This window comes from Lolium perenne, chromosome 4 (genome assembly GCF_019359855.2).
Source record: "Lolium perenne isolate Kyuss_39 chromosome 4, Kyuss_2.0, whole genome shotgun sequence".
Taxonomy (NCBI): Eukaryota; Viridiplantae; Streptophyta; class Magnoliopsida; order Poales; family Poaceae; genus Lolium; species Lolium perenne.
The window spans coordinates 376,170,236-376,242,091 of record NC_067247.2 but is presented as its reverse complement, the minus strand read 5'-3'; the positions used below and the strand labels follow the sequence as shown (position 1 = coordinate 376,242,091).

The window sequence follows — 71,856 nt, the reverse complement described above, 5'->3', positions numbered from 1 at the left end:
TGCCTAACATGATCAAGATCATCTATCTGTAATACTCTATGTTGTGTTTGTCGGGATCCGATGGATAGAGAATACCATGTTATGTTAATTATCAAGTTATTACATATGTGTTGTTTATGATCTTGCATGCTCTCCGTTACTAGTAGAGGCTCTGGCCAAGTTTTTACTCTTAACTCCAAGAGGGAGTATTTATGCTCGATAGTGGGTTCATGCCTGCATTGACACCTAGGACAGTGACAGAAAGTTCTAAGGTTGTGCTGTGCTGTTGCCACTAGGGATAAAACATTGGCGCTATGTCCGAGGATGTAGTTGTTGATTACATTACGCACCATACTTAATGCAATTGTCTGTTGTTAGCAACTTAATACTGGAAGGGGTTCGGACGATAACCTGAAGGTGGACTTTTTAGCCATAGATGCAGTTGGATGGCGGTCTATGTACTTTGTCATAATGCCCAATTAAATCTCACTATACTTATCATGACATGTATGTGCATTGTTATGCCCTCTCTATTTGTCAATTGCCCGACTGTAATTTGTTCACCCAACATGCTTTTATCTTATGGGAGAGACACCTCTAGTGAACTGTGGACCCCGGTCCATTCTTTTAATACTGAAATACAAATCTGCTGCAATACTTGTTTTACTATTTTCTCTGCAAACAATCATCTTCCACACAATTCGGTTAATCCTTTGTTACAGCAAGCCGGTGAGATTGACAACCTCACTGTTTCGTTGGGGCAAAGTACTTTGGTTGTGTTGTGCAGGTTCCACGTTGGCGCCGGAATCTCTGGTGTTGCACCGCACTACATCCCGCCGCCATCAACCTTCAATGTGCTTCTTGGCTCCTCCTGGTTCGATAAACCTTGGTTTCTTTCTAAGGGAAAACTTGCTGCTGTGCGCATCATACCTTCCTCTTGGGGTTGCCCAACGAACGTGTGAAATACACGCCATCACCACTATAAAAGTGCAACACACCCCAAAGAAATCATCACAACTCAGTACACCTAAATCATCGGGGTTAAGTCACTCTTAGAGCGATTGCATCTCATACTATGCATTATAGCATCTGTGCCAGTTCTTTAAATATTTTCCTTATCGGACGATGATGCTATTTCAGAATTTGAAGTTATCACGTATCGAAGCTTTTGCCTGCATAATCTTGTAGTCAAGAAAGAAAAGTTCATCGCTTGCTCATGTCATTTGATTATTTTTATCAAATTCTGCAAAGTACTATACATATCACTCTTGCATTGAAAAGCAAAATATTATTTTACAGTTATGAATATGACTATGTGGTGGGCAATGGAACCATGGTTTGAGATGATGGTGGAGGTTCCATTGCAACTGGGAAAGTATTCACATAGGATTAATAACCAATGTCGTCCAGTGATTCCAGCGCCGTATATTACGTGTTAACCATAAGATCTATGATGGCTCTGGTGAAATCAGCTGTAACTTCTTCTTTTCGCATATCAACGGATGCCTATTTGTCAGCGCTGTGTGGTACTGTTAGTCCCACAATAAGGTTGAGAGGGCATTGAGCTCTCCGGTCCCAGGGTGGACGTCATTGTGCAGTAGGGTCTATGATGGATTGTATCACGGTCGAGGATCAAGCGCTCTAGATAAGTAAGCGGTCGAGGGCCCTCTGAATACAAAAGGGTGGGTATGCAGGGTTGTGGAGAAGGCAGTGATTGGCTTGGATCTTATACTGTGCCCCACACCAAGGAAGTGTCAACGGAATCTCGAGCCCGGTTGGCAACAAGGATATGGTCTCTTATGGGTAAAGTAACACACCTCTGCAGAGTGTATTGAACTGCGATTTGTCACTCCCTGTTTCGGGAAGGAGCTACGAACGCGGCAGGAAAGGAACTCCATGAAGTTCTGGTCAACCTGTGAAGACTGACGAACATAGTTTTTCATAATAAAATAAACATTTTGAAGAAATGATTACGAAAACTTGCATTTGCCTACGACTTTCTGGTCTATGGCTATAGCTAGTGCATGATACACCTATTTCCTATAATGAACTTGCTGAGTACGCTCGTACTCATTCCCTCCCTCTTGAACCCCTTCTTAGATTTAAAGTCACCGAAGGAGAAACTACCGTGGAACTCGAAGACAAAGGAGTCAAGTACAACAAGATGGGAAACTGATACGTCTCCGACGTATCGATAATTTCTTGTGTTCCATGCCACATTATTGATGATTTCTACATGTTATATGCACACTTTATGTCATATTCGTGCATTTTCTGGAACTAACCTATTAACAAGATGCCGAAGTGCCAGTTGCTGTTTTCTGCTGTTTTTGGTTTCAGAAATCCTAGTAAGGAAATATTCTCGGAATCGGACGAAATCAACACCAAAGATCTTAGAATCCCCGGAAGCATCCAGAACACCCGAGAGCCGCCAGAGGCCCCCAGATGATAGGGTGGCGCGGCCCACCCCCTGGCCGCGCGGCCCTATGGTGTCGTCGCCCCTTCGACCTTCTGACGCCGCCTCTTCGCCTATATAAAGGTCCCAGACCTAAAACCTCGATACGGAAAAGCCACGGTACGAGAAACCTTCCAGAGCCGCCGCCATCGCGAAGCCAAGATCTGGGGGACAGGAGTCTCTGTTCCGGCACGCCGCCGGGACGGGGAAGTGCCCCCGGAAGGCTTCTCCATCGACACCACCGCCATCTTCATCAACGCTGCTGTCTCCCATGAGGAGGGAGTAGTTCTCCATCGAGGCTCGGGGCTGTACCGGTAGCTATGTGGTTCATCTCTCTCCTATGTACTTCAATACAATAATCTCATGAGCTGCCTTACATGATTGAGATTCATATGATGATGCTTGTAATCTAGATGTCATTATGCTAGTCAAGTGGGTTTTACTTATGTGATCTCCGGAGACTCCTTGTCCCACGTGTGTAAAGGTGACAGTGTGTGCACCGTGTGGGTCTCTTAGGCTATATTTCACAGAATACTTATTCACTGTTATGAATGGCATAGTGAAGTGCTTATTTATATCTCTTTATGATTGCAATGTGTTTTGTATCACAATTTATCCGTGTGCTACTCTAGTGATGTTATTAAAGTAGTTTATTCCTCCTGCACGGTGTAATGGTGACAGTGTGTGCATCCGTGTTAGTACTTGGCGTAGGCCATGATTATGATCTCTTGTAGATTATGAAGTTAACTATTGCTATGATGGTATTGATGTGATCTATTCCTCCTACATAGTGTGAAGGTGACAGTGTGCATGCTGTGTTAGTACTTGGTTTAGTCGTGTTGATCTTTCATGCACTCTAAGGTTATTTAAATATGAACATTGAATTGTGGAGCTTGTTAACTCCGGCATTGAGGGTTCGTGTAATCCTACGCAATGTGTTCATCATCCAACAAGAGAGTGTAGAGTATGCATTTATCTATTCTGTTATGTGATCAAAGTTGAGAGTGTCCACTAGTGAAAGTCTAATCCCTAGGCCTTGTTCCTAAATACTGCTATCGCTGCTTGTTTACTGTTTTACTGCGTTACTACTGCTACCATATTACCACCATCAACTACACGCCAGCAAGCTATTTTCTGGCGCCGTTACTACTGCTCATATTCATCCATACCACCTGTATTTCACTATCTCTTCGCCGAACTAGTGCACCTATTAGGTGTGTTGGGGACACAAGAGACTTCTTGCTTTGTGGTTGCAGGGTTGCATGAGAGGGATATCTTTGACCTCTTCCTCCCTGAGTTCGATAAACCTTGGGTGTTCCACTTAAGGGAAACTTGCTGCTGTTCTACAAACCTCTGCTCTTGGAGGCCCAACACTGTCTACAAGAATAGAAGCACTCGTAGACATCAAGCTATTTTCTGGCGCCGTTGCCGGGGAGGAAAGGTAAAAGGTACTCACACTCCGGATCTCGGCTACTAAGCTATTTTCGCCGTTGTAAGTACTCGAAGCTATTTCCTTTAGATCCTGCAATTGCATCTTTTTGTTTCTTGTTTACACTAGTTTGGCATAATGGACAAAAATGAGCTTCTTATTCTATTTCCTGATTTAAGACATGGATGGTTTGATGCGAAAATTAAAAAACCCATGGAACATATTAGCATGAATACTTTGAATACCATTGTTGATAATGATATAGAAAGTTCTAAGCTTGGGGAAGCTGGTTTTCATGATCTTTTTAGTCCCCCAAGCATTGAGGAGAAATTTTACTTTGATGATACTTTGCCTCCTATTTATGATGATTATAATGATAGTAGTCTTTTTTTACCGCCTGTTATGGAGGATAAATTTGATTATGATTACAATATGCCTCCTATATTTGATGATGAGAATAATAATGATAGCTACTTTGTTGAATTTGCTCCCACTACAACTAATAAAATTGATTATGCTTATGTGGAGAGTAATAATTTTATGCATGAGACTCATGATAAGAATGCTTTATGTGATAGTTATATTGTTGAGTTTGCTCATGATGCTACTGAAAGTTATTATGAGAGAGGAAAATATGGTTGTAGAAATTTTCATGTTACTAAAATGCCTCTCTATGTGCTGAAATTTTTGAAGCTACACTTGTTCTATCTTCCTATGCTTGTTACTTTGCTCTTCATGAACTTGTTTATTTACAAGACTCCTATGCATAGGAAGCATGTTAGACTTAAATGTGTTTTGAATTTGCCTCTTGATGCTCTCTTTTGCTTCAAATACTATTTCTTGCGAGTGCATCATTAAAACTGCTGAGCCCATCTTAATGGCTAAAAAGAAAGAACTTCTTGGGAGATAACCCATGTGTTATTTTGCTACAGTACTTTGTTTTATATTTGTGTCTTGGAAGTTGTTTACTACTGTAGCAAACTCTCCTTATCTTATTTTATTGCATTGTTGTGCCAAGTAAAGTCTTTGATAGAAAGGTTGATACTAGATTTGGATTACTGCGCAGAAACAGATTTCTTTGCTGTCACGAATTTCGACCTGCCTCCCTTTAGGTAGCTCAGAAAAATATGCCAATTTACGTGCGTGATCCTCAGATATGTACGCAACTTTCATTCAATTTGGGCATTTTCATTTGAGCAAGTCTGGTGCCTCAATAAAATCCATCTTTACGGACTGTTCTGTTTTGACAGATTCTGCCTTTTATTTCGCATTGCCTCTTTTGCTATGTTGGATGAATTTCTTTGATCCATTAATGTCCAGTAGCTTTATGCAATGTCCAGAAGTGTTAAGAATGATTGTGTCACCTCTGAACATGTTAATTTTTATTGTGCACTAACCCTCTAATGAGTTGTTTCGAGTTTGGTGTGGAGGAAGTTTTCAAGGGTCAAGAGAGGAGGATGATATACCCTCTAATCCTAGCACCTAAGTAGCTAGAGTTCTATAGAAAGCCAAGTAGCTCTAAGAGCTAGAGGTAGCAATAAGTTAGACTACGAGTTATTTTTATGAAACTTTATTTGTAGTTATACCTCACTGTAAAGTAGGAGGCTGTGTTAATATTCTGTAAACAGTTCGAGTATCCTTCTATAGACATGCCTTGGACTCGCATATGTTTCTGTTGTACCACTCTAACGAATGTAATACGAGTGGAACAGTGTTCCACTTGTGTTATGTCAATGACTTGCGTACTACACCATGCAGTGGTATGCTGGGTCACCGCACTGTCCTACTGAGGAGAATGAGGATGATGACCCACAAGTATAGGGGGTGTATCGCAGTATCTTCGATAATTAAGAATGTCGATCCCAATGAGGAGCAGAAGGTGTTGACAAGCAGTTTCGATGAAGGATTCACTGTAAATGCTCACAGACAAGTATTCAGGGGGTTTTGATGTAACAGATGAATAAAGTACGAGTAAGTAAATTGCGAGAGTAATAATTGCAGCGAGTGGCCCAATCCTTTTTAGCACAAAGGACAAGCCGGTTTGTTTACTTATAATGACCAAACGTTCTCGAGGACACACGGGATTTTAGTCTAGTGCTTTCGCAACATACAGCTAATTAATCTTCATTGTTTTGATAAGTGTTGTGTGGGTGAACCTATGCTAATGTACCGCCCTTCCTAGGACTAATACATACTTGTGATTATACCCCTTGCAAGCATCCGCAACTACAAGAAAGTAATTAAGATAAATCTAACCACAGCCTTAAACTCTGAGATCCTGCTATCCCTCCTGCATCGATATACCAACGGGGGCTCAGGTTTCTGTCACTCCGGCAACCCCGCAATTGGCAAACGAGTACAAGATGCATTCCCCTAGGCCCATAAAGGTGAAGTGTCGTGTAGTCGACGTTCACACGACACCACTAGAAGAATAACACCACAACTTAAATATCATAACATTGAATATTACTCAACCATACTTCACTACTAACATTTAGACTTCACCCATGTCCTCAAGAACTAAACGAACTACTCACGAGACATCATATGGAACATGATCAGAGGTGATATGATAATGAATAACAATCTGAACATAAACCTTGGTTCAACGGTTTCACTCAATAGCATCAATAACTAGAAGAAATCAACACCGGGAGAGTTTCCCCTATCAAACAATCAAGATCAAACCCAAATTGTTACAGCGGTGACGAGGTGCAGCGGTGGAGACGGCGGTGATGATGATGATGATGATGATGATGATGATGGAGATGATGTCCAGCTCGATGACGGTGGCGATGGCGTCGATTTCCCCCTCCGGGAGGGAATTTCCCCGGCAGATCTCAGCCTGCCGGAGAGCTCTTTTCTCTCTGGTGTTCTCCGCCCCGCAGAGGCGGCTGTGGCTCTTTTCGACGTACCCCTCGAGCTTAGGTTTTCGGGACGAAGGCGTGCGCGAAGAAAAGGAGGCGAGAGGGGGCTGTGGGCCCCCTCCTCACAGGGCGGCACGGCCAGGGCAGGGCCCGCGCCGGCCTGTGAGGGGGGCCCATGGCGGCCCTCCTCAGCTCCCCCTTCTGGCTCCCTTCGTCATCTGGAAAAATAGGAATTTTCATATAATTTCCGTCAACTGTTGATCTTCCGAAATATTGCATTCTGACGGTGCTTTTTCCAGCAGAATCCTGGCTCCGGTGCGCGATCCCCAAATAATCATGAAACATGCAAAATAGATGAAATAACATAAGTATCATCTCCAAATATGAAATATATCAATGAATAACAGCAAATTATGATATAAAATAGTGATGCAAATTGGACGTATCAACTCCCCCCAAGCTTAGACTTCGCTTGTCCCCAAGCGAAACTGAACTCGGTAAACAAGACCACATGTTTATGGAGTGACGAGTCGATAAATAAAATATGGACAAGAAGCATCATATTCATTTACACAAGACATTCTAGTAAACAACTTCCTCATATAATTCAACTTGAAACAAGTACAAGGTAATCACAAATAAAGGTGCATAAGAAATCATAGTTGGTGATGGCAAACTTCATTCTTTGTCAGAGAACAGTTTATGGTAAACTTGCATACTCAATCATAATGATCATTGATAACTTGCAAAGCTATATTCATTCAGATAAAACTTGTACTGAACAAGGAAGAGTAAAGACATGATGAAGCAAATCACAATATAATGGTTTGATCACAACAACTCAAATGCTTGCTTGAGATGGATGGAAATAGGTTTACTGACTCAACATAAAGTAAAAGACAGGCCCTTCGCAGAGGGAAGCAGGGATTAAATCATGTGCTAGAGCTTTTTCAGTTTTGAAATCATATAAAGAGAATAAAAGTAAAGTTTTGAGAGGTGCTTGTTGTTGTCAACGACTGGTAGCGGGTACTCTAACCCCCTTGCCAAACAGACCTCCAAAGAGCGGCTCCCATGAAGGACGTTATCTCTACCAGCAAGGTAGATCATCCCTCTTCTCTTTTGTTTACACATGTACTTTAGTTTATTTAAGGATGACACTCCCCCAACCTTTGCTTACACAAGCCATGGCTAACCGAATCCTCGGGTGCTTTCCAACAATCTCATACCATGGAGGAGTGTCTATTGCAAAATTAAGTTGCTTACTGATGGATCAGGGCAAAACATGTGAAGAGAATTATTAATGAGAGTTGATTAATTGGGGCTGGGAACCCCGTTGCCAACTCTTTTTGCAAAATTATAGGATAAGTGGATGAAGCCACTTGACGAGGCGGTTCCTCGGCAATGCCCACCATGAGGGGCTTGGGTTTTAGAGAAAGGCGACGACGGAGGTTCCGGGAGCGAGGCGGTACACGACGTACCCAGGTTCACGTCCCCGCGGTGGAGGATCGCTACGTCCTGCTAGCAATCCACTATATGAATATATATGTACAGGGGGCCGCCATAGGCGGAGTTGTTGGATCTAGTCTAGTTCTAGTTCGCGGGTTGCGATGTCTAGGCGAGTCGCCTCTATGATGTATGTTTCTGAATATGCCTGTCTAAGGGGTGCCCCTGCCTGGCTTTATATATCAGCCAAGCTAGGGTTTACAAGAGTCCTAGTAGGATTCATATTGGATTCTTCTTTCCTTGTAGTCCAAGTTGAGGCGCGTGCAGGTCCAGCTTGTCGAGTCCTCATACTGGTCCACCTTCATAGTTTGCACCGGGTATTGCAATGTTGAGTACCCGAAGGGTTATGCCCACGTAAGTAGCCCCCGAGTGTCTGGCCGAAGTGAAGCTTCGGGCAGGGACTAAAGTTGTCTGTGCCGAATGTCTTGATCATCTGCTGAATCTTGTGCTTGATGTAGAATCGGAGTTGCTTTCTGTCGGGTGCGCGAAGCACTCCCGATGGGAGTAGCCCCCGAGTCTATGGGCGGGTGCTTGCAGCCACGCATAGACTCAAGTTGTACTACTCGAAGATCTTGATTGTTAATTCCGATGTCTTCAACTTTATTCTTCTTTGTTGGCGAGGTTGCCATATTTTTTATCGGGTGCGCGACTAGCGCTCCCGATGGGAGTAGCCCCCGAGCCTGTAGATAAATATAAAATAGTTATGTATAGGGTGTAAAAAATGCTAAGTCAAACACCGTAGACTTTTTCAAGTTCCGAGAACTTGATGCCGATGACTCTGGTGATGCCATAGATAGAGGAGTTGATGATTCAGATGATATCCCAGAGGAGCTGATGATTGAGATGATGGCCCTGAGGAGACGATGATTGGGATGATGGCCCAGAGGAGCCGATGATTCGGATGATGGCCCTAAGGAGCCGATGATTTAGATGATGGCCCTGAGGAGCCGATGATTTAGATGATGGCCCTGAGGAACCGATGATTTAGATGATGGCCCTGAGGAGCCGATGATTGGGGTGATGGCCCAGAGGAGCCGATGATTTTATCGGGTGCGCATCCAGCGCTCCCGATGGGAGTAGCCCCCGAGTTTTGGCACTGATGCTTGCAACCGTGAGTAGACTCAAGTCGAGCAACCCGATGTTTATAGTTTTCTTCAGGTGCCGTTGACACATTGTTGTTTATTTCAAGAGGCAAAACGCACCTTGAGCATCGTTGATGCCATTGTTTGTAAAAATTTTGGTAGGTACATGTATATGCACTTTTACCATGTCAATGCCGTTGGCAAATTTTGAAGGAGCAAATCTTAATTGCCCGTTTAAGCGTATGTGTATTCGTTGGTCAGCAAATTGTTTGAGTGATCAGCTCGTGTTGCAGGTCTTGCTAAACCCGTTGTATGTGCAACTTTGCTTTCAACCGATGTATGTTCTGACAGCAGCTCCCGACTGTATCGGAAGCACTAACTCTGCCGATGAGCCCGTTGTTCTTTGATATTTCCATAAGTAAAATATCGAACGTGGGTTGTTTTATATGTATTTCCAGACTCTTGCTATTTACGGCGCTCGTAGAGGCATCTGTAGCAGAGGGAAAGGTCAGTGTCCTTGTTTGTTTTATGATCCTTGCTATTTGCGGCACTCTGAGGCATCTATAGCGAAGGAAAAGAGCAAGGTCCCCGTTGCTTCATGATCCTTGCTATTTGCGGCACTCTTTGAGGCATCTATAGCGAAGGAAAAGAGCAAGGTCCCCGTTGATTACCATCCATTGCAGCACTCGTATTTTCAGAGGCTTTTAGATGATAATTTCAGGTATAAGAAGTCTTCAAATCTTCTTGAATTCCAGCGAACCGGTGCTCCCGATGGGAGTAATAGTCTTCATACCTTCTGGGTTCCAGCGAACCGGTGCTCCCGATGGGAGTAATAGTCTTCATATATTCTGGGTTCCGGCGAACCGGCGCTCCCGATGGGAGTAATAGTCTTCATATCTTCTTGGGTTCCAGCGAACCGGCGCTCCCGATGGGAGTAATAGTCTTCATGTCTTCTCGGGTTCCACCGAACCGGCGCTCCCGATGGGAGTAATCGCAATAGTTCGAAGATATTCCAGGAGCCTCCGAGTAATTCCAGCGCTCCCGAGAGTGCATCAGGAGAAGATATATCCAGGGCCGAAGAGGATAAGTCCATCGAGTAATCATAAATGATGAAACCATTAACCCGAGGTAGTCCATGCGGCGGACGCAGTCGAAATAATTTCGCCACCCGATATAGTCCATGCGGCAGGCGCAGCCGAAATAATTACGCCATTCAAGATAATTCATGCGGCTGGCGCAGCTGAAATAATTCCGCGGACAGAGATAGCCCATGCGGCAGGCGCAGCCGAAATAATTCCGCGGACAGAGATAGTCCATGCCGGCGGGCGTAGCCGAAATAGTTGCAGCATCCAAGATAATCCACGCGGCGCCTAGCCGACGTGGCCGATCCGCTGCGGGTGAGCATCCGAATATATCGGGTCCGCAATGTCGGGTCCGCAGCAGGCGAGCCCCCGAGTAAGAAGAGTGCGCGATGGCGGGCGCGGTCAGCCGAGCAGGGCAGTCGACGGACGAGCTCCCGAATATATCGGGTCCGTGACGCAACGAGCGAGCCCCAAGCGTGGTGACTGTGCACGGTGAAGCAGTTGAAGCTTGTTCCGATCTGCAGTCATATTACGGCGCAAAAACTGTGCACAAATAATAGTACGAACCAAAAAATATTTGGCGAAATAAATTTTACGTAATTGGAAATATAGCACCTGATTTTTTTTGTATCGGATGGTGGTCGCTGATGGCGGTGTTCGTAGTTGATTCCGTCGTCTCGACTGCTGGATTAATATGTCACCAAGCCGATCTGGTATTGCCCAAAACGATTTCTATCTTCCATGCTCTTTTTCCCATCCGAGAGAAGATTGCGTGGTTGTTCCATGTAGATTGATTCTGTTGCCAAACCAATTCCTCTTGACTTTGATGTCATATCAATCCAGCTGTAGCGTTATCTTGTACTACTTTTATTTCCGCGGTAATCCCATTGAAGCTTGGTCGTCTGTTTGGGACTTGGGAGCAGCATGATTGCTTATCTGGTCTGGCGACAATTCCTTCGACGTGATGAGTCAGCTGCTGTGAGTTCCGTGTAGATGTCGATCTTGATTGCGTTGACGCCAGATAGGATCTAGCCTCCAAGAGTTCGCCGTTGTTCTTGATAAACGAATCTTCTACTTCACGTGGCGTCAGGTGGCGTACGGCCGATCGGAATACGGCACCGTTCCGTGCCTGAGCGATAGCCGTGAGTTTGATTTCTTTGACAAAGCTTCTCGTCGGTTCAGTCTCCTAGTGCGTTGAAACTTTGGCCGACTTGCATGGCCCAGGGCGGCAATCGATAAACAGGCCAGCTGCATGATTTACGAGTGCGGTTGATTCCAAGTGCATGCGCTGATTGCTTCTTCTTCGGGTACTCGATCCGGCTAGCTGATCGGTTGTTTTTTTCCCAATATGAACGCACGCTGTAGTCGACGGACGGGCCGACCTACAGTTGATTCCAAGCGCGCATCTGACTCCTTTTTCTCTTCTTCTCGAAACTGGATTCAGCGCTGTTTGGTGTCGATGACCCGCCAGATGCGATCTGGCCGAGTTTGTTCAAGACAAGAAGATCCCGCCCGGATGACAAAATCCAGCGTCGCGCTTCCCACAGACGGCGCCAATTGACGAGGCGGTTCCTCGGCAATGCCCACCATGAGGGGCTTGGGTTTTAGAGAAAGGCGACGACGGAGGTTCCAGGAGCGAGGCGGTACACGACATACCCAGGTTCACGTCCCCGCGGTGGAGGATCGCTACGTCCTGCTAGCAATCCACTATATGAATATATATGTACAGGGGGCCGCCATAGGCGGAGTTGTTGGATCTAGTCTAGTTCTAGTTCGCGGGTTGCGATGTCTAGGCGAGTCGCCTCTATGATGTATGTTTCTGAATATGCCTGTCTAAGGGGTGCCCCTGCCTGGCTTTATATATCAGCCAAGCTAGGGTTTACAAGAGTCCTAGTAGGATTCATATTGGAGTCTTCTTTCCTTGTAGTCCAAGTTGAGGCGCGTGCAGGTCCAGCTTGTCGAGTCCTCGTACTGGTCCACCTTCATAGTTTGCACCGGGTATTGCAATGTTGAGTACCCGAAGGGTTATGCCCACGTCACCACTAGTCCATTAGTGGAAGCTGCCTAACAAGACTGAAAGATAAAACACCACATACTTCCTCATGAGCTATAAAACATTGACACAAATAAGAAGTAATAAATTTTGAATTGTTTAAAGGTAGCACATGAAGTATTTACTTGGAATGGCAGAAAATACCATGCAGTAGGTAGATATGGTGGACACAAATGGCATAGGTTCGGGTTCAGGTTTGGATGTACGAGAAGCACTCTCTCTCAGTACAGGTCTTTGGCTAGCAAGATTAATTAGCAAGCTTAAGAGTTGAGGGAAACAAGCAAATATACATGTGATAGACATAATCATGTATCTTTCTTGCAAGCACAAACAATTTTAACTTCAGAATAATAAGCTATGAGCTAACAAGAAAGGAAAACAATGAAACAACTATATGTATTTCTCTTTTCTACTTAAACCTCAAGGTGTTGTTGCTATTGACCAATGCTAAGTTTGCCAAAACCAAATAGATTTACTCAATGCTCCCAAAATGGTACCAATACTAAAATCAAGATCAATCATATAATAGAAATTGCAAACTAAAATAAGGTGTGCAATATGTAAATGATAAGACTTCTCATTAATATTCCATAACGATAACTCACACCAAGGGATACATAGACAACCAACTAAAGGAGAGATACTTCCATACTGCAACCCATCTTATATGATAACTTCCCTACTCATGATATGACACTACTTGATAGTAAAAAGTAAAAGGTAGTGATGATGTGATACCGCGGCACTCCCCCAAGCTTGGAACAAACCAAGGGGATGCCAATACCGATGATGAATTACTCCTTTGGCGATGGTGGTGATGAACTCCTCCCCCGCTTCTTACAGATCTCCTTCAGCTTCAGTTTGTCAACTTGGCAATTCTGCACTAAGACTCGAAGGGATTCATTGTTATCTGAAGTTGGCGGTGGCGACCTTGTGATGGGTATCGAGTAGTATTCCAGCATTCTACGGAGTCGGTAATTCTCCTCCTGGAGTATCTCCACTTCTCTTCTTAGAGCCCGGTATTGACCACAAAACTCATCGGTAGTCCGTAGAGCTTCTTCCAGCACAGTGAAAGAGTCGAGGCCAAGAGCAGGTGGTAAGGGTCCCTGCAAGTTATGAGAGAAAGAACGTCGAGTGTCAACAGATCCCACCAAGATTTGCTTGCTCCCAGCAGCTTGTTGCTCTTGTTTCGACGACACTCTTTTCACTCCTTCCTTCGGAAGCCCTTTGCCCTCGTTGTTGGAGGCCATGGTGCTCCTAGATTGAAAATAGATCCTGGCAGAAACAGCTCGAAACAAAACACGTCGAGAAAACGATATACGGACCTCCAGGGGTCCGGGGGATTATATAGTAAAAATTTTCACAACAAACGGAAAGTACCAGGTCGAACCAGAGTCGGAGAGGGGCGACGAGGCGTGTCCTCATAGGGCGGCGCGGCTAGGCTGGGGCCCGCGCTGGCCTATGGGGGCACGCCCTCGTGCGTCTCCTCCACTCCGTTTTGATCTCGTAATTTTTCATATTTTCCAAAAACAGCAAAAACATTGTTCGGAAAGTAAATCGCGAACTGGTGTAAGGCCGATGATGCATAATCAAGAGCTCATTGATCCATACATTAAATTCCAACCAGGTTTCAATAGTCACCCTGGGAAAATCCCATTATTCTTGTGATCCATATCCCACTGGGAAATTGGCATAGCTCCAAGAAATTAACTCTTGCCACTATCAACCAGAACTTCCTCCGTGAGACTAAGATCATGGAACAATGGCATCCGATGATCCATGCCCAATACCTTTTTGATTAGGTTCCATAACCGTGAACGAACCCTTCCCAATAAATTTCTTCATCGGGACCATCGTCGTCCAAGTCTGATGCATAGCATCAGGAATAAGGGATGGAATTGTCCATGTTTTATTGCACATAATATGTGTCCAAATCACCTATGTTGTTGTTACTGAGCTCAAAATCATTGTCATCCTCATACTCATCATTCCCCTTGTCCCATGCTTCATATTGTTTCTTTGAAATTGGGCTCAAAGGTTGGCTCGCTTCAAGTTGAGTCATGGGAGGTTCGCTCATTTCACCTTCGATCATAGGTGGTGGACTCCTAGCAATGAACATTGACGGAAGCCAGTTCAATTAAAGGTGCAAATTAGCATCAACTTTTTTGTTCGCAAACAACTTGAGAGCCTTCTCTTGTGATTCCGCCATTGTCTCCTTGTATGCAATCCAATGTTGCTCGGAGTTGATATGAATTGTCTTTCAACGGATTTGTATTCCGAAACCCACATTATTCCTTCCCTCCAACTCAACAATGTCATTTGGACAGTCCAATGCAAATCGATCCTCACTTGTTCCAAATACTCTACATAGTTACGACTACACATAAACACCAAGTCAAGCTCATCTTGGTCCGGCTCTATATTGCCTTTAAAAAAGCATCCTTGTTCATATGATGAACATGAATATTCTCGCCATCCCTAACATAATTACAAATAAACATAGATAAATGTTTAATAATTAGTCATGTCAAGACACACAATATCATATTCATGTAACCAAACCCTAGACCTAACATACAAATCTAGCAAGAACCCTAACCCTAACCTAACAACAACCCTAACCTACAAATAGTAGAAATGCCAACAAATAACCATTGTCCATTGTAACATAAATAAGCCATTCAAGTTTGGTTATTTAGAAATTCTAGGGTTTCCAAGATTTGGACAGGTCAAACCGAAATACAAGATTCCAATCGGTTAAAACCAAGGGAAAAGGGGGAGAATACCTCTTGACACTTTGCGGGAGGGGGTCAAAATCAAGGGAGGAACCCTTCAGACTTGGGGATTTTGATTGAGGGTTTTCATAGGAGGAACTAGGGCAGCCACCAGCCTTGAGGTCTTGTTGCTGGGTGGGGATCGGTTCGGCAAGGGCGACTAAGGCGTGTAAACCATAAGTCATAGTGTAGCGCCTATGCGAGCGGCGCTATGCTATAAAGTGTAGCGCCTAAAGCAGTGGTGCTACATGACTTCGAGTGGGCCCCTACCTAGCCCCGCATGTCAATGTTGGCAGGGCGTGTAGCGCTGCTCCCATATGTTCTACACTATGGAGTATAGCGTTGCTCGCATATGCACTACCCAAAAGAATTAGTCTAGTGAAATAATATCGCGCATAGTTCATTTTGCGATTTTGTTGCGCCCAGGGATCAGTTCTGTCCATTTGGCCAGAAGAGAGTGTAGCAACAAGAAATAAAGGCCAAGTTTCCCTCCCGGGACATCGTTCCAGCGATTTTGATGCCCATCACCATAGCATTTTTCTCACTAGGTGGCAACATAGACCTTGATTTCTTCGTCATCATCCTCTAAGCGGGTGTCTCCATGCTGCTTCTCCCTACGCCCCTTTGTAACCGACTCGACGCCACTCTCCAGCTTGCCTCTACTGATCCTTCTCCACGCCGGCGTACCCTGCTGTGTGTGCCTATGGTGGGCGACAACGTTGCCAGCGTTTCGGCGGCTGAGGCCTCATTGACCGATGAGCGCAATTTTGAAGCATGTTTATGTTATGTTTTTTTAGATGAATAGTGATATGATTTTGGTATTTTACAGCACTCGCGCGCATCGTTTTAGCTTGTTTCCACATGATCCCAAATCATGAAGGTATTGGTTAAGGGTATATGCCAATTATATAGAATATCCTAAACATATCACTTGGATATGTCATATTGGACATAAATTTGATATTTTTAAGTGATAAAAGTCATCAAAATGATTTTCCACACACCCCTGGTTGAAGAGGCAACACGGGGCGAAACTAATGAGGGTTTAACGATGGTCAGTACGGGCAGGGCCTGCCTATACCGCGCGCCCGTACCATATGGCACTGCCTCCGCCTCGTCAAATAGTTTCACCAGGCGAAGACGGATCTCAGACCCGACATTCAGAGACACCACGACTAGCAAAAAACTCACCTCCATAAGGGATCAAGATGGGAACTTGTAGAAGAGCATCATCCTCGCTGCTACATGGATCATTGAAGGCCAAGGCATTATCCTCATCATCATCAATCGCTTCATCTTCATCACCTGCCCATCTCGTGCACTCCCATCTTGTTGTTATTCCAATTCCTATTGTGGATTTGTACTTGTATTCATGTATATACTCGTATTTATTCCATATGATTATGATGGTGTTGTTGTTTGCTTCCATGAGTGAGTAGTTTATCTTGTTCTTGGGGAGATGGAGATACCCTAACAATAATATGATATGAAACAAAGATGATTTATAACTAAAGTCCCGATAATTATTATAGATCGGAGAGGGTACTATATCTATATTTTTCCAACACATTAGAGATGAAGCTCTCACGTTTGAGAGGTATGTGATAGTTGTGCTTTCAATACAAATAGAAAGAGATACAATAATTTCTATACTACAATTGATTTCCATGCTAATTTCGATTTATCTATAAACAACTATGTGCAAAATATGCGACTATACAGTCTAGATGCTTAATCTAAAGTCAATAAACTATAGGCTTTCTTTATTGGAAGTGCAGGACTTTAATTTTATATCTAAGCTCTGAGAGTTTCCTATCATTTTAATATCCCTTAGACCCTCTCACCTTTATCATCTCACGCGAATAGTTCACAGTCGGGAACAAACAAATCTATCTTTTGCTATATTTAAAGTATTGTACTTTTTATTAATGGATCAAAAAAGACAAATAATTGAAAGGAATAGGTACATGAAAATTTGCGGAGAAGTTTCTCAAAAATATTTCTGAAACATTTATTATTTATTTTTTATAGAATAATTGCTAATATATATTTTTAAATTATTTTCCGATTTATTCGTATACTTACATACCTATAAATGAGTTTATGAAGTCATGAGAAATAATATTTTTCCGTAAGGTTATACAAGTAAATCTAAGCTATGATACTACAAACTAAACAACATAATATGGATATTTTGGAATTAAATTCAAAATTTTATTTATCATTTTTATATGAAATGATTAGTGTCACTGTTGTGGACTTCGAAGAGAAAAGTTATCGATGAATTGCCATGACAATGAAATTGATGATCAGGTATTGATATTTTCGCAGTAGTATCATAGTTTCCTTGTGCAACCACATATTTTTTTATTATTATCAAGCCTATATCTCAATAGATATGGTGTGTCTGATCTATCTTACATTTGATACCAACTGTGCTATCCTGTTAAGAATAATTGCTCATACGCTTGTAGTGGCATGTTTTCCATGACGTATGACGTCCTCTTAAGACAACTTATATTAAGTTTTATTACTAAAAGAACTAACGAGATTTAAAATAAATAATCACATGTTTTACTTCAAGCTTCCAATTTGCATGTATTTTTTCCCGCTTGGTCCAAAACCAATGCTCACATGATTAGCTCACCACTCGACGACACAATAGGTATTGGGAAAATGATACATGGCTCAATGTGCAAATCCGCCGATTGCGGCGTGTTTAGACTGGTGTATTGATGATATTTTCGTACGATTCTACCAGTAGTGTTCGAGTATGTGACCATACAGAACAAACATCCCATCAAAGTGAAGTGGACTATCAGAAACTAGTCATTTATCTTTTGTACAATAGGAAACCACTGGTAGAAAAAAGGCTTCGGTCGCGGTTTGCAACTGCCATTGGTCGCGGTTGCGCAACCGCGACCAATTAAGCGCGACTAAAGGCCCCCCCTTTAGTCGCGGTTCCTTACGAACCGCGACTAAAGGCACGTCCACGTGGCCGCCAGCAGTCCGTCGGGGCGGAGGACCTTTAGTCGCGGTTCTCCTGGCCAACCGCGACTAAAGGCCGCCGCAGGTTTAGGGTTTTAGCCCCCCCCCCCCCTAAACCTGGTTTCTTTTTAATTTGTATTGTTTTATTTCTTTTGGGTTTTAATTTTGAAGGAGTTTCACATATTCTACGGTACTACATACATGCATATGAATGTACAATTTCAAACAAATTTGAAATTAGAACCAAAAAAAATTCAAGAGGAATATACAATATATATTCAATATCGGATGACCATATACAATTTTGAACAAGTTTCCATACATAATTTAGTGCATATGAAGTTCTACGTCCTCTACAGAGTGTTCTCCTCTAGGATCGATGACTTCCCTCGCGAACCATCCAGCTAGTTCCTCTTGAAGTGGTCGGAAGCGAGCTTCTGGACTAAGCGTCTTCCGGAGGTTATTCCTCTTGATGTTGTTCTCAGACGGCTGCCGCTCAGTGGTGTATCTCCGGATCCTCTCACAAACATAGTATCCACATAGATTGGTCCCCGGTGGCTGAATATCCCCAGTCCCAGACACTGCCCTTTTAAATTGTAGCTCTTTTTTGAATTCACCGACCTTTTCATCTATGAACCGTCTCCAAACCCTACGAGGCAAAGAAAATTAAATGAACAAGAGAGTTATTAATTAGTTACTTGATATTAGGAAATGAACGAAATAGGCCGATCGATATAGAGCGCAAATGAATGAAAATAATTACTTTTGCATCATTTTTCTCATGTCGGCCCAAAGCGCCGGATCCATATTCAGAGAGTCGTGGACGAGAACTGTGGAGGTGTGAAATTGAATTACTAGCAGAATCCAGTGGAACCTGCAGACACGATACATGCACAGTCATGCATAACTCATCGATTAGCCACATACCATGCATGGAGTAAACAAAAGAGAATGTGCTCAAGATAGAAACACTCACCCAAAATGGTAAGGAAATAGAATATCACTTTTGAGTTCCTGTTTTCTAAGAAACCGCCACAGGTCTTCCTCCACGTCGGCGGGGTGGTGTTCTAACACATATGAATTAACGATGTGTGGGTCAATGAACCCAACATCATGGATGCTCCTTATTCGCATTTCCCGCTTCTTCATTCTGCATAATAGCGTACACAACAGGATAGTTAGGACAATATATATATATATATATATAGGTCTGCTATTCTCGAACCGGTTCGAGAATAACTATTCTCGAACCCTTTCTGAACTTCCTAACTTATCGCATGCGAACTTCCCGTGAGTCTTCATATTTTCGCGTCCCACGTCCCGCTCGCGTCCCGCTCCCGCTCGCGTGTGAACTTCCTACGAGACATCGAACCGTTACGTGTCCCACCTCCCGCTCGCTACCCACCTCCTCCGTGCTCGCTCCCCACCCCTCCCTGCTCGCTCCCGAGCTCTTCCATGGCGATTTCCCCCCTGCTCGCTCCCGAGCTCTTCCCTGGAGTTTTCCACCCTGCTCGCTCCCGAGCTCCTCCCTGGCGATTTCCTCCCTTGCTCGCTCCCGAGCTCCTCCTTTTTTTGCTCGATGCGTTTGTTAGAACTTCGGCGACGGTGGCGGCTCATCTCCGTGCTCGTGTCCGACGCTCCATCGACGAATTTGTTCTCCACTGGTGCATCGCAGATCGTCGATGTCTGCGGCACAGTCTCTTCTATGCTATCCGGACATTGGTGACAAGGTATTGACTTGTCAATGCCTATGGATTGTAGGCTAGGGTTTAGTTAGAAGTAGAGGGCAAGTAGATCTCGAAGGTTTCAGCCGAAAAGTACTCGACGACTATGAAAACTAGGGTTTGCAGACAATGATTCGATTGATTCTTTGTCCCTCGACTCCCCCTTATATATGAGGTGGAGCCGAGGGATCCGTGCTATACAAGTTTACATAGTCCGGGACGGTTTCTAACTCATCCCGCCAGATCACAAACAACACTTCCTATTACAACTCTATCTTTCCTTAGTAAATCTTGGGCTCCCGAATCTTCTTATTCTTCGGGTATTGGGCTTCCAGTAAACCCCGGGTACCATCTTCGGCAGGCCCATTTGGGATGCCTATGTCAGTAGCCCCCGAGATTTTGCTTGAATCGTAGAGTCAGGGAAAATCTCCATTGTTTATTTTTACTCGAAAGCTTTAACCTTTTATATTTCTTTACATAAAATTCTATATTGTACAGGGATACTGGTAATTGGGGCTAGTTCATCTGACGGATCAGGTACTAGTTAACTGCTCTAGTGGCAATCCGCAAAAACCTACTTCAAAATCACGTCCCCGGACATGATCTCGGGATACTGGTGTAAACGTCGACAGGTGCCGCTTAAGGTCTTACCATTCTGTCGAGTCCCAGTCAAATTTATCGGGTACCTAACGCGTCCGTTAGGATTTTTCTTCGTATCTGTTGATACGGATAAAAGTAGCAGAGCGCAGTCTTTGGCGATGCCACGCCCAGCAGAACGGATCTGGGGTCTTACCTTCGCAAATTTGCGGCATTCAGAAATTGATCGCAACTTCGGCGTTCTGAGAATATATTGTCGAGTGCTTTTCCGGCTGTTGGAATGGCACATTTTATCGAGTCACATATGACTTATATTGTTCTCCCGATGGGAGTATATGTAGAGTTAATTATAACTCGAAATATACTCTCTTGTTTTTCTGTTTTTGTTAATTTCATCGGGCACGCGAACAGCGTTCCCGATGGGAGTAGCCCCCGAGGCTACAACCAAGAACTTGTGCTTGGTTGTAGGCTCAACATTTTAGTCCACCTTGTCGCTATATTTTCATTACTTCCCAATATGATCTCTTTCTTCTTTTTTTTTATCTCTCGGGTGCGCGAACAGCGCTCCCGATGGGAGTAGCCCCCGAGGCTACAGCCAAGGACTTTGTGCTTGGTTGTAGGCTCCCGCAATTTCTATATTTGTCATACTCGGAAATTTACTTTTGTCCGAAGTAGCCCCCGAGCGTTTGGGCAAAAACTTGTTTTTGATCAAAAGCTCCCGAAGTATTGAATAATTCTTGCTGTCGCCAATCTTCTTTTTATTTTTCTTGTCGACATTCTTCCCTTAATCAAATTTACTTCATCCTTGACGAGTAGTCGTGATTTTTCTGCCCTGTGGGTCCATTGCTCCCACCACGTTGACACGTCGTGCAAGTGGGGGACACACGTCCTCCACTTTTTCTGGCGCACGTACGGTAACGCCTATCTCAGTAAAAATACCTTTTTACCCTTGTTTCTAGAAGATCTATTCTCACCACACGATTTCTCCATCCAACGGCACGCTGCTTCACCCGATTCTTATATAAACCTTTCTTCAACCTCCGTTCATCCCCTCGCTTGCGCCGCTCATCTGTTCCCCTTCGCAAAACTTCTCCTGCGCCCGAATCTCTCCAAGCTTCCGCACTCACAGACCTTACTCTGCCCATTGCCATTGATGCCACCGCGCACGCGACTCACTCGCCACAGCACTCCGGAATCCAAGATGGCTGCCGAGGATCTTGAGTGGGAGAGATCCAAAATCTCCAACCAGGACACCAACATGCTGAAGAGGCTTGGCCTCATGAAGAAGGAGGACGCCATCCGCTTCCCCAGCGAAGAAAGCTACCCCAAGCCTCCAATGGAGTATCGGGTTAGTTTTGTTGATCACTTAATCCGCGGCCTTTCGACCCCAATCCACGATTTCCTCCGCGGCCTTCTTTTCGTTTATGGGATTCAACTGCATCAGTTGACCCCTAATTCCATCCTTCACATTTCTATTTTCATCACGCTTTGCGAATGTTTCCTCGGAATCCCTCCCAATTGGGTTCTGTGGAAACGCATTTTCTGCCTCCGCCGCAATGGCTCCCACAACGTCACTTATAACATAGGTGGCGTTGTTATCTGTGTTCGTACTGATGTCGATTATTTCGACGTCAAATTTCCTGATTCTGTCCAAGGATGGCGCAAAAAGTGGCTCTACATTCACGAAGAAAGCGCCAACTCCGTTGAACACAACATAGTTCCTTTCGATGGAAGTACCAGAATCCAGCGCCGCCGCTCCTGGGATGCCGAAGTTTCTGAAGAAGAGAAAAAGGCGACAGAGGCACTCATGTCTCGTATCCATCAGCTGCAAAACACTCGAGGCAAAGAACTGTCTGGTGTTCAAATCACTGCCTACTTCCTTAGGATTAGGGTGCAGCCTCTTCAGGCTCGCAAAAATCCCCTCTGGACGTATTCTGGTGAAAACGACGCCAATAGAATCTCCGACGATCTTTCCGCAAAGGACTTGGAGAAGTTGATCCGAAGAGTTTCCCGCTTGGCAAAAAAGGATCCTATTCCTTCCGCTTGTCGCGTGGAACCATACAGCTCCGCCAATCCTCTCCCCAAGGTATTTTGCCTTCTCGAGTTTCTATCTTGTTCCGAATTTGCCCTGCATCTCATTGTATTTGTGTCACTCTAATTTTTCTTTTGTCGCTGTTTTCTTGCAGAACCATCCTACTATGACTTCCCTTCCTCCTCTTCCTGAGGATGGAGAAGTCGAAGAACGGGGCATCGTTGCCGAAGATACCCCAGGTTCTTCTATTCCTGAAAGTGAAGTCGCGGGTTCCCACAAATCTGCGGCTTCCCATGAAAAGGAAGTTGAATCTGAGGCCAGTGAATCGACGCAATCCCTTCCTCCTGCAGTTTCCCCAAAGAACAAAAGGAAAAGGCATGATGCCGAGGATTCTGGCACTTCTAAGGCTGAAAAAGCTGGTCCTTCTAATCCGAAGGCAGCTTACGATCCTTATGTTGAATCCCTCATCAGCTCGTAAGTCACCTATCTCGCTATATTTTTGTACTCGAAATATTTATCTTGTCGTGCTTTTTATACTGCCGATTTTTTGATCAATCAGTGATGAGGAGGAAGAAGTACCAGTTACTGACGTGGCTCCTCGAACAAGCACGTCACGTACTGTACTTGCCTCAGACACGCTAGTTGAAGGAGAAGAAACGTCGCCTCCTCAACAAGACGTCGTCACCACTACTCCGCCATCAAGCCCCCGTGTCCCTTCACCAAAAAGGGCAAGGGTTGAAAAGATTGTTGATTCTGCCCCTCAGTTGGGCAGTTCGTCGACTCTGCTCTTAGATGATGTAAGTCTGTCGACATCTATATTTTCCTTATTTTATTTTTCCACACCTTTTCTCTTTTTCATGCCGATGTTTCTCTTACTGTGTTCACGCTGAACAGCCTATGATCAAGGATCTTCTCCGCATCGGGTCCCAATTTATTGGGTACCGTGAATATGCCGCCAGAGCCGAAGGTAACGACTTTTATACTTGCTATTTTGCACTGACTTTCTATTCCTGTTGCTCGTCGCTATTTTTTGATCTTTCTTTTCTTTCTTTTTCATATCTCGACAGAAAAACTTTCAGAGGCCAACGAACGTGTCGACGCACTTGCTCAAAAACTCGAGCAAAGTGAGGCGGCTCGCAAGAAAGCTGAACTTGCTGCTAGCAAAGCCAAGGCCGAGGTTGATGAAGCCAAGGTGAAAGCTGCTAGTGTCGAGGAACTGCAGAGAAGGCTCAAAGATGCCGAATCTGCCTTAGATGAGCAGAAAACTGCACAAACTGTGCGTGAACAAGAGATCATCAAGCGTCTGAAGTCGCAAAGTCGACGTACGCTGAGTAATATCATCAACCCCTTCTATTGTACTTCCTGTTTCTTGGTTTTTGACTAATGGTTCTTTGTTTTGTGTGGCAGCCCAAACAAACCAAGATTTTGATCTGGAGAATCCCGTCAATGACCCTCTCCTTGATGCACTTTCTCTTCTGGAGTTCCATGGGCGCGAAATTCGTGAAGGCGTGGCCAATGCCAGTGCGAGTTTGTCGGCGTTGTTCCCCTACTTCTTCCCGAAGAAAGAGGAACCTTCGACTTTCCTTGCCCTTGCCAAACTTTTCAATTCGTCGGAAGACCTGGGATTGAAGATGCGTCAGGAGAATATGAAGGTTGCTGTCGAGAGTACTGTTGCCCTGGTTGCTGACAGCCAACAGACGCTTGATTGGATGAAGGTTGGCGACACCAGCCAGGTAGAGCATTCGAGATGGAGGTCGCTGATCAAGGCAGCCAAGCCCAACACGAAGAAGATCTTAGCGTATCTGGGGATCAAGCCAGCTTCGACTCCTAGCTCCTCGAGGCCGGAGGTCTAGTTGCATGCCTCCTTGTTTCTTTTTCTGTTTCTTTTGCTTTTGTTGCCAAAGTAGTTGTTTTGGCGACATTCATTTCCTTAGCTCCACTGTAGTGCCCTTGTAATTATTCCAAGAAATTAATGAAAAACTCTATCTGTCATTTGATGTTGTCTTGTCTAAATTTCAGTTGATATTTGATAACTATACTCCAACTTCCGCTCCTTCCAATGTATCGCCTTCTTCTCGTGCGAGGAGAGCTTTTGCTGATACTGCACCTGTCGACGATACCTTGTCGCAAGAACTGGATGAACTTCGGCAGCAACTTCAGTATGCGAAGAAGCAAACACTTGTGATGATGGAGCAATCTCGTAAGTCATCTGAAGCCGAAAAAATTGCTCTTCAACAATCTCACGAAGCCGTGGCTGCTAAGGAAATTGCCGCTTCCGAGGCTGAAAAGGCAACTACTCGAGAAAATTTCATGCTCGAATTAATGAATGAAGCCAGTGCAGATATGTCGGGTATGCCTGTTTCATCCGCTGATATTCTTTATCTTCATGCTATTGTTTCTTAGAGGTTTCCACTTCTTTGTTTTGATAGGTGCCTTTACTGATGCTGCTGCCGAGGAGGAGAGGGTAAATGCTAGGACAACCCTCCTTGTTAATCTTTCCCTGGACCATGGTTCTTTGTTTTGGGCTACCCCAGAGAGGACCCGCCAAATTGTCAGATTCCAAGATCGCGCCTCTCAAACTCGCGATTTCCTTGACTTCTGCACCAAGACTTTGTCCATGGTTTACAACTCCATGTTTCCTCGGAACGTCCAGCCAAAAACTCTTCCTGACTTGATGGAAAGGTTCAGGGATGCTCGCAGTATCCATGATTTTGTCAGAGCTCAACTGGTAGCCGGCGCGCATTTGCTCTTATCATGCTCCAGATCTGCCACTCGAAGCTTGACCTTACCCAGGTTGTCGAAAAGGTTCACCAAAAAGTAAAACGTCGGAGAGTTGGTGTTGACAGGATTAACACGAAGGTTACGCCTATAGCTGAAGAAATGATTGAGGACCTACTTCGGATGGATGCCGACTTTTTTGCCGATGGCCATTATGCCGATTTTCTTGGTGCTGCTCCTGAGGAAAACAGGGTTACTCTTGATGACATATTGAATCAAGACTAGTTATTTTCTTCTTGTAGATATTTTTCTTTGTAATCCATGACTATATTGTAAAGCCATCATTATATTTCTCTGTTTGTTTAGCCCCCGAGTGTTTCGGTGACTCTTTACTATATTTGTATACTTGCGAGGTTTTGAACCAAGGCATTTATATATTTAGGGCGAATATGAGCCCCCGAGCTTTTTATTGAGTACTATTTTGTATTTTTGTTGACTCACGAGGTATTTGAATACCAAGGCAAGTTTTTCCTTTTGTCGATGAACTATATTGAAATTCGTCGGAGCGAAGACTTTGGTCATGTCGATAAAGAAGAAAAGTTATATTGTCACTATCTTTATTATATTGCAGCACCGCGAGCCCGCCTCATTAAAAACCTTCTCCGGCCCCACTCGGTGCCCCGAAAAAGGAAAAGAGTGCGTCTGAAAACTCGCGGGCGTTTCAGTACATTGAAGCTTTACAAAGACTATATTTTGACTCTAGGCGTAAAAACGCCTAAGTTGCGCCACGTTCCAGGGGTTTGGCTCCTCCACCCCTGTCTTCTTGTCCTTTATTCTGTATGCTCCTCCTCCAATTACTTCCGTGACAATGTAAGGGCCAAGCCATGGTGACTCGAGTTTTTCATGACTTTTTTGCGTGAGCCGAAGAACTAGGTCTCCCACCTGAAAAGATCTTGGCCGCAAACGTCGACTGTGGTAATTCTTCAAATCCTGTTGATATTTGGTTACCCGAGATAATACTTCATCTCGAGCTTCATCAAGTGCGTCGACGTCGTCTTCTAGCACTCTTCTCGACGTTTCTTCATCATATTCAGCGACACGTGGAGAGTTGTGCTCTATCTCGATTGGTAGTACTGCTTCTGCTCCATGAACCAGGAAAACGGAGTTTCTGCGTTGCTGTGTTTGGTGTTGTTCGGATGCTCCACAACACGCTTGGTAGTTCTTACGGCCATGTATGTCGAGCTTTTTCCAGTGGTCCTAATAAGCGCTTCTTGATACCATTGCGAGATGATGCCATTGGCTTTCTCGACTTGCCCATTGGTTTGAGGATGTGCAACCGACGCAAAGTTCAGCTTAATACCCACCTCTTCGCAATAATCTTTGAATTCATGGGATGTGAAGTTGCTGCCGTTGTTCGTGACGATCTTTGTGGGGCACTCCAAATCTGAAGACGAGGCCTTTTACGAATTTTCTGCGGATGCTCCATCTGGTGAATTTATCGGCTTCGCTTCTATCCACTTTGTAAACTTATCGACAGCTACTAGCATGTACTCCTTTCCTCCTGGCCAGGATTTGTGTAACTTACCCACCATATCAAGTCCCCATTGAGCAAAGGGCCATGACAATGGTATTGGTGCTAGCTCTGCTGCTGGAGAGTGGGGTTTTGCGGCAAACCTTTGACACGCGTCGCAAGTTCTTACTATGTCCTTGGCGTCCTCGATTGCTGTCAACCAGTAGAATCCTGCCCGAAAAACCTTGGCTGCAATAGCTCGACTACTTGCGTGGTGGCCACATATTCCTTCGTGTACATCCTTCAGAATTATTCTTCCTTCTTCGGGTGTGACGCACCTTTGCAAGACGCCCGAAATACTTCGCTTATACAATTCTCCCTTGATCACCGTGAAAGCTTTGGAGCGTCGAATTACTCGCCTTGCTTCAACTGGATCATCAGGTATTTCTTTCCTAAGGATATATGATATGTACGGCTGCATCCACGGTATCTGTATCATCATGACCAAGTCCTGATCTTCTTCGTCCTCTTGCTTTTCCTTGGCAGCCCCCGAGGGTTTCTTCTCCTTCTTTTTTGACTTTGTTGGCTTAGTGGATCTCTCTGTTATCTCTTCCCAGAATACACCTGGCGGGACTGGAAGGCACTGTGACCCGATGTTTGCAAGAACGTCGGCTTCGTCGTTGCTCAACCTGCTAATATGATTTACTTCGCATCCATCGAATAACTTCTCAAGCTCGTTGTACACCTCCTTGTATGCCATCATGCTATCATTGACTGCATCACATTGGTTCATAACTTGCTGAGCCACCAACTGTGAGTCGCCAAAGATTTTTAATCGAGTTGCTCCGCAGGCTTTCGCCATCTTCATCCCGTGTATGAGAGCCTCATATTCTGCTTCATTGTTAGATGCGTTAAGGAACGTCATCCGGAGGATGTACTTCAATTTGTCGCCTTCAGGTGATATGAGTACTACTCCTGCGCCAGCTCCTTCTAGTCTCTTGGACCCATCAAAGTTCATGGTCCAAGTTCTCGATAAATCTGGTGGTCCTGTATTTTGCAACTCCATCCATTCTGCGATGAAGTCTGGCAGTATTTGCGACTTTATTGCTTTTCTTTTTTCATACGTGATGTCCCGAGGGGAAAGTTCTATTCCCCAAAGGGAGACACGACCCGTAGCTTCTGGGTTATTCAGTATATTTGACAAGGGAGCTTCATTGACCACTATGATCGGGTGTGCCGAAAAATAGTGGCGCAATTTTCGTGCTGTCGTGAACACTCCATATGCTAGCTTTTGGTACTGAGGGTACCTTTGTTTTGAAGGTGACAAGACTTCGCTCACGAAGTATACTGGCCGCTGCACTCCATGGATTTTCCCTTCTTCCTCTCTTTCGACAACTAATACTGTGCTAACCACTTGGGGCGTGGCTGCAATATACAGCAGGAGAGGTTCCTTTTCCTTTGGAGCCACCAGGATTGGTGGTGTCGAGATTTTTCGCTTCAGATCCTCGAAAGCTCTGTCGGCCTCTTCGTTCCACTGGAATTTATCTCCTTGTTTTATCAGCGCATAAAATGGTAACGCTTTTTCTCCTAACCTGGCGACGAACCTGCTCAAAGCTGCGACTCGCCCAGTTAGCTGCTGTATTTCTTTCAACTTTGTTGGCTTTCTCATTGTTACTATGGCTTGTATTTTGTCGGGATTTGCTTCAATCCCTCTTGCCGAAACTAGAAACCCCAGAAGTTCTCCTGCTGGGACGCCAAAAGAACACTTCGTCGGGTTCAGTTTGAGGCAGAATTTGTCGAGGTTGTCAAAAGTTTCTTTGAGATCCTCGATCAATGTTGTCCCCTTTTTTGATGTTATGACGACATCATCGATGTATACTTGCACGTTTTTCCCGATCTGTGTTGCTAAACACTTCTGCATCATCCTCTGATATGTTGCTCCCGCATTTTTTAGACCAAAGGGCATTGTTTTGTAGCAAAACACGCCGTAAGGTGTAATAAACGCTGTCTTGGCTTCATCATCTTCTTTTAATCTGATCTGGTTATAACCAGAGTATGCATCCAAGAAGGAAAGACGTTCGCAACCTGCCGTGGAGTCGATAATTTGATCGATCCTTGGGAGGGGAAAGTGATCCTTAGGACAATGTTTATTGAGACACGTAAAGTCGACGCACATGCGAAGGACTGTCGTGTTTTTCTTCGGCACCATCACTGGGTTAGCTACCCATGTGGCTTCTGTAGATATTTCTCTGATAAAACCAGCCTCTTCGAGTCGATTTATTTCTGAAAGCATGGCTTTGCGGTTTGGTTCAAAACGCCGCAAAGGTTGTCTGATTGGTTTATTTGTTGGATCCAAATTTAGGTGGTGCTCGGCAAGTTCCACTGGTACTCCTGGCATGTCAGCTGGACACCATGCAAAGATTTTCCAGTTCTCACGGAGGAACTTGACGAGCGCGCTTTCCTATGCGATATCCATGTCGTTTGCTATAGATGTCGTCTTTTTTGGATCTGTCGGGTGAATCTGCACCTCCTTAGAATTTTTCTCTGTGTTGAAAGTTGATTCTTTATTTGGTCTTCCAACGTCTGGCAGTACGTCGTAATCAGTCATGCTTTTTGACGCCAAGTACTCAGCTTGCATCCCGAAAGTTTCTGCCAACCTGTGAAAATCCTTGTCGCACTTATCGGCTAAGGCAAAGCTTCCCCTGACTGTGATTGGTCCTTTTGGTCCGGGCAACCTCCACAACAGGTATGTATAGTGTGGCACTGCCATAAATCGAGCATATGCTGGTCGTCCTAACAGAGCATGATATTGTGATGGAAAATCGACAACTTCGAACTCGAGCCTTTCGATTCTATAATTTTCTCGGGTCCCAAACTGGACGTCAAGATTGATCTTTCCCAATGGATAACTTGGTTTCTCCGGTGTGATGCCGTGGAACCTTGTGTCTGTTGGTTTCAAGTTTGCTAAGGATATGTTCATCTTCCTCAATGTATCTGCATACATGAGGTTCAAGCTGCTGCCGCCGTCTATGAACACTCGAGAGACATCAAATCCTGCGATAACTGCTGGCAGGATAAGTGCTGACTGCCCTGGTCGAGGAACTTGCTGCGGATGATCTGCTATTGTGAAGCCGATATCTTGTCCTGACCAATTAAGGTACTCAACTGTTGGTGGAGGCATTTTCTCTGCCATAAACACCTGTCGTGAGATTACTTTTTGAGCTCTATTGGACGGCCTTCCCTTCTGAATCATCAACACTGCTCCGTTGGAATTAGGATCAACATAGGGTGGTGGTGCAGGTGCTGCCGCTATTCTTAGCTGGTGTCGATTGTCCTCTGTAATCGCGGGAGGTGGCGGGAGATGAACCTCGCTCCTAGGCTCCCGAGGGTTTCTCTGTGCTGCTCGAGCGTGAGCATTTTCTGCGTATCTGAACATTGCCTGAAAATTTCGACAGTCTTTCTGCAGGTGCCCTGACTGTCTTTTCCCGTTGCTGTCGAGGAAGAAGTGCATCTGGCACGGTCCGTTCAGCATTTCCTCGGGGGACACGAAAGGTCTTGGAAACCTCGGCCCACTATTTTGCCTGTTGCGTGAATCATCCCTATTATCACCTCGCTGTTCATTGCTTCTCTGGTAATCATCTCTGTTGCCTCCTGTATTTGTCCGAAAACCTGCCGAAATTTGTCCTGGGCGTCGTAGTTCGAGTACGTCCGAGGAAATCTTCGCCTCGGTTGATAGTTTCGACCACGGTCCTCCTCTGGCGACCTGTGTCGTTTGTTGTGGACAGCGTCTTCTCCATCTGCCCATTTATTTGCTATCTCCATTAACGCGGATACTGTCCTTGGATTGGTCCTTCCCAAATCCTCGACAAAGTCTCCACGCCTGACTCCTGCGACAAACGCATCTATTGCTCTCTCGTCAGATATGTTTTCTGCCGAGTTTTTGATGATATTCCACCTCTGGATGTACTTTCTCATTGGCTCATCTGGCTTTTGTCGACACGCTCTTAACTCCTCTAACGATGCGGGTTTTTTGCACGTGGATCTGAAGTTCTTGACGAACACGTCCTCGAAACTTTCCCAGCTGTCGATGGATCCTGGAGCGAGTTTCTTTATCCATGATCGTGCGGCACCACTCAGGTGCACCTGGATGCTTTGCATGGCTGTTGCCCTAGTTCCTCCTGTCAGCTTCACCGTCTCCAGATAGTCGACTAGCCAATCCTCTGGATCTTGAAGGCCGTCGAATTTCTTGAAATTATCGGGTAACTTGAATCCCGAGGGGACTCGCGTTTCGGACTCTCCTCGTGAAGCATGGTAAGCCGCACATATCTTCGTCGTTAAGTTACGGGGATTGCCGATGATCCCTTACGCTTTGCCGCGCTCTGTCGACTCTTGCTTGTGCTGCTTGTGTCTCTTGCTCCACTTGGCCCTTCGAGTGCTGCCGCTGTTCTGCTGCGGGTCGCGGACTATTTTGCCTTGCCACTCCTTCGGGAGCCGTTGATAGAAACGCTGGCCCCATACCTCCAACTCCGGCTACCGCCATATTGTACAAGTGTTTCCCTTGGGTCACCCGGAGGTGGTTTAGATGCAAGGATAAAAGCATGTGTCGCCATATACCCAGCCTCTGGTGTCTTAGGGATGATGTTTCCTCTTGTATCTATCGACATAAAGGACATGTCGAGGTTTTGAACCAAGTGCTCTCTTTCCGCTTCGGGTATGTGTTGCAGTCTTGACCTTGCTCTGTTCCGCGCCTCCCGATGGCTATCACCCGTAGTTCTAGATTGTCGACTTAGATCTGCCCTTCTCTGCTGGATGCGTAAGCTGCCTCCTTTCTCTGTTCAACTCAGCTGTCTGTTTTCCAATTCCCTGGCAGCTCGTGCGAGCCTATATTGATATGCTTGCAATTCTTCCGGTGTGGCTGTGGTAGCCATTGGTTCTGTGCCGTTCATAGCTCTCGCAGCTCTGTCCCACGCTGCTTGTGAAAGTTGAACTCTATCTCGCGGCTACGGCCCGACGTATTTGTTGCCCAAGCCTTGTCGCAGATTGGAGGGATCGACGTATGGATTTCCCAAACTGTCGAAAGCCTCAGATGTCTCTTCTTGATTTTCAATGGCGTAAATCTGATGATACTTTGTACTCAGATCTATGTTGGGTTTGGTGACATCGTCGTTGAGATTGATGAAGACCTTGCCCACTGTCAAAGATTTGTCGAAGAAGACGTAACTGTCGACATTGCTTGAACCATCGCTTATATATGAATCCGCAGATGACTCAAACGACATGTCGTTGAAGATCTTGGCGAGTTTCTCTCTTGCTCTGATGCTGACGTAGCGTGTCGCCGAGGTTTCTTCTTCTCCTGATTCGTTTGACGATGTATAGCTTGAAAAATCGGAATCGGCCACTGATGATTCCGACGAAATCGGAATCTCGACACGATACGATCCTTCCTTCTCGACGCGAAAGTGGAACCTTCCGAACGTCATCTCCATGGGCTCCGCCAGATACGCATATGCATCCAAACGGGAGGGTGGGTGAGGAACAAAATCGACAAGACCAGTAGCGATCTGTTTACCTCGATCCATTGTGTTGCTTGCGGTTGACGATGTCGAAGATCTTGAGCGTGCCATCGAGATCAGCTCCTTACGCCTCTAATTCCCACAGACGGCGCCAATTGACAAGGTATTGACTTGTCAATGCCTATGGATTGTAGGCTAGGGTTTAGTTAGAAGTAGAGGGCAAGTAGATCTCGAAGGTTTCAGCCGAAAAGTACTCGACGACTATGAAAACTAGGGTTTGCAGACAATGATTCGATTGATTCTTTGTCCCTCGACTCCCCCTTATATATGAGGTGGAGCCGAGGGATCCGTGCTATACAAGTTTACATAGTCCGGGACGGTTTCTAACTCATCCCGCCAGATCACAAACAACACTTCCTATTACAACTCTATCTTTCCTTAGTAAATCTTGGGCTCCCGAATCTTCTTATTCTTCGGGTATTGGGCTTCCAGTAAACCCCGGGTACCATCTTCGGCAGGCCCATTTGGGATGCCTATGTCAATTGGTCTTATCTTTTTTATCTTGATCTGCAGATTTGTTTTTTCCGATGGGCGTCGCACAGCTTCGGCGTTCTTCTACGTGAAAATCCTCGAGGTTGATGGCTCCGTCGTTATATTCTCGCGCTTTGTTTGTCTTCGGTAATGGTATTGGGTCTCTCTCCCCTGTAGGATTTTTGTTTTGATAGGTTTGCTTTGATCCTTATCCACGAATTTTGTTTTCACAGATCTATGTTCTTTTGCTTAGTTCGGTATTTGCCTATGCTTGTGTAGTTATGTTTTCTTCGGTTGATGCATTGATGACGCGGTGGTGTTCATGCTTACACTTTGATGTAGTAACAGAATCCAGATAATGCTTGTTATATGTGGGTTTTTTCGTAGCTTACAAGTCTCTGCTCTGTTTTTCATTACCAGCAGTGCATGTTCACTACTAGGAAAAGGCTTACCGCCGGCGACCTGAAAAGGCTTACCGCCGGCACTTTCGAATTCGCCGGCGATAACCTCGCCGGTGGTAAGCGCTTACCGCCGGCATTCTCGGATTCGCCAGTGGTAACTGGCCGTTACCGCCGGCGTTTTCCCAAATTCGCCAGTGGTAAGTGTTACCACCGGCACCTTTCCATTTCGCCAGGGGTAAGTTAAATAGGATTAAAAAAAAGCACGAAGATAATTCACGTAACCAATCCATCCCGTCCATGTACTATTTTTTTAGCTTTGCAATTATACATCAGGGCACATGTGAATACATCCAGCAAAATTCACAAAAAAAATCCACAAAATCAAGTGCTCTAACTATTGATTGCACACACAGGCATATCTATAATCCACGGATTGATTGCATCTTGATTCTTCACTTATGATGATCTTTTGATTCTTCACTTCCGATGACCCAGCGGCGTCCATCTACAGGAGGGCAGTAGAGGAGAGGCAATCAAATATCATATGAATATAAAACGAAATGCACCTTCAAGTATGATTCATGCTAAATATGAGGTTCTATGTGCAAATCATTGCGGCCAGCATTGCCATTTTGGGAAACGGATTCAAAACATTTTGAAACGGGCTAGATGGAGCCCGTGGAATCCGGTCCAGGTACTGCAAGTGTGAATGCAAGAACATAAAGCAGATGCAGATGCTATGATCCATTCCCCAAATTAGGGACGCGGTTTCGAACTGCCTGGAATGCGGAAATTAACAAATTGCAAGAAAGTTCGATTGATTCACAGAAAAAATCCTCCTCAATCAGAACCGCGCTTCTTCGCCAGACCACGATTCACGAAGGGGGGAAATGATTCGCAAGCCCGAATCAAGCGCGACCAAGAAACCATGGGGGCTAAGAACCTAATCCGGCCATCGCCCTCGAAAGAGGGGGAGGCCCGAACACACGAGGAGGCAGCTAGCAGAAATCGGGGGGCGCGACTCACCGGCGCAGCGGCAGAGCTCGCAGATGGCTGTGTTGACCACGAACCTGGAGGGGAGGAGGCACGGAGGGAGATGGCGTGGGAGCCGCCACGGGAGCGATCCGCTGCGGCCTCGTCGAGGTCGCCGACGTCGGTCCAGGTCCGGCCGGAGATGGCCTTGGACTAGATCTCCTCGACGGGGACGTCGCCGTAGTTGGCGGCGAAGAGGTCCTCCTCCTCCGTGGAGGCGGATAGGTCGGTCTCGAGCTCCTCCATGGAGGCGGAGGCTCCGACGACATCGCGGCGGTGGCTGCTGGCTGGGCAGCAAGGGAGGAGGGCGGCGGCGCTTGAGAGGAAGGAGGTGATGGGGTTGGTAGTTGTGATGTGCTGCGTGAGGTGTTACCCTAGGTCTGGGTTGTGATGTGCCAAATACCCCCGGCACGCGCGGCCCAATTCGCCGGTCGTAGTGGGCCTTATCCCCGGCTCCCCCAACCAAATTCGCCGGCGGTAACAGGAAGCTCATTCGGCTGCTCTCGGCCCAACATATCCCCGGCATTTGCTGGCCCGTTTCGCCAGCGGTAAACGGCTTATCCCTGGCATCCTCAAGCGTACTCGCCGGCGGTAACGCGAGGCAGGCCTAAAAAGGCTTACCGCCGGCCACTTTTAACCTGATTCGCCAGCGGTAATAAGTGCGGCTATAAGGTTATTCCTAGTAGTGGTTTGTTGGTGTTATAACAAATGAACTTCTTTAATTTTATGATGTGAACTACCGGAATGCATGAACTTTTGTCAATTGCATGTTTGATTTACATTTTTTCAGATAAGTTGTGGCCTCTATTTCACATGTAAATCCACATCGAGCATGTATGTATCTCTCTGTTTGTAAGTTGTGAACTTCCCTTTAATGTACTATCCATTTTTGTTGTATTATTGTTTTTCCATTCATACGCATGTTTTTATCTTTTTTTATCTGAAAATGAACTGCTGTTACTTTATTACGTGAACTGCTGTCAGTTTACTTCTGGTATTCTTTTTCTTTTAACTCCATGTATAAATTAACCAGTGTTAATTTTTTTTTATTCTTGTACCATTAAAGGGGGGGTTGGGGGGGGACCCCCCCCCCATACTAGGAAATGAATAAAAGGTTTTTTAATAAATGTTTAAAATAGAGTGTAATACCTTTTTTAAGATTAGTGAACACCTTGCGTTTACAGAAGTGCACTTCGTAATTGTGGTGGGAAACTCCTACCCGCTATATTAGGAAATCAATTAATGTTTTTAAAACATACCCAAATACCCTTTTTCAGGATGAGTGAACCCCTGACGTGTTTTGCAAGTGAACTTCGTAATGGTTGTGGGGACAGTGCGGGTGTGACCCTCCCATCCTATATTTTTTCTTTTTTTTAGACAAAGTGAATCGCAGTCGCAGTTAAATGTGAACTTCCTGTTTGTTTCTATCTGACCGACAAAGGTAACGTTTCAGTGTTTTTTTTATTGTTGCCTCTTTTTTTTTAATATAAATTTGGTGCAGTTATTTCCAACTCCTCTTTTTACTCCTCTTGTCTGCGCCTTCTCCTTCGCACTCCCCACTTCCCCCACTCGCAGGCGGACATCCCGAAACTGCTACATCCTCTCTGCAATGGCGGCGGCGCTCTAGGTAACTGCTGCCCCCCGCATCGTTTGCTATCCCCCGTCCCCTGTTGTTATTCCTTCGTTCTACTCGAAATCCACCATTTCCCCTTTGGTCTAAACCCTAGGTTCGCTGCAGTTTGCTCGTCCTCGCCGTCTTCGGTGTTTGCCGGCGATATTTCCCCGTTCGGCCGGCGGTTGGAACTCCGGCGCTACTCTGATTCTTCTTCGCGGTGGTTCTAGTTCGTCCCAGACGGGCTGGTCGGCTTCAATTTTTGGTTGGGGAGTCCGTTCCTCTTTTTATTTCTCTGTGAGTGATGGATAAGGATGCTTCGACTGGTGGTGGAGGTTTGTTTTTCGGATTTGTATTTTTTACTACCCATAAATTCATGCTTTATTCTTGCGTTGTCAAAAATGAAATATCCATGTTTTTGTTCTGTCCTACGACTGGCCCATTTATTTTTGTTCTAGGGTTTGCTTTTCTGTAGGCTTTTTTTCTGTGTTATAATTCCCCGTGGTCACCATTTATGGTTCTATCTATTTATCTGTGTATCTGTATAGCACATGTTATGAACTACTTGTCATTTAATTGAACTCACTGTATTAATTATGTTCATTCTTCCTATGTATAATGTTTATTTTCATGTACAGGCTGTTATTTTTTAAAAGTGAATCATGAAATTAACATTTTTGCTGCACATAGGAAGTATAAGTCTGAACATGAATTTTTTCCTATGTTTCTGAGATTGAATTTTTTTGTTTTTTGTATTTTTTAGGGAAGGTATTTGATCATGTTGATGATTCTGGTGATGCTGTGTTTTCTGGTTTGGGGAATTTATCTTCTAATATGACAGATGATGCTGATGAGTCAGGTTAGGAACATACATATGTGAACCTCACTAACATTTTCTAGTGAACTTCCTTTTCCTGCAATCCATACAAGCTTTCTTGATTACATTTTTACTTTTTTTTGTGTTTTTTGTTTTGTGTTATGCAGCTGACAAGACTATAAGAGAATCTCTGGATTTGCTGAACCAGGATTTTGCTGCATATTCTGCTGACAGTTTACCGCGTTTCTTAGATCCCCCAGTATTTGACAGGACTCCTGCTGTTGAGAAGGGTAACATGGGCAGCCCTGTTTTTTATTATACTCCTCTGCGGCAAGTTCTTGAATCTGAACCAGTTGAAGCTACACCTTTGATGGAAGAAACCCAATCTCAGTCTGTGGCTGGTACTCAAATAGTTACTCAGGATTATATGGTTGAAGAACAGCTTGCGAAGGAAAAGGAGAGACAATCTGCTAAATTTGCTCAGCACCAGGAGAAATTGACTACATATTACCGGAAATACCCTGCGAAAGCAAAGTCTGCTAAGGGTAATGCCGTTGTCAATGATGTTCCACGTGACGGCGAGGCTGCTGAAAGCACACGTGATGAATGTGCTGCTGAAATTATTCCTCCTAAAGTGAGGAAAGAAAGGGTTGTTTGCAGGAAGATAAAAGAGAATTCACCTCTGGGGAAAGCTGCTGCTGCTGCTACTGCTGCTGCTGCCCAGGCCAGAGATCCTTTGCAGCAGACATACGCCCCAGGTGCCACTCAAGAAGATGTTGCTGCTGACAAGGTTATTTCTTTTATGTTCTTATTTTGTTTATTCTGTTAAATTCCTTTTTTGTTCACTTTTACATATGTGTACCATTGTGAACTTCTCTATTTTTTTAAAAAAAATCTGCTGCTTCTGTCCAGGCTACAAATCCTGTGCGGCGCAGCCCTCGTGTTGCTGCTACTGTCCAGTCCACTGTTGCTTCGGAACGAGTTTCATCTCCTGGGAAATCACGTCTGGGTCACCGTAAACGTAAGATTGATGTCGATGAGACATATGTCCCAGATTCCACTGAAGATGGTGTTGCTGCTGGCAAGGTTATTTTTGTTTGTTCATTTTTACATAATTCTTCCACTGTGAACTTCTTTGTTTATTGAATCTGAACTCTTCCCTTTTTATGCATCTCATTTTATGTAGTGCAATGCTAAGAAGAGTCGTACAGAATTGGTTAGCGATGAATCAGACTTTGAAACTCCTGCCAAGGTTAGTGTAGTGTGAACTTCTGTGTTCATGTTGGTGTGAACTTCCTCTTCTCATTAATTTTTTTGTGGTTTTTAAATGTTTGTTTTTTTATGCTTTTTTCTATACCAGGGGAAGAAAGTTGGTAGGAAGCCAGGTCCTTCTAAACCTGTTGTTTTGGAAGGTGATTCGAAGAAAGTTCTGAAAAGGCCGACAAAGAAAACCATGGCTAGGAAGAGGAAGGCAGTTGAAGATCTTGATGGAGAGAAGACACGTTTTCAGCAAACTATTCGCTGTTCTCTCGGTGAAGTTTGTTCGGCTGCAGCAATGTTAAAACCGCAACACAGATTGAAGGTTGAGCAAGCTGGTTTTGGCTGTGTTTTTCAGTGGGTCCTGGAGGGTAACATATCACGTGTTCTCATGTGTTATTTGATGAAGACTATTGACACTTCTACCATGAAGTTGGCTTGTGGATCTGGCAGAGTTCTAGAGGTTAATAGAGACACTGTTCATCAGGTGTTTGGTTTTCCTATAGGAGGCGATACTCCTATACTGCCTGCAGAATCTGGACATGACGAGTCATTGGCTCTTTTGAAACAATAGTTTGGGTTCGAAAGCAATGCTAGTATTGAGCCTAAAGATCTGCGTCAATTGTTATATGATCTTGTTGAAGACCCCGAGAAGGAAGATTTGGCTGTTAAGGTCTTCTTTGCCATTCTTTTTAGTAAGCTCATATGTCCTGGTTCAGCTACCCGTGTCGGTAGGGAAGCTGCAATGCTTGTGAACATGGATTATGATAAGATGGCAAAGATGGATTATTGCCAGCTTGTTGTTGAGGAGTTGAAACGAGCTGCTACTAAATATCAAGACCCTGATATCCCTCAGGCTGGGTTAGAAGGGTGTGCTGTTATCCCCACTGTTATGTATCTTGACAGCATCTTTCTACCACCACATTCTGTCATGCATACTCGAACTCCTCGCGCAAACTTTCTGCATGAGAAACCTCTGAAGGCTATTTACAAAATGGACATTCAAAAGAATGGTGGACCAGAGTTGATGAAGTACAAGTTTGGCAGAATTGTGGTTAGTTTTTTCAAACTGTAACCCTTTTTTTATGTGGCATCTGATCTTCATACTACGTCGCAAGTGAACTTCCTTATGTCTTTTTTTTAATGTTTTATGTGGCATATCAGGTTTACTTTTTATATCCAAGTGAACTTACATAGTTTTTTATATATTTTTTACTTTTTATGTATCAACTGAACTTCATATTATCTGCTAAGTGAACTCCTGTATTACAATGCAGTGGAAAGGCCGCAACCAAATTGCTTATTCATATCGGTATCGTGTTGAAGATTTAATTGTTCATCTTAATGAGGGCACCCACTGTAGTGAGCCTGATGCTGGTAATGCCAATGAACATCCTGCTGGAGGTCATTGCGAGATTCCAATTTCGCAAATTGCTAATGTCAACACGAAAGACAATCACCAGTCTGCTTCAACTAGTGCTGGGATGCCTTCTGCTGGTGTTATTGATCAGATTGGATCACTGTTGCAGAAAGTTGAGTATCTCTCTCGTACGATTCCGACTACAGCTGATCGTCTGAAACAATTTCAAGGTCGGCTTGCTGATGGTAATTTCCCCAGTGTTGAAGCACTGGATGAGCAGTCAAAGCGTGAAACATCGCTCCTTGATAGCTTGAGGGGGGCTTTGTCTCTAATGCGCACAGGTTTTCTTGATTTTGGTATGAATCAGGACTCTTTGTGCAAGCAGTTTGAGAGCCGTGCAAATGTATCAGGCAATAATAGTGTTGAAAGTAATGTTCAGAAGAATTTTTCTTCTTCTGTTGAAGATGTTGATGCAGGACTTGGTCAGTCAGCTGCTGAAGCTGAGGTATAATTAGTCATTCTTGAACTTATGTCCATCCCTTTTTATGTGAACTTCCTTTTTTATCTCTTGTTTTGTGTTATTACACATATGTGAACTTCTGTGTTTTTTCATGTGAACTTCCTTACCTTTTCTTTTTTGTTATCCTCTTATTTTTTGCAGGAAGATGCTAGGATTGCTGAGGAAAATGCACCTCAGAATTCAGGAGATGGTGATCATGCACCTGTGAATGATGGGTTTGTTCGTCCGCCAACCCCTCAATGTCCTCCAGCTTTTGCTGGTGATCATGTTGAAGATGCAGTTTTTGATAAATCACCTCCTTTAGCTGAGGTATTTTTTTTTGTGTTTTGCAATTTATTTTTTTATTTTTTTTATAGTTGGGCTTTTGTTTTGTTTTTTGTTTGTGTATATGAACTACTCCATCTTCTACATCTGAACTTCTGTTTTTTTTTTGTTTTCTGTTTGGTAGGTAAATGAAAAGTGTGTTGAGAAGGATGGTATTCCAGATGACAGTGATGACAATTCATCTGTTGATCGTTATTATGTCAAGCATAATTTTGTCCATCCGGCAACCCCTGTAACTCCTCCTTTAGATGACAGTGATGGTAATTCTGGTGGTGCCTGTGACAAAGTTGCTGATCATTATTCTGAGTTAGACTCTGTTGGAAAGGGGAATTTATTTCCCGAGATAGTTGCACATTCTGATGGAGACAAAGATGCTGAACACCATGCTGAAGATTGTGCAGTTACTGGAAAAGGTTTCTCAATTCCTGAAGATCTTGTAACATGTCAGGATGGAAATGATGCGAAGGATGCTGCCCAACTACCTGGTATTGGTGCAGTTGTTTCCGAAACATGTGCTGAGGCTGCTGATGATGTTGGTGTATTACCAGCTGCTATGGATTGTAAGTCTGTTGTTGCGCATGGTCGTGAGGAAGTAGGTGTTGCTGCTGCACGGGAAGAACTGCCGGTTACTGAAGCCAATATAGAGCGCAGCACTGGTGCTGATGATGATGACAATAATGAGTTTCAGGCTGGAGATAACCATGGACGCGATGCCTCTGATTTGATTGAGCAGTCGAGCTCATTCTTTGAAGAATCAACAGATGACTTGAGCGCTTCTATTGAAGAATCCCCGCAAGACTTAGGCAAGGATATCTGAATGGGGAACATACAGTTCTCCTACCCCACACACCCTCCCCTAATGCTAGCCCGCCTTTTTATTCTTTATGTTTACTCCTCATATATCTCTATCTAAAACCTTTTTCCCTTTTTTTTTGGTTTTTTATGGGGGGAGGGGTGTGGTGGGGTGCTTTTGTATATGTATTTTTGTTTTTCGCTGTTTGGCATCATGTTCCATGTAAGACACTTTCTAATGCTATGTAATGCGGCATGAGTTCATGTCGTAGTTTTCATTTTTCTGCATGTATATGACTGACCGGGGGGGGAGCGATATCGTGTGTGTGTATTTTTTTGATGGTAGCCTTCATTTATGAACTGTGGGTCTTCTGGACATTCCAGTTTCTGCACCACGTTCTTGAATATGTGAACTTCTGGAATATCATCATCTGAACTTCTTTTTTGTTCTTACATTTTGTCTGTATTTCCTTATTTTTTGCAGACTCGAGTTTATGTTTCGACGCCTTCACTGTCTCCTATGATGATTAAAATCAAAGAAGTATATGAAAGTGTTTGCAAGTTGAGGAAAGATCCCATAAGAAGGTTCTATCTGTTTTTTAGGCTTTTTTCTTTTTTTTTGTTTTGTTTTTTATTTTTTATTAAATTTTTTGTTTTGTCCTCTAATTTTTGTGTTTTTTTCTGTAGTAAGAAGACCCTTTTCAGGAATGATCAATGTGATTGCACGATCGGACAAATTGCTGACGCTTTTAAACCCAACGGTTTTCTTTGTTCTCTAACTGTTTCTGTTGGAACATACTTGCTTGGTCAGAAGTACAAGAATTCTGATAAAATGGTGGTACCATACATTTGTTCTGTAAGTTATTTCTCCGTTTCTTTTTATCATTTTTTAGTTTTTTTTTTGTTAATGTAGGTGCTTTTTTTTTCCTCCTTTATTTTTTAACTTTCTTTGTGTTTCATTGTCATGTTTGCAGAGGCAGATATTTGAAAGAAATCTGAGTTCTCGGCTTGTTCGTAATATTTTCAGCGTCGATGCTCCGGAACGTTTGGACCACAAGAAAGTGGTACTGACTGTTGTCTTTTTTCTTCTTCTATATACATCTGAACTTCACTAATTATGGCATGTGGACTTCCTACCTTTTCTTCCCTCCCCTGTTGTACATGTTACTAAAATAACTCAGTAGTAAAGTTAAATGTGATTTCTTATTTGAGGAAATAGTCTACCTTTCATACTTCTAACCTGTCCTTTTTTATTTTTATCATTTTAATGGCAGATTCTTTTTGGTACCTTTGATCCTCCTGACCCCATGTGCACCACACGTTCCTGGTCACTTCTGTGTTGTTGCTTTGAACCTTGAGAAAGAGCGTTTTGAATTGCTTGATTCGTTACGCGATATAAATGATCCAGATGGTAAGAAGCTGTTACATACAATGGCATCTGGTATCAAGAAGTTATGGTCGTTAGCAGGGAATTCAAAGGGTGATCATTTTCATCCAAAATCCATCGACCACTTCAAGCTTCACTATGTTAATTCTCCAAGACAGGCAACTGCGTAAGCGTTTTTTTCCCTCTTCTCTTGTTTTGCTCTTTATTATGTATACATTGACTACAGGTTTTTTTTTAACTAATACAATTGTTTTCTTTTATTCTTATTTTTTGTTTGTGTTTTTTTTTGCAGCCATGATTGCGGGTTCTTCATGCTACAGATCCTCCAGTCTTATGATGGGGAAAGCATGTGCTTGTTCAGTCAAAAAGATATTCTAAACATCAGGATGACCATGTTATATAGCTGGCTGACAGGTGGAGATTTCAATATCGACCTGAAAGATGTTTTAGGTGTTGATCCTGGTATGATTTTTACTTTTTTTGCAAAATATATCGCTGGCTATGCTCTATAACATATGTTTTTTGGACTGCACTGTTTTCTGTTTGTTTTTGTGTTTTGATTCAGAAGTGAACTTCCTGGTTTTTGTATACTTTTCATGCAGGTCCATCTCTTGGTATCGAGGAAGATAATTTCTCACTTTTCGAGACTCAGTCATTCACACCAGAAGTTCAGATTATCCCTGAAGAGAATTTTGATAGTCTTGTAAGCAAGTCAAAGAAGATTATCCAGAGGCTGCATTCCAATACCAGAAAATCTTCTAGGAATAAGGTTCCTGACACTGCAGAGAAGGGGAAGGCTGATGTAGTTTTGCTCGACGACGATGATGATTCTGATGACTTTGTCACTCAGCTTGGTAAGACGCTTACTGCGAAGCCCATTACAAAGGATGTTCGGCGCTGTTCTCCGACTAGCAGTGATGATTTTGAAACTCAGAAGCCCAGGCAGTCTAGTGCTAAAAATCTGGTTCTTTCGAATAAAAGGCCTACTAAATTGTCCAATAAGTTCAGGGAAGAAGTCCCAAACTTTGTACCATATGTGTTTCCTCATTTATCCAAGGCCAAGCAGATGATGGAGTTAATTCTAAGCAAGGAGTACATCAAAGCTCATGGAAGGTATGTTTTTCGTTTACTACTTAGTTAGTTTTTTTTGTGGCATATGAACTTCATATACTGTGCTAAGTGAACTTCCCTAGGTCTTTTATTTTTTTTGTGTGTTTTAGGAGAGTTTCATTTTTTTATATGCTAAGTGAACTTCCCTAGTCTTATATTTTTTTTTTTTCTTTTTTAATGTGTGTGCAGTGTCCCTCTGGTGAAGTTCTGCAATGATTTTGATGATCCTGTTTTAGTTGATGCCAAGTACATGTATAAACTGTTTGGCCGCTGTGAAATGTTGGAATCCGACATGATGGATCGTATCATCAATTACTGGAAGGATGATCCAGGGATGAAATATATTTTTGAATCTGACTCTCGTGTTTTGATGTCACCTCATACTATCCCTGTAGGTTTTTTCAAACATTGAAAATTAATTTTTTTCAGATATACCTTTGTATGCATATACTTACTTTGTATATTTTTCCTTTTTTTGGTTGTGTTTTTCCTTTTTGTGTGTTTGTGCAGTACTTGCTTGATTTTGCGCCATTCAAGCTAAGGGACAGCAATGGTAATCCATTACCAAGACAACCTTTTGATGTGATGTCTGCTGCTAAAATGTTCAAGCGTTATGTTCGGCCTAATGAAAATTTGCTGAAAGCAAAGTTGGTATGCTTTTTTAATCTGAACCTCTTCATATTGCTGTAGTGAACTTCCTTTTTTTTTTTTTGTTTTCACGTGCGTACTTCCTTTTTGTTAATTTCGGTTGTTTCTGAACAGATCATCATCCCTCATTTCATGCATGATCATCACTCTGTTTATGTTATGAACAAGTACACTGGTACGTTGGACATCCTTGACACTAGGAGGTATACTGGTCTGGCACATACTTCAAGGAGTCGGCACCACGAGGATCGTGTTGAGATTGTACGTGATTTTCTTTTCATCATTTATTTTTTTTACTTTTTCACTGCTATCATTTTTTACTTTTTTGATGTGAACTCATTTGTTAATATAATGTGAACTTCCCAGCTTTTTTTTTCTTTTTTATGTGTACTACTGCAACCATTCAAACTTTTTTGTCTGTACTGATATGTTTTTACAATATGAACTTCCTAGCTATTTTTTATATTTATTTAAACTTGCTGAAACCATCTGACTGTGTGTGTTAATTTGATATGTTAGTACACTGTGAACTTCCCAGCTTTTTATATGTTTTTTAAACTGCTGAAACTATCTGTAGTGTGTGTGAACTGATATGTCAGTACTATGTGAACTTCCCAGGTTTTTCTTCCTTTTTTGTTTTTAAACTGCTGAAACCATTCACTTTTTGTTTTTTTTGTTTTTGCAGATTAATAGGATGGTGGCCTTGTTAAAACAGGTGTATGGTGTTGCAGAATTTAACAAATATAATGGTAATATACAGTGGGATGTTGTTGCTGACAGGTGTTCATATCCAAAGACTCCGGCACAAGGGGCTAATGAGTGTGGCTTCTATGCTCTAAGAATTTGTGCTACATACGGTGGTGATAAGATTGCTGATAATATAAAAAACCAGGATGTAAGTGTAGTGCTGTGTTTTTTTCGCTGTATAGCTCTTTTGTCTTTTTTTTTACTGTTTTTCTTATGTTTTTTTTTCCATTCCTGATTGTCTACCAGAGGCGTGTTGAGAATTGGAAAGCTGAGTACATGTATCAGCTCCTTTTTCATCCCAAGAATGAAATTCTGGCGGAGCAGTGGCCTAGTATGTTGAAAGATCTCATGCTGCTTATTGGTCTAGGTTCGCAGACAACCCAGCAATCATTGGGATCTGCATGATGATGATCTGATTCAATTACTTCGCAATTAGTAGTTGATAGGATATTCAACATTTTTATTTTTGTTGTTTTATTGAACTGAACTTCTCATTATGTGATTGAATTCAGGATACAGATGTAATTAGTGAGGATATGTTCTTTCTTTTTTCAAAAACAGCAAGCTGTACAAAATCTGTGCTGTATTTTTTTGTTATTAGTGAACTTCTCTGTCATCACAGTGTGAACTTCTTTTTTTTATGCCAGTTATGAGTGTAAAAGTATTCCCATATCCATTCATTTTTCTCAATGTAAACTGTACTATTTTTATTCCTTTATATTCAGAAATGATTTTTCATGTAGGAACTTCTGTGAATATAAACTTGCTAATCTTTTTTCATTTATAAGCGAACTTCGTACTCACTCTGTGTGAACTTCTTCATAAGCATTCTTATTACATCAACAATACTGAAACACAACCATAATTGTTATCGGGGTGCTGATACAAAACATAAGGTTCAATAAAGTAAACTGGTACATAATTTTATTTTCATAGTAGGGTTTTCAGACTCAGTTGCTAAGACGTGTCACGAAGCAGCCGAGTTCTCTTGTTCCGTCGTAGAAGCAGAACATGCAGATATCTCCATCTTTTATTTCTGCACCCATGACTACATCTGGCCAATTTGTTGTCATCACTGCATTTCCAGTTGCAACTTTGTTTATCCTTACCCGTGTACCAACCCAGGCATTTGTGTTGGAGGTTATTGGAATTGTTGTTGGCTCCGTTAGATAATTCTTTAGGTGTTCTTCAGTGTATTACTTATCGAAAGTCTGCATGAAAACATATGAAAGTGAATATCATAGCCATGTTTCAGTGTATTCTGTAAGTGAACTTCACAGTTTCTTTTATCTGGACTTCAGTAAACATTTAAATATCGGAAGACTGTAATATAGTTTAGTAATACATGTTGGTTCAGCCAAAACATCATATGTAATACAGGTAGTGTACGAAAATAAGTTTTGTAAGTTGGCGTTTTTGGTATTACCATTCTGCCTCTCGTGATGTTGTTCGTTGTCTTCCCCATCTTGCATACATAATATGGGATTGTTGGCTTGTAGTCAAGTACTTGCCTTTTGAGATGATCCAGATTTTCCTTGGTCATTTCAACTTCATTTCCGAAGTGACAGTGCTTGTCAAAGATTTCAAATCCATGAATAGTTGGACCTGCATAAAAAATAAGCACATTTTTAGTTCCATAAAGTATTTTTGAAAGCATTTCTATCTTTTTTTACCTCTTTTACAGGTCTCTTCATCGCTTTCGCTGTCGCTGAGGATGACGTACGATGGACCAGCAGCCATTCCTGTCACAAGATTCCAGCATAAAACATTTTTTGTACTAACAGGACCTCTGCACTTTTTTGAACTGAACTTCCACTTCTAGTCTGCATTTTCTGTTGTCTACATTTTAAACTCCAACTTCTTTTATTTATATATTTTTTAAGTTCCCCAATAACAGTATACTCATGCCGGCTGGATACATGTTTGTAGATTTTAAAACCCTCCAACTTTTTTATTTTTTGTATATTGTTTTTTCCATTTCTTTTCACAAGTGAGCTTCTCGGGAGTTCTTATCTGAACTCCTGTTCTTTTGTTCATTAGTGTATATTCCCCCCCCCCCTCTTCCACCACCACCCTCTGCCTAACATGTTTTTATTTGATTTTTTTGATAGATCTATCGTATGCAAACCATTTTTTAAGTAATCTGTAAGGTTTTATTTTTTGTTAAGTTGTTAGATCTTGTTTTTTATACTAGTCTAGATTCAAAACCACGGCCATGAAGGATGAAAGAGAGGAAGATCCACGGCGATTTAAATGAGTAGATGGGATGGGGATGGGTTAGACGCACCTTCTTTTTGTAGATCTTGCTAGACTTCTCTTCTTCTTCTTTTCTCTGTTCTTGTTCTCCCTTTGCTCTTCCTTCGACTCCTCCGTGGTATGTTTCTTCCGGCGGAACACCAGGCAGTGGTTGAGTTTGTGTTGCGCCGAGTGGTGGTTTTTGGTGGTTTGGGCGTGGTTTTGGTGGGGTGGGGGGTGGTTCTTGTTCTCCCTTTTTATTTTTTTCAGTGTTTTTTACTCTGTGCGAACGTCTGCACTGTTATCACGTGAACTTCTTTTGTAGTCTTTTTATGCTTTTTGTTTTGTGCTTGCACGTGAACTCACAACTGGCCCCGGATAAGATCCTTTTTTGTTTGTTATCCCGCAGGATTTTTTTGTTTTTTTGTGGTTTATCTCTCGGCTGTTTCTGTTGTGTTCTGACTGGATATGTATTGGTTTGTTCCCTGAATTTGTGGATCACGACGTCTGTTGTTACATTTTCTGGAACTATAAATACATGTCCTTTTTCCTCTGTGTTTCGGTGCATATCAATCACCGATTCTTCTTCCTTTTCTTTTTTCTTTTTCTGTGTGTTTTCTTCTGTCCACCGATTTGCATGGCAAACGCTCCTTTTTCCCACGAGTACACATTCCCCTGCCATGGCACAACCACTATGAAGGTTTTGTACACAAATGCAGCAGCTAGTGTTGAGGAGTGGATCACCAATGCTGAAGCTTCCCTACATTCTTCTGCTAGGAAGATTGTTGGTCTTGATGTTGAGTATGATAAACTCAGTGGAACCTATTTCAGTCCGAAGAAAGCTGCTGTGATCCAGCTATGTGTTGGCACTGATGTTCTTGTGTACCACATATGCCATGCTGATGAGAGGAGTGAAAAGTTGTATGATTTCTTTCATGGCTATAGGTACACTTTTGCTGGGTTTTGCGTCGCAGAAGACCGCACCATTCTTTCACGTTCAAAGTACTATGTTCATAATGTGAAGGATATCCAGGCAATATGGAGAGATCCGGACAACAAGAAGAGAACTCAAGGTCTGAAGGATGTTGCTGGAGCTATTATAGATCCAATCTATTTTGAGATGAAGGATGGTTTTGGAAGGGCAGAGCACAGGATGTGGGCTAATCCGCCGCCTCTACCGCCTAAGCACTTGGAATATGCTGCACGGGATGCATATGCCACGTATGAGGTTTTTCTGAGGCTGGATGTGTTTGAGAGGGGCTTCTTCTCCTTATTCAAACATCCCGAGAAGAAGCGTGGCAAGGATTGGTGAAGATTTTAGTTTTGTAGGGACATTTTTCTTTTCTATTTTTTCTATGATCAGATTGTAATCGTTTACTTTTACCTACATTTTTTCTTTTTTTAGGTTTTATGTTTAAGAGAACTCCTTAGTTGGCTAGATCTGAACTTCGCAGTCATAAATTTCTTTTTTAGTTTGTGTTTCCATTCCGTTTTATTCATTTTTTAATACAATGAAGATGTCCCTATTTACTTTTTTTGCAATCCTATATGTTGTCTGTTCATTTTATTTTAACAATTCAGTACTTTTCACGTCTGAATAGTATGTGAGAACTTCGCAGCTGTTGATATCTGAACTCCCTTTTTTCTTTTGCATGTGTGTTCCTGTTTTAATTTTTATACGAACTTTTTTTTTCACACCGTCATACATAGTGAACTTCGCGGATAATCGGATGTGAACTTCCTACTTTTTTTTTAATCAACATTTTTACGTGAACAACTGCCTAGGAGTTGAATTACGATATATTTATTCTCACAACATCCTGTGTAGAGGTTTAAAATAAATGATTTTTATGAAAATTCTTGTTCTTTACAATTTGGATCAGCAGTAGCATGAACAAATAGTGAACTTCAGCAGTATATTTATTCTACACAATGTAACCAACTACATATTGTTTCAGTATGAACTATTCTATTTTTTTTCCTTTTTTATGTCTACCTCTTCCTGGTACTCCTTCTTATAGCTGCTGGTGTAGTTTGTGTTTTCTCCTTGTTCTTCTCCTTGCTTCTATCTTCCATTGTGTTGCTATCATTTTCTGTTGACTGCAGGTGTAATAGCTGTTCCTCAAGCTGCCTTCTTGCGCAAGTTCTAGAGTTGTGTCCCCTTATCTTATTGCATGTACCACAAGCTTTCACCCCTTTTGGTTTCATTGTCGCACTATCACTTTTTTGTCGTTCAACAATCTGTTGTTGTAGTATCTTTTCCCTGTTGGGGCATGTTGATGCGTAGTGTCCTAGCCTTAGGTTGCACACGCTGCATTTCCTTTGTCCTCCCGTTTTATTTAAGTTTTGCAGTTTGCTCTCCACATCTGGTGTTTTCTGTGTATCTTCTTGCTCAGTGATATCTTCATCCTCATCTTCTTGCTCATATTCTTCATCATCCGTCTCATCTTCGAAGCATTCACCCTCATCTGTGTCCAGTTTTTCCTCTTCATCATTATCTGGAATGTGCTGGCGAGCAAGCAAGTTTCTTATGCGCACCTTGATATTTGCTGAAGATGCTGTAGGCCCATACACCTTCTTATGTGTTTCCAAGAGTGTTTTAGCCAGCTGCCTTGCCTTGCAGGTTCTGGAATTGTGGCCATTAATTTTATTGCATGTTCCGCATAATCTTGTACCTTTCGGTCTCCCGTATTCATCTAGTTCTGGTTCCGGACGGGCAGGTGCAGGGGGTTTGCATTTTCCATTCCTCCTTGCAGCATCTGTAGTCTTGCTTCCTTTTGTTATTGCAAGTAGTGGAGGCTGTATATCTGCATATGGATCATTGTCCTCAGTCTGAGGAATGTCGTTGTGCTCGCCAGTTTCTCGTGTTGTGTTTTCTTGGTTCGATGACTGCTCATTGTTCTCCATCTCTGCATCCTCATTATTCTCCATCTCTGCATCCTCATTATTCTCCGGCTCTGCATCCTCATTGTCCAGGTTTGTATTGGCATCTCTGAAGGCAGATAATGCTATTTGGAATTTTGCTTCCGAAGTGCATCCTTTGTTTATAATTTTAACTGCTTCACTGTAAAGGATTGTTCGTCTGTATTCAATTGAAGTCCCATCATCTGTTGTTGTCCTGTAGTCTCTGCGGTTGTAATCAGGGTTTGTCACTGCATCTTTGGTGTATCTCTTGAGTATATACTTGCTTGGTATCTCATCCAGGCGTAGGTGCTCAAAGACAGCTATGACATGGTGGCAGAACAACCCTGTGTGTGCATAAAGTTAACATTAGCTTGGTTAATTTTTTTATTTTTTCGTGTCAACAACTACTTTTTTATATGCATCTGTAGTGTAATACAACCAAAAGCAATTGCTGAAAGAGGCTTTTTTTTACCTGTATGTTCCCACAGTTTACATTCGCATTCATAGCGGCCTTCAACTTCATCTGCTAGCACTCTGAACTCATGTCTTGACCAAGCGAATTCTTTACTCTGATTGTAGTGATGCACAAGGTAAATGTTGGGATTATCCTGGGAAGTCTTAATGCGGAAAGCTGTGCTGTGATATTGCCGCTCCCGGAAAACTGAGTATACTGCCCGTGTGTACTTATCCATCACCTGTGCCTCGAAGCCATACCTGGTGGCTGTTTTCCTTGTGCCCTGCAATTTTGATTTTTTGTCGGTGGAAAAGTCATTTGCTTTTGAACATGAAACATAAGATAACTTTTATATAGATATATGAACCCCAGAACTAAACAGATGTGAACTTCCATAACATGTGCATACTTTTTTTTCTCGAAAACAGATGACACTTTTTGTGTACAGAAGAACCACTGACCAAACAGTTGTGAACTTCCATAACATCTGCATAGTCTTTTTCCTTTTTTTTATGTTCTCATCCTATGTGTTTCCAAATTATTGAAGCATATTTTTTTTCATTAACATAAAAAAGGAAATCGATCACTCACCGTTGATGCATTTGCCTCTGCATTCTCTGCTTCATGCCTTGCCTGTATGCAGTTGTTAACTTGCTTAGCAAAAATGTGGAGGTTGTCTCGTTCAGTGACAAAACCCCTTTTCAGCACAATGTTCATGCTCTTGCTTCTCTGTGTTGAAGTCATGCGTGCACAGAAAACTTCCTTCCAGTAAGCTGATATCCACAATTTCCTTTCAGCCCATAAGTTAATCATGACATTTATATCATGCAGATTGTACTCTTCAATCAAAGCCTTCCACGCATCTTCAAACTCAGATGGCATTAGGGGATGGTTCAAAATTGCAGTCAGCTTATCCTTCAAATCAGGGAATAGTTTATAAAGCTTCTTCAGCGGGTCCTTATGCTTGTTCATTATGTGCCATCTACAGAACTTATGTAGAGTCCGTTTGAAAATTTTAGGTATTGCTTTTGCCATTGCTGGGCATTGATCTGAACAATTATTAGGAAAAAACACATCAGGTATAATGCAAGCAAACTTCACAAAAACAAAACAAAGGTGAACTTCAGCAAATTAAATATCTTTTATTTTTTCGGGTTGCAGGGGTGTAAACATCTGAACTTCTGTGTGTTTTTGTAATGAACTACAACTGAAGGTACAAACAGGAGGATAGATTCTGATTTTCTCCAAACCTGTAAGTATGCAGATTGGTTGCTTACCGCCCATGCATTCAAGGAATCTGCTGAATACCCATTTGAAGGACTCCTCTGACTCGTTTCCCATCAACGCAACACCAAAGATTGTTGACTGCAAGTGGTTGTTTACGCCGACAAATACTGCAAGGGGCAAGTGGTGCTTGTTCGACTTGTAAGTAGTATCGAAAGTTATACAATCTCCAAAATCTGCATATGCTGCCCTTGAGCTAGCATTAGACCAGAAAACATTTTCCAGTCTGTTTTCGTCATCAACCTTGTAGTCATAGAAGAAATTTTCATTCTCCTTCTTCATGTCTTCAAAGAATTTGAACATATTCTGCACCTCATTCATGGACTCCTTCCTCGTGTTTTCTGCTTTCCTGCAAAAATAAATTTGTTGTTATTTTTTTTCTTTTTTTGTTTTGCTTTTTTCTTTCCCCTGTTTTTCATGTAAGTTTTCATTTTATATATAAAGGAGGGTGTGGGGTGGGGGGGGGAGTACTTACATGTTGAGTATGTCTCTGTTGTGGCAGCCAATCTTATCACGGCCCCCATGCAGCCTTGTAAGCAGGCCCATTATGTTTACATGTTTTATATTGCTGAACTGAAGGTCTTTTACCAACCCCTTCAATGTTGGATCCACCTTTTTGTGAGAACGCATGAAAACTAGCATTGATGGGCTTAACAGCAGGGTATGGTTGTGCTGAAGTGTAATGTCCTTGACAATGCATGTACCATCACTCCTCTCTTTCAATCTCATAAAGGCCTTGCACCCAGTTCTTTTGGTCATCTTGTCACGCTGTCGGTCTTCCTCGTTGACACTTTGGCGGTGTGCACCTTCTCGTACACATCTCAAGTAACGCCTGCTCTTGTTGTGCTGTCCTTTCCTTATCCCAAACCCTGTGTGCTTTGCATATGTATTGTAAAATACATATGCGTCTTTGAATGTGCTAAATTCTTGACCAATGGATGGTATCAGGTCCGGATCAAGATCTGCAGCCTGCAAATTGCCACGGTTTTGTTATCGCATTTTTTTTTTGTTTTTATAATACATATGTTATTTGTATGTTAACTTCAGGAAATAGGTCAAGTGAACTTCCTAAAATTTAATAAAAAATAAGAACATGGACTTCTTAAAGTCATCTGAACTTTTTTATGCAGAAAAACTGTTGCACATGAATATCGAGAACATATCAACTATACATTTCATATAATAAACCGAGCATGTGAACTTCCTAAAAATCAGCTGAACTTTTATCATGGATATAGTGTTCACGAACTTTCCAAATCATATCAACTGTTTTTTCTAAAGATATAGCATGTGAACTTCCATGCAAATTGTCAAAATAAATGTTTGTGTAAGAGTGAATTTTTTATCAGCAATATATAAATTGAACTTACGTGTGTGTATGTTCGCAGCTCTGCAGGGGTGGCTCTATCATCTGGTACTATGGGGCATGGCGGTGTGACTTTTGGTACATGGCAGAGTGGATCTCGAGGCGGCATATGACTTGATTGAGTGCCTCGACGATCTTGGTGTATGTTGTCACTTTGACCATCCCCATAACTGCGTTGCTGTTCAGAAGCATCATTGCTAGAAGACGACTTTTGCCCACTGTCCCTGTTCACATCGTTGCTTCCAGCTGTGGTTGTTGTAGATGTACTTGTAGATTGCCGTTTTCGTGGCTGACGGAACGTTGCATTACTAGCAAATATCTCCTCAGTGCACTTTATTGGAGAACGGGGTTTTTTTGGTGGACCTGACCAACACATAATATCCTCATCATCATCTGTTGATGTTGTGGTATCCCGCTTCCTTTTGTTGTTATCCATGTCATCTTGTTCTTGGATTTTCTGATTGAAATTCCTTTCAACGGCAGCAGCATTTGTCTTTCTCTTGGGATTGCGGAACACTGGCTGGATAAATGAAACTGGCTCATCACAGCATATGGGAGTCATTGGAGGCTTTTTAGGGCCTGACCAGCTGATTATCTCGTCGTCACTGCCTGTTCCAGATTCTTTGCCCGGCAGCAGCAGAACCTGGTAAGTTTTTTAACATGTGAACTTCTTGAACATTGGGACTAGAACTTTTGTACATAAAACTTTGTCTGATGTCTTCAAAAAACTAAAACAAGTAAAGTTAACCGCCAAACAATGTAATATGAACTTCCTGTATACATGCTAACCTTCATACTTATTTTTCATTTTGTTGTTTTAATTTATTTTATAACTGAAGTGAACTCCATGAAACTGTTTTTAAGAACTTCCCAGTAAAACACATAAGTTTTCTTCTTTCCTACAATAGACTCTGCATGTGAACTTCCAGTCTCAATTCACACGAGCCTGCTCTTATGTTCTACTCTAAACAAAAGCCAGTGGAGGTGAACTTTCTATATTATTTTTTCATATAGAACCTGCCTGTGTCTCTTTTTTGTTTTACATTGTTGGACGGAAAAGCATTAAAATAGTCATGTGAACTTCCAACACTAAATTCATATGAACTTTTTTCCACGATGATATGAAGTGCTCCTTTTTTGTGCAGTGATGGAGGCAAAAGCAGTAAATGAATTATGTGAACTTCCTGTGATTTTTTTATGGTACCTCATCCTCTGCTGGCCTCTTTCTAGAGCTTGGCTGGTTTGAATTTGGAGGATGCTCTGCCGATCTGCGTCTAATTGGAGCCATTATTGCTGTAAGGAGGCTGGATCTCGCCGTTCTCCGCCGCTGGCTCCTTTGCGTCAGCTACCGCCGCCGTTCGCCTCCGTCGCGTCGGCTACCGCCGCCGTTCGCCTCCCTCGCGTTGGCCCGCCGCCGCTCGCTCGCCCGCGCCGACGAGGTAGGAGGCTTTTAGATCGTCTTCGTGTCCGTCGCGGGCGCCCTCGCGTCGGCTCCCGCCGCCGCTCGCTCGCCCGCGCCGACGAGGTAGGAGGCTTTGATCTTCTTCGTGTCCATCGCGAGCTCCCTCGCGTCGGCTACCGCCGCCGCTCGCTCGCCCGCGCCGACGAGGTAGGAGGTCGAGGTGCGGAGCTTGTTGATCTCCGCTCGAGGCAGGGCGCGTGTGTTTTTACGAAGGGACGTGGGGAGTTCGCTTCCTACACGAACCGGTCTCGGGCGGGGGGTGGTGGGGAGTTCGGTTTGGACGGGGAAGAAACCGAGTTGGATTAGGGGGTTCTAGAATAGCTATTCTAGAACCACTCTAAAGGGGGGCTCGAGAATAGTTGGGCTCTATATATATATATATATATATATATATATATATATAGTGCAGGCAATGAACGAGATGGGGTAGAAATTAATAAATCACTTACAGAACGTAGCAACTGATGATAGATTTGTCGAGCTCGCGCAGATTGAACAGCTGGAACAATTCACTCCGATGAATTGTTATATAGTAATGTTTGAAGTGATGCTCATGTCTAACTTCCGCATAAATATAGTCTTTGGCGTTTTTAAATTTTATGTAACCCTTGTACCAATTTAGCAGACCTGTCATTTGTCGAGGTAGATCCTCTTCCTGCGCAGGCTCGACGAGAGGCCCATTCGGCACATATGTAAATACTACGACCTTCATTGGCGCCTCATCAAGGCCTAACAGTGCACGAAGAGTGATACCTAAGTTGGCCGCTTGTTCTCTGGCACTCATTACAGTCAATCCCTGTGCTGCCGCAGCTGCTATGATATCGGGGGCATCCGGACCGGCGGCTTGCACTATGAGCGGGGCGATCGATTGTTTACTTTGTTCCCCGAGCTGGGCAACTTCTTTCCCCCCTTTTATACTTTCTAATTTTTTCTCGGCCTCCTCCAAGGCTTTCTTCTCCTGCTTCTCCGCCAACTCTTTGTTCCTCTTGAACGTGAGTGCTTGCCTACGAAGTTCACGTGCATAGTCGTCAGGCAGATTCATCGTGGCTTGGGACGGTGTGTTCAAAAATGACTTAGCTCACCTCTTTTCCTTCTCAGAAAATACTGGCTTGGGCTCGGGCTCTCTTTTCTTCTTGCAATCCGCCTTCCATTTCTCATGCTGAGCAGCCACGGCCGCTGCATTTTCCTCGACACTAAGTTCCCAAGGTCTCGGGATGAGAGGCTTCAGTGATGGCTCTGGTACCTTTGTGATTCTAGGTACATAAGGGTCCGGGTTAATAACCCAGGACTGCTTCTGCTTCTTCGCCGGAGGTGGATTGGGGGGCGGCGTCTGATCACCCGCCGGACGAGGACTGGGGGGCGGCGGCTGATTACCCGCCGGAGGTGAATTGGGGGGCGGCGTCGGCTGACGTGAAGGAGGTGTAGGTGAACCACCACCACCGCCGCCACCGCCACCACCACCCGAGGGGGGTGGACTTGTTTGCCTGGAAACTTGATTAACTTCTTTTTCCATAGAATGAACTGGCGGTTGACACCTCCAAGTCTTCTCTCCCCTTCGGGTGTAGCAATGTCAATCTCCAGTTCCTCAAACCCTGGGACTATTTCCTCCACCGTGACACGAGCATAGCCATCTGGAATGGGGTTGTTGTGGTGGAGTGCTCCAGGCTCACATGGTAAAGCACTGCCGATGGCTACCTTCGTGGACATGTTCCCAATTGGATAATGTAGATGACATTCTTTCATCTCCTTTACATCGTCCACGGGGTAGCGAGGAGGCTCCGGTGCAGTAATATCGACCGCCGTTGCATTATCAGTAGCCGGCGGGTTCTCCGTGGAAGCCACGCTGCTTCTCATCCACTGCTGGCTTCCGAGATCCACTGGATGATCTTCATGCGCCCCAGCTGCCGATCTTTCTTGTACTAGTATACTCACGGTTTTCTTCATCGTATCGAATTCCGATACCAACCGCGCCACAACATCTGCATCCCGATCCATCTTTCTCTTACGGCTTCTGTAACCGTACGGGTCATCGTTCTGGGAGAAGCCTATTTTCCACGGAATGTTCCCCATGCCTCGTACACGTCCTCCGTGTTCAGGTTTCCTGAGGGCTTTTGTCAGCGCCTCGTTCTCTCTGTTGAACTTGATCTTCCCCAGTTGAGCATCCCTCATTGCCTCAATAAGGGCTTGGGTGGGTTTAAACGTTTTGTTCCGGTGAACACACGCCCCTGTCTCCGAGTCTAGCGTTCCCCCATGCCCGTATCACCAGCTTTTGGCCCTTGCGTCCCATCCCTCTGTACCTGGACGGATTCCTCGCGTCCTCAGCTCGTTCTCCATCTTCTCCCACCTAGGCTCCCAAAGGCGATACCCTCCTGGCCCCATAATATGAGTGTACTCCTTCTTAGCCGCATTTTCCTTATTTTTTTTCGATATTTCAATGAACTGCTCCGATTTCTTCTGCTTCACAAATTCTGGCCAATCATGTTTCAGTTTCTCATATTGTCCTTTGAAATCCGGAGTCTTTTTCTGGTTGACATAGTCACGGGCTAGATTTTGCTTGAATTTCCGGAATGTTTCGGCCATCTTATGAAGAGCGAACTCTTTGACTAGCCTCCTCCTCTTCTTGTTTTCCTCAATCTTGTTACCCTCCTCATCGAACTTGTGGTATTCCGGAGGTAGGACGAAATGTTCCATAAGCTTTTTCAAGCAATCTTTTTTTGTTCTCTTGTCGACAAAAGTGAAACCAAGACGTGCCTTCTTTGGCTCATTCCACTCCTGAAGGGTGATCGAGACGTTGTCTCTAACAACGGCTCCGCATTGGTTGATAAACTTGGTGGAGTGCTTGCGGGGCTCCAGCGGCCTGCCGGTTACACTGTCGACAACCTCGATGGTATATGTTTCTCCTTGTTTGAGCGTCTTGGTTGCGCCACGCTTTGACGACGTACTCGATTGTTTCGACGATCCGGCCGAGGGCTAAAATAAGAAAGAGAGTCGCGCGCGTTAGTACACACATATTTATTCAAATCAGTAAGTTTGTATCACCAGAGGCTCAATGTATATATATACCTCGGCGCCGGAGCTGGTTGCTACTTGCAATTGAAGATCGTCGTTTATCGACGTTTCTTCCCCATCATCTTGCTGACGACCTTCATCTTGACCGTCAAGATTCAGATAAGAAGAAATATCCTCTTCTTCATCTTGTTCGGTCGGCACATAAATAATATCGCCTTTTATGATGCCAAATAAATGTTCTTCAGCTTCTTGATCATAGTTGTCCATAATCGGGTCAGCTCTATCGTCCGCCATATGTCAGTCCTGAAAACATGTAGTAAAAACTAATTAATTGTGTATATGCCAGCATTATCACATCTCTTCTACATATAAAGAGAGAGGGCGACGAGGGAGGCGAGAGGGGGGACGCGTGTATTAGATGTGTATATGCGGACGATCGACCTCGCCTCGCAGTGACCGCGTGACCGAGAGACCGGTGATGGCGGTGGCGAAAGGGCGGTGGCGGTGCCGAGAGGACAACACACATAACCCTAGCCGCCCCCTCTCGATCCCAAAAAAAAACACCGCGCGTATACGAGGGGCTCGCTGCCCCCTCCGTATACGCGCGGTGGTTAAGTCAAATTTTAGTTAAGACTAAAAATTTATGTCAAACTAGAGTTCTTTTTTTAATTAAGTGAAATTTTAGTTCATTTTTTAGACAAACTTTTAAGTGAAATTTTAGTTCTTCTTTTGAGACAAACTTTTAAGTCATTCTGTACTTGTTTTTTGAGTCAAATTGTAGTTCTTTTTTGAGACAAAATGTTTAAGTCATTTTTTAGTTTTTTTAAGTCAAATTTTAGTTCTTTTTTTAGACAAACTCTTAAGTCAAATTTAAGTCATTTTTTAGATTTTTTTAAGTCAAATTGTAGTTCTTTTTTTAGACAAAATGTTTAAGTCATTTTTTAGTTTTTTTAAGTCTAATTTTACTTCTTTTTTTAGACAAACTCTTAAATCAAATCTTAAAGAAAAAAAACAAAAAAAACAATAAAAAAACGGCCGGGGGCCTCCCCGGCCCTCTCTCTCAGGCGGCGCCGGCGAGCAGCGGCGCCGCGCTCCCTCGCTCCCCTCTCTCCCCGGTTCGGTGGGCGGCGGCGACGTACGACGGGGCGTCGGTGGGCGGCGGCGACGACGGGGCGAGTTCGGTGGGCGGCGCGAGGAGAGGGCGGCGACGACGGCGAGCTTCTCGAGTGCGGCGACGGCGAGGCGCGCGCGCGAGAGGTTCGGTGGGCGGTGGCGACGTACGACGGGGCGTCGGTGGGCGGCGGCGACGACGGGGCGACGTTCGGTGGGCGGCGCGAGGAGAGGGCGGCGACGACGGCGAGCTTCTCGAGTGCGGCAGAGAGATCGGCGCGGAGATGAATGCAGAGAGATCGGCGCGGAGATGAAGTGTGAACCGCCTCGCGGCACGCGCGAGTTTAAATAGGGAGGGATCTTTGGTCGCGGTTGGGGTCACCAACCGCGACTATAGTCGCGGTTGGTGACCCCAACCGCGACCAAAGGGTATTTTCGCCGGGTTTTCGTTTCCCGCGGAAAAATACCCTTTAGTCGCGGTTGGAGACCCCAACCGCGACCAAAGGCTATTTTTCAAATTACTTTTCATTTCAAAATTTTAAAAATACATATAATATATCAATAAATTCAGAAAAATAAAACTAATTCATTTAAAAATCTTAAAAATACAAATAATATATCAAAAAATTCAGAAAAATAAAACTAATTCATTTAAAAATCTTAAGAATACAAATAATATATCAAAAAATTCAGAAAAATAAAACTAATTCATTTAAAAATCTTAAAAATACAAATAATATATCAAAAAATTCAGAAAAATAAAAATAATTCATTTAAAAATCTTAAAAATACAAATAATATATCAAAAAATTCAGAAAAATAAAACTAATTCATTTCAAAATCTTAAAAATACAAATAATATATCAAAAAATTCAGAAAAATAAAACTAATTCATTTAAAAATCTTTCCTCCTACCTCTTCCCACCAGTTCTTCCCACCAGTTCTTCCCGGCCGCCTCTGTCTTTCCGCCGGCCCCCTCTTCCCACCTCTGTCTTTCCGCCGGCCCCTCTTCCCGCCTTTGTCTTTCCGCCGGCCCCTCTTCCCGCCTCTGTCTTTCCGCCGGCCCCCTCTTCCCACCTCTGTCTTTCCGCCCCCCTCTTTCACGGGCTTGCAGAAAAAATTCCGAGGAGCAACTTCCGAAGATGTCGTAGGGCGTGTGCACCGACGACATCTTCGAGAAGTTGCGCCACGGGAGATTTTCCAACCCTTTACCCAACACTATTAGAGGAGATGAAGTCTTTCACGGGCTTGCGGGAAAATTTTCCCGAGGAGCAACTTCCGAAGATGTCGTAGGGCGTGTGCACCGACGACATCTTCGAGAAGCTGCGCCACGGGAGATTTTCCAACCCTTTACTCCATCCATGGGGATGAAACTCTCTCCCTACCTGCTAGGTTGGCTTGTTGGTCTGCTTGCCAGGGCGTATCGATGCTCCTTTTATAGGCACGGTGCCGCTTCTGCTTTGTCTTGTTCCTCCGACAGGGCGTCGTGCGCTACATGATTTATCTCATCGAGCAGTGCGTCCACCCACGCGTCCTTATCCTGCCGACAGCTTTAGTCACGGTTGCACCCTCCAGCTGGGACTAAAGCTCACCCAAACATCCTTATCCCACCGACGGTTTTCTTAGATGACACAAAAACCACCTTTAGTCCCGGTTGCACCCACCAGCCGGGACTAAAGCTTACCCAGACGTCCTTATCCCACCGACAATTTTATTAGATGATACAAAACCACCTTTAGTCCCGGTTGCACCCACCAGCCGGGACTAAAGATTAGATGACCAGCTCTGGATTCCTCTTCTTCCCGCCATTTCTTCCCTGTCTTCCCGCCTCTTTCTTCCCGCCTCTTTCTTCCCGCCTCTTTCTTCCCTGTCTTCCCACCTCTTTCTTCCCGCCAATTTCTTCCCGCCTCTTTCTTCCCGCCACTTTCTTCCCGCCTCCTGTCTTCCCGCTCCCATTTTTCCCACCATTTCTCACTACATATATGTAGCCCGGCTTGGCCAGCATTATCACATCTCTACAATCTCTCATCTCTCTCTCATGGCTTCCACCGAACCCACTCTAACCTGCCAGCAGGTGGAGGAGCTTTGCGCCTCGAACTACCCTTGCCCACCGGGCTACCGCGTCCCCGCCGGCTAGAGCCTAAGAGCCGGCGGCGTGCCGGTCCCTCCCGTCCCTCAGGTACTGCGCGCCGGGCGGCCATCACGAACCACTACTACCTCGACCTCACGCCGGAGCAGCGGATGAATCCCCGCTGGCATCCCGATAACCAGCATACTTGGGACGCCTTCTTCATCAATCGGAGTGAGAGGGCGCTCGCCAGGTATGAGGAGGACGGTCTGCCTCCTGGGAACTTCCACGAGGCCGGCCGTCGGCTATGGTGGTACGGCCGGACTCTGCAGAGCGTCATGGACTACATCACGGCCGGCGATATCCCCCGCCTGCGCTACCCTCAGTTCGAGCCACGAGTGCTGTGATGGCGTGTACAGCACACGTCTGTTGGGAACCCCAAGAGGAAGGTGTGATGCGTACAGCAGCAAGTTTTCCCTCAGAAAAAAACCAAGGTTAATCGAACCAGGAGGAGCCAAGAAGCACGTTGAAGGTTGATGGCGGCGGGATGTAGTGCGGCGCAACACCAGGGATTCCGGCGCCAACGTGGAACCTGCACAACACAACCAAAGTACTTTGCCCCAACGAAACAGCGAGGTTGTCAATCTCACCGGCTTGCTGTAACAAAGGATTAGATGTATAGTGTGGATGATGATTGTTTGCAGAAAACAGTAGAACAAGTATTGCAGTAGATTATATTCAATGTAAAAGAATGGACCGGGGTCCACACTTCACTAGAGGTGTCTCTCCCATAAGATAAATAGCATGTTGGGTAAACAAATTACAGTCAGGCAATTGACAAATAGAGAGGGCATGACAATGCACATACATGATATGATGAATATTGTGAGATTTAATTGGGCATTACGACAAAGTACATAGACCGCTATCCAGCATGCATCTATGCCTAAAAAGTCCACCTTCAGGTTATCATCCGAACCCCTTCCAGTATTAAGTTGTAAACAACAGACAATTGCATTAAGTATGGTGCGTAATGTAATCAATAACTACATCCTCGGACATAGCATCAATGTTTTATCCCTAGTAGCAACAGCACATCCACAACCTTAGAACTTTCTGTCACTGTCCCAGATTTAATGGAGGCATGAACCCACTATCGAGCATAAATACTCCCTCTTGGAGTTAAGAGCAAAAACTTGGCCAGAGCCTCTACTAATAACGGAGAGCATGCAAGATCATAAACAACACATAGGTAATAGATTGATAATCAACATAACATAGTATTCTCTATCCATCGGATCCCGACAAACACAACATATAGAATTACAGATAGATGATCTTGATCATGTTAGGCAGCTCACAAGATCCGACAATGAAGCACATGAGGAGAAGACAACCATCTAGCTACTACTATGGACCCATAGTCCAGGGGTGAACTACTCACTCATCACTCCGGAGGCGACCATGGTGGTGAAGAGTCCTCCGGGAGATGATTCCCCTCTCCGGCAGGGTGCCGAAGGCGATCTCCACTATCCCCCGAGATGGGATTGGCGGCGGCGGCGTCTCAGTAAGGTTTTCCGTATCGTGGCTCTCGGTACTGGGGGTTTCGTCACGGAGGCTTTAAGTAGGCGGAAGGGCAGGTCAGGGGGCCACACGAGGGCCCCACACAACAGGCCGGCGCGGCCCAGGCCCAGGCCGCGCCGCCCTAGCGTGTGGCCGCCTCGTGGCCCCACTTCGTCTATCCCTCGATCTTCTGGAAGCTTCGTGCAAAAATAGGACCCTGGGCATTGATTTCGTCCAATTCCGAGAATATTTCTTTACTAGGATTTCTGAAACCAAAAATAGCAGAAAACAGCAACTGGCTCTTCGGCATCTCGTTAATAGGTTAGTGCCGGAAAATGCATAAATACGACATATAATGTGTATAAAACATGTAGATATCATCAATAATGTGGCATGGAACATAAGAAATTATCGATACGTCGGAGACGTATCAGCATCCCCAAGCTTAGTTCCTGCTCGTCCAGAAGCGAGTAAACGATAACAAAGATAATTTCTGGAGTGACATGCCATCATAACCTTGATCATACTATTGTAAGCATATATAATGAATGCAGCGATCAAAACAATGGTAATGACATGAGTAAACAACTGAATCATAAAGCAAATACTTTTCATGAATAGCACTTCAAGACAAGCATCAATAAGTCTTGCATAAGAGTTAACTCATAAAGCAATAAATCAAAGTAAAGGCATTGAAGCAACACAAAAGAAGATTAAGTTTCAGCGGTTGCTTTCAACTTATAACATGTATATCTCATGGATATTGTCAACATAGAGTAATATAACAAGTGCAATATGCAAGTATGTAGGAATCAATGCACAGTTCACACAAGTGTTTGCTTCTTGAGGTGGAGAGAAAGGTCCTTCAAAGAGGAAAGCATCGATTGCTATATTTGTGCTAGAGCTTTTATTTTGAAAACATGAAACAATTTTGTCAACGGTAGTAATAAAGCATATGTATCATGTAAATTATATCTTACAAGTTGCAAGCCTCATGCATAGTATACTAATAGTGCCCGCACCTTGTCCTAATTAGCTTGGACTACCGGGATCATCGCAATACACATGTTTTAACCAAGTGTCACAAAGGGGTACCTCTATGCCGCCTGTACAAAGGTCTAAGGAGAAAGCTCGCATTTTGGATTTCTCGCTTTTGATTATTCTCAACTTAGACATCCATACCGGGACAGCATAGACAACAGATAATGGACTCCTCTTTAATGCATAAGCATGTGGCAACAATTAGTGTTCTCATATGAGATTGAGGATATATGTCCAAAACTGAAACTTCCACCATGATTCATGGCTTTAGTTAGCGGCCCAATGTTCTTCTCTAACAATATGCATGCTCTAACCAATAAAGTGGTAGATCTCCCTTACTTCAGACAAGACGGACATGCATAGCAACACACATGATATTCAACAAAGAGTAGTTGATGGCGTCCCCAGAAACATGGTTATCGCACAACAAGCAACTTAATAAGAGATAAAGTGCATAAGTACATATTCAATACCACAATAGTTTTTAAGGCTATTTTGTCCCATGAGCTATATATTGCAAAGGCGAATGATGGAAATTTTAAAGATAGCACTCAAGCAATTTACTTTGGAATGGCGGAGAAATACCATGTAGTAGGTAGGTATGGTGGACACAAATGGCACAGTGGTTGGCTCAAGGATTTTGGATGCATGAGAAGTATTCCCTCTCGATACAAGGTTTAGGCTAGCAAGGTTATTTGAAACAAACACAAGGATGAACCGGTGCAGCAAAACTCACATAAAAGACATATTGTAAACATTATATGACTCTACACCGTCTTCCTTGTTGTTCAAAACTCAATACTAGAAATTATCTAGACTTTAGAGAGACCAAATATGCAAACCAAATTTTAGCAAGCTCTAGGTGTTTCTTCATTAATAGGTGCAAAGTATATGATGCAAGAGCTTAAACATGAGCACAACAATTTCCAAGTATCAAATTATTCAAGACATTTTAGAATTACTACATGTAGCATTTCCCAATTCCAACCATATAACAATTTAACGAAGAAGATTCAACCTTCGCCATGAATACTATGAGTAAAGCCTAAGGACATATTTGTCCATATGCAACAGCGGAGCGTGTCTCTCTCCCACACAATGAATGCTAGGATCCATTTTATTCAAACAAAAACAAAAACAAACCAACGCTCCAAGCAAAGTACATAAGATGTGATGGAATAAAAATATAGTTTCAGGGGAGGAACCTGATAATGTTGTCGATGAAGAAGGGGATGCCTTGGGCATCCCCAAGCTTAGACGCTTGAGTATTCTTAATATATGCAGGGGTGAACCACCGGGGCATCCCCAAGCTTAGAGCTTTCACTCTCCTTGATCATATTGCATCATTTCCCTCTCTTGATCCTTGAAAACTTCCTCCACACCAAACTCGAAACAACTCATTAGAGGGTTAGTGCATAATAAAAATTTATATGTTCAGAGGTGACATAATCATTCTTAACACTTATGGACATTGCATAAAGCTACTGGACATTAATGGATCAAAGAAATTCATCCAACATAGCAAAAGAGGCAATGCGAAATAAAAGGCAGAATCTGTCAAAACAGAACAGTTCGTAAAGACGAATTTTAAAATGGCACCAGACTTGCTCAAATGAAAATGCCCAAATTGAATTAAAGTTGCGTACATATCTGAGGATCACGCACGTAAATTTGCATATTTTTCTGAGCTACCTACAGAGAGGCAGGTCGAAATTCGTGACAGCAAAGAAATCTGTTTCTGCGCAGTAATCCAAATCTAGTATGAACCTTACTATCAAAGACTTTACTTGGCACAACAATGCATAAAACTAAGATAAGAAGAGGTTGCTACAGTAGTAAACAACTTGAAAGACTCAAATATAAAATAAAAGTACTGTAGTAAAAACATGGGTTGTCTCCCATAAGCGCTTTTCTTTAACGCCTTTCAGCTAGGCGCAGAAAGTGTATATCAAGTAACATCAAGAGACGAAGCATCAACATCATAATTTTTTCTAATAATAGAATCAAAAGGTAACTTCATTCTCTTTCTAGGGAAGTGTTCCATACCTTTCTTGAGAGGGAATTGATATTTAATATTACCTTCCTTCATATCAATGATAGCTCCAATAGTTCGAAGAAAAGGTCTTCCCAATATAATGGGACAAGATGCATTGCATTCAATATCCAAGACAACAAAATCAACGACAAGGTTATTGTTAACGGTAATGCGAACATTATCAACTCTCCCCAAAGGTTTCTTTATAGCATTATCAACAAGATTAACATCCAAATAACAATTTTTCAATGGTGGCAAGTCAAGCATTTTATAAATTTTCTTAGGCATAACGGAAATACTTGCACCAAGATCACATAAAGCATTACAATCAAAGTCATTGACCTTCATCTTAATGATGGGCTCCCAACCATCTTCTAGCTTCCTAGGAATAGAAGTTTCAAGTTTTAGTTTCTCCTCTCTAGCTTTTATGAGAGCATTTGTAATATGTTTTGTGAAAGCCAAGTTTATAGCACTAGCATTATGACTCTTAGCAAGTTTTTGCAAGAACTTTATAACTTCAGAGATGTGGCAATCATCAAAATCCAAACCATTATAATCTAAAGCAATGGGATCATCATCCCCAATGTTGGAAAAAATTTCAGCAGTTTTATCACAGGCAATTTCAGCAGTTTTAGCAGTTTTTTGCAGTTTTGCAGGCTTTGCATTAGGAGTAGAAGCATTGCCAACACCAATTATTTTACCATTGATAGTAGGAGGTGCAGCAACATGTGAATCATTAACATTACTAGTGGTGGTAATAGTCCAAACTTTAGCTACATTATTCTCTTTAGCTAGTTTTTCATTTTCTTCTCTTTCCCACCTAGCATGCAATTCAGCCATCAATCTTATATTCTCATTAAATCTAACTTGGATGGCATTTGCTGTAGTAACAATTTTATTTTCAATATCCTTATTAGGCATAACTTTCAATTTCAAAAGATCAACATCAGAGGCAAGACTATCAACCTTAGAAGCGAGAATATCAATTTTATTGAGCTTTTCCTCAATAGATTTGTTAAAAGCAGTTTGTGTACTAATAAATTCTTTAAGCATAGCTTCAAGTCAAGGGGGTGTGTTCCTATTATTGTTGTAAGAATCCCATAAGAATTACCATAACTATTACCATTATTATAAGGATATGGCCTATAGTTATTACTAGAATTGTTCCGATAAGCATTGTTGTTGAAATTATTATTTTTAATGTAGTTTACATCAACATGTTCTTCTTGGGCAACCACTGAAGCTAACGGAACATTATTAGGATCAACATCAGTCCTATCATTCACAAGCATAGACATAATAGCATCAATCTTATCACTCAAGGAAGAGGTTTCTTCGACAGAATTTACCTTCTTACCTTGTGGAGCTCTTTCCGTGTGCCATTCAGAGTAATTAATCATCATATTATCAAGAAGCTTTGTTGCTTCACCAAGAGTGATGGACATAAAGGTACCTCCAGCAGCTGAATCCAATAGGTTCCGCGAAGAAAAGTTCAGTCCTGCATAAAAGGTTTGGATGATCATCCAAGTAGTCAGTCCATGGGTTGGGCAATTTTTAACCAAAGATTTCATTCTTTCCCAAGCTTGTGCAACATGCTCATTATCTAATTGCTTGAAATTCAATATGCTACTTCTCAAAGATATAATTTTAGCAGGGGGATAATATCTACCAATAAAAGCATCCTTGCATTTAGTCCATGAATCAATACTATTCTTAGGCAGAGATAGTAACCAATCTTTAGCTCTTCCTCTTAATGAGAAAGGGAACAATTTTATTTTTATAATGTCACCATCTACATCTTTTTATTTTTTCATTTCACACAATTCAACAAAATTATTGAGATGGGCAGCAGCATCATCAGAACTAACACCAGAAAATTGCTCTCGCATAACAAGATTCAGTAAAGCAGGTTTAATTTCAAAGAATTCTGCTGTAGTAGCAGGTGGAGCAATAGGTGTGCATAGGAAATCATTATTATTTGTGGTTGTGAAGTCACACAACTTAGTATTTTCAGGAGTGGCCATTTTAGCAGTAGTAAATAAAGCAAACTAGATAAAGTAAATGCAAGTAACTAAACTTTTTTTGTGTTTTTGATATAGAGTGCAAGATAGTAAATAAAGTAAAACTAGCAACTAATTTTTGTGTGTTTTGATTTAGTGCAGCAAACAAAGTAGTAAATAAAATAAAGCAAGACAAAAACAAAGTAAAGAGATTGGATCGTGGAGACTCCCCTTGCAGCGTGTCTTGATCTCCCCGGCAACGGCGCCAGAAAAAATGCTGGCAGTTGCCGTGGGAGTTGGAAATCTTTGTGGTGTAACTTTTCTTCGTTCCCCGGCAACGGCGCCAGAAAAAATGCTTGATGGCGTGTACAGCACACGTCCGTTGGGAACCCCAAGAGGAAGGTGTGATGCGTACAGCAGCAAGTTTTCCCTCAGAAAGAAACCAAGGTTTATCGAACCAGGAGGAGCCAAGAAGCACGTTGAAGGTTGATGGCGGCGGGATGTAGTGCGGCGCAACACCAGGGATTCCGGCGCCAACGTGGAACCTGCACAACACAACCAAAGTACTTTGCCCCAACGAAACAGCGAGGTTGTCAATCTCACCGGCTTGCTGTAACAAAGGATTAGATGTATAGTGTGGATGATGATTGTTTGCAGAAAACAGTAGAACAAGTATTGCAGTAGATTATATTCAATGTAAAAGAATGGACCGGGGTCCACACTTCACTAGAGGTGTCTCTCCCATAAGATAAATAGCATGTTGGGTAAACAAATTACAGTCAGGCAATTGACAAATAGAGAGGGCATGGCAATGCACATACATGATATGATGAATATTGTGAGATTTAATTGGGCATTACGACAAAGTACATAGACCGCTATCCAGCATGCATCTATGCCTAAAAAGTCCACCTTCAGGTTATCATCCGAACCCCTTCCAGTATTAAGTTGTAAACAACAGACAATTGCATTAAGTATGGTGCGTAATGTAATCAATAACTACATCCTCGGACATAGCATCAATGTTTTATCCCTAGTAGCAACAGCACATCCACAACCTTAGAACTTTCTGTCACCGTCCTGCATTTAATGGAGGCATGAACCCACTATCGAGCATAAATACTCCCTCTTGGAGTTAAGAGCAAAAACTTGGCCAGAGCCTCTACTAATAACGGAGAGCATGCAAGATCATAAACAACACATAGGTAATAGATTGATAATCAACATAACATAGTATTCTCTATCCATCGGATCCCGACAAACACAACATATAGAATTACAGATAGATGGTCTTGATCATGTTAGGCAGCTCACAAGATCCGACAATGAAGCACATGAGGAGAAGACAACCATCTAGCTACTGCTATGGACCCATAGTCCAGGGGTGAACTACTCACTCATCACTCCGGAGGCGACCATGGCGGTGAAGAGTCCTCCGGGAGATGATTCCCCTCTCCGGCAGGGTGCCGGAGGCGATCTCCAGAATCCCCCGAGATGGGATTGGCGGCGGCGGTGTCTTAGTAAGGTTTTCTGTATCGTGGCTCTCGGTACTGGGGGTTTCGTCACGGAGGCTTTAAGTAGGCGGAAGGGCAGGTCAGGGGGCCACACGAGGGCCCCACACAACAGGCCGGCGCGGCCCAGGCCCAGGCCGCGCTGCCCTAGCGTGTGGCCGCCTCGTGGCCCCACTTCGTCTATCCCTCGGTCTTCTGGAAGCTTCGTGCAAAAATAGGACCCTAGGCGTTGATTTCGTCCAATTCCGAGAATATTTCTTTACTAGGATTTCTGAAACCAAAAACAGCAGAAAACAGCAACTGGCTCTTCGGCATCTCGTTAATAGGTTAGTGCCGGAAAATGCATAAATACGACATATAATGTGTATAAAACATGTAGATATCATCAATAATGTGGCATGGAACATATGAAATTATCGATACGTCAGAGACGTATCACGCCGCCCGATGACAGCGACGACAGCAGCGACGACGACGGCGGCAACTTATAAGGCGACGACTACCAGTATAACGGCGGCGACTATGAAGACTACGAGTATGCATATTATACGCCTAGGCAGGAGTATGACTAAATCACTCCAAATTTCATGTATCATCAGTGCTATATCGAATCAATCGAATCATTCGAAAATGGACACCAGAACACATCACGGATAATATAATTCACATGATCCATTCAACAAAGTTTGGTACAATAAATTATTACACATCATTTCTTCCCTTGTGTCCCAGCTTGCTTACGATTGGGCCGTATCCATGGAGCATCCTCATCATTTAACTTAATGCTTGGGTCGGTGTTCACTTTGAAGGGCGGAATTTCACCAAACATATTATAATCTTCTGACATGTCTGTCTTGTCCTCCACTCCCACGATGTTTCTTTTCCCTGAAAGAACAATGTGGCGCTTTGGATCATCGCATGATGTACTGATCGTTTTCTTATCTTTCCGTTTCCTCGGTTTGCTACTCATGTCCTTGACATAGAAAACCTGAGCGACATCTTTCGCTAGGACGAATGGTTCGTCAAGGTAACCAAGATTGTTGAAATCCACCATTGTCATTCCGTATTGCTGGTCCACCTTTACCCCACCTCCTGTTAGCTTGAACCATTTGCACCAGAACAAAGGGACCTTAAAGGAGGGTCCATAGTCAAGTTCCCATATCTCCTCTATGTAACCATAATATGTGACCTTTTGCCCATTCTCGGTTGCTACATCAAAGCGGACACCACTGTTTTGGTTGGTGCTCTTTTTATCTTGGGCGATCGTGTAAAATGTATTCCCATTTATCTCGTACCCTTGGAAAGTCGTTATAGTCGAAGATGGTGTCTTGGCCAACATGTACAACTAATCTAAAACATCAATGTCATTCATTAAATGTTTTCTCAACCAACTGCCGAAAGTCTCCATGTGGGCCTTCCTAATCTAGGATTCAGGCTTCCCCGGGTTGTCTGAGCGTAAAATATTCTTGTGTTTCTCAAAGTACGGAGCCACCAAGCTGGAATTGGTCAGAACTGTGTGGTGTGCTTCAGTCAGAGACACTACAAGAGATGGGGGATTTGTTGACGAAAACCCTGGTGACAAAAATGCATACCGTCATGGATGTGTCCTTATAGGTGACGAATTCATCTTTCGTCAAGCATTTAAGGTAATGCTTGACGGTATGATTTCTCGTCAAGAAAAAATCGTCACCCATTACCCAAGCGGGAAGGGCTTCCATCGTGTCTGTTAATAGGTGACGAAATCAAAGATTGAGGTGACGAAATATTACTAAGTTACTTTATTAAATGTTATTAGTTTTATATATCATGCGTGACCCACTTGTCAGGAACATATTTAATTAAGTAAAAATTGTGGTTTGGAAGAATCGAACAAGGGCTTCGGCGTGACCGACGTGGAGTCTTACCGCTAAGGTAGATATGGAATTTTGATCTGGATCCGTAAGTAGTCTATTCTACATATTTATTTCAATGGTGTGATCTAGATGTTACGACATAATAATTCCCTTATTAATATTTATGTCGGCCGAGGGTGCCTCGTTTAAGTCGCGCCGCTAGCAGACACGGCCTATATAGGTGCTCTTGCTAACAGTCGAATCGACTAGGGTTCTCGTCGAGGTGAGAAGAATTCCGTGAAGGCTCCATTGTGGTGGCGGCGAGACGCATCATCGGTGAGTTGTCCTGATTGTTCGTTAGGTCTAGATTTTTTAATCAGTTGTCAAGATCTGTTCTGAAGAACGTTGGCATGTTCTTAACTGAATTGTAGGCAATGGATCGAAGTTGGATAATCGATGGCACCAATAAGTTCACAACAAAGTACATGGCAGGTGTTAGGGATTTCATCAAGTTTGCGCGAGAACACTTGGACAATACAGATGAACCAATCTTGTGCCCTTGCAAGGACTGCCTAAATCTGATACGTCAGGATATAAAAACAGTCGAGGATCACTGCAATTGTTCAGGTATGTCCATGACGTATACAAGATGGACTAGACATGGGGAAGATTTTAGTGATGACGAAGGGCGGGATAGAAACGATGATGGTGCGTATGATAGTGACAACGATGAAGAGGAAGACAATGGTGTTTGTTATGTTGATGATTCGTCTAGTATGATCGATGAACCGCAAGTCCGGAAATAAAGGTCCCGACCTGCCAAATCTGTATGCTAATCTAATTGAGTCAGCGAAAAAAGAACTTTATGAGGGATGCACCTCTTTCACTAGGTTGTCGTTCATCATTAAGCTCCTTCATGTCAAATCATACAGCCGGATAACAAACAGAGGATTTGATCTCTTACTTCAGCTTTTACATACAGCTTTGCCAGATGTGGACTTTCCCAAATCATATGCTGATGCTAAGAGTGTTCTTTCTGATGTTGGGCTTGGTTATGAGACAATTCATGCATGCAAGTTTGATTGTTCTTTATTTTGGGGAGATCACAAGGACGATACGAACTGCCATGTTTGTGGAT

The 71,856-nt window shown here is 43.3% G+C and overlaps 3 protein-coding genes and 1 long non-coding RNA gene across 4 annotated transcripts; all 4 read left to right on the top strand.

Moving 5' to 3' along the window:
* Positions 1-22,293: 22,293 nt before the first annotated feature.
* On the top strand, positions 22,294-24,557 carry LOC139830727 (uncharacterized). The gene is made up of 6 exons (XM_071819501.1): positions 22,294-22,619; positions 22,720-23,039; positions 23,125-23,362; positions 23,460-23,532; positions 23,633-23,896; positions 23,973-24,557. Exons 1-6 carry the CDS (start codon positions 22,341-22,343, stop codon positions 24,416-24,418), a joined length of 1,620 nt encoding a protein of 539 aa, XP_071675602.1. The 5' UTR covers positions 22,294-22,340; the 3' UTR covers positions 24,419-24,557.
* An 11,596-nt stretch (positions 24,558-36,153) lies between these two features.
* Positions 36,154-37,173, top strand: LOC127348055 (uncharacterized). The gene is made up of 4 exons (XM_051374165.2): positions 36,154-36,217; positions 36,646-36,741; positions 36,867-37,100; positions 37,142-37,173. The coding sequence occupies exons 1-4, from the start codon at positions 36,187-36,189 to the stop codon at positions 37,171-37,173; spliced, it is 393 nt and encodes a 130-aa protein (XP_051230125.1). The 5' UTR covers positions 36,154-36,186.
* Positions 37,174-37,347: 174 nt separating this feature from the next.
* On the top strand, positions 37,348-38,168 carry LOC127349233 (uncharacterized). The gene is made up of 4 exons (XR_007880163.2): positions 37,348-37,489; positions 37,612-37,785; positions 37,886-37,951; positions 38,060-38,168. It is a non-coding gene; the product is annotated as an uncharacterized lncRNA (long non-coding RNA).
* Positions 38,169-47,773: 9,605 nt separating this feature from the next.
* LOC127348053 (uncharacterized) lies at positions 47,774-48,391 on the top strand. Its single transcript, XM_051374163.1, has one exon. It carries the CDS (start codon positions 47,774-47,776, stop codon positions 48,389-48,391), a length of 618 nt encoding a protein of 205 aa, XP_051230123.1.
* Positions 48,392-71,856: the final 23,465 nt, after the last annotated feature.

Excerpts from the sequence above, each read along its gene's own strand:
- LOC139830727 (XM_071819501.1), top strand. The coding sequence starts at position 22,341 with ATGTCTCGTATCCATCAGCTGCAAAACACTCGAGGCAAAGAACTGTCT. Across the intron at positions 23,040-23,124 it reads GTTGAATCCCTCATCAGCTC|TGATGAGGAGGAAGAAGTAC; the intron begins GTAAGTCACCTA and ends TTGATCAATCAG. Across the intron at positions 23,533-23,632 it reads ATATGCCGCCAGAGCCGAAG|AAAAACTTTCAGAGGCCAAC; the intron begins GTAACGACTTTT and ends ATATCTCGACAG.
- LOC127348055 (XM_051374165.2), top strand. The coding sequence starts at position 36,187 with ATGGATAAGGATGCTTCGACTGGTGGTGGAG. Across the intron at positions 36,742-36,866 it reads AGATGATGCTGATGAGTCAG|CTGACAAGACTATAAGAGAA; the intron begins GTTAGGAACATA and ends TGTGTTATGCAG. Across the intron at positions 37,101-37,141 it reads CCAATCTCAGTCTGTGGCTG|CTTGCGAAGGAAAAGGAGAG; the intron begins GTACTCAAATAG and ends GTTGAAGAACAG.
- LOC127348053 (XM_051374163.1), top strand. The coding sequence starts at position 47,774 with ATGAAGGTTTTGTACACAAATGCAGCAGCTAGTGTTGAGGAGTGGATC.